This window comes from Eptesicus fuscus, chromosome 8 (genome assembly GCF_027574615.1).
Source record: "Eptesicus fuscus isolate TK198812 chromosome 8, DD_ASM_mEF_20220401, whole genome shotgun sequence".
NCBI classification, from domain to species: domain Eukaryota; kingdom Metazoa; phylum Chordata; class Mammalia; order Chiroptera; family Vespertilionidae; genus Eptesicus; species Eptesicus fuscus.
The window spans coordinates 78,992,785-79,064,873 of NC_072480.1; positions in this window are offsets into that span (position 1 = coordinate 78,992,785).

Sequence of the window (72,089 nt, forward strand, 5' to 3'; positions counted from 1 at the left end):
TGGCAAAATGTGGATATTTGGTTTTGTTTGATCATTGTTTTGTACTTTTTTTTACATTTTTGAAATGTTTCATGATTTAAAAGATTGTAAGTGAATGGTATGTACAAGAAAGGAAGAAGAAGGAAAGAGAGGAAGGAAGGGAGAAAGAAGGTAAGGAAGAAAGCAAAGACAGAAAGGAAGGAAGAAAAGGAAGGGAAGAAAGGAATAAAGAGAAGAAAGGGGGAAAGGAGAAGAAAGAAAGAAAAAGAATCTAGGATTTCTGAGAATCCATAGGACCACGAGGTCACTTTGCGTGGAGATAGTCAGAAGAGACTTTGCCAAGAAGATGAAGTATGACCTGGGTCTTGACAAATGGAGACGAGGAAGGATGATCTGAGTGGGAGGAACCCCGCTAAAGAACAGCTCTTATCTATAAAATGAGGAGGTTAGACTTCATAGGCTCTAAGTTCTCGTTCAAATCTGACAGCCTATGTTACATTCATTGATTCAATCCACAGGCAATCTTTGGACATCTGCCAGGTGCAGTCAGTCATGCTGGACACTGTGGAGGGTTCTGGGATGGGAACAGGACAGGGTGGCCACTCTCTTGGAATTATCATTTTCTTTTTCATCATTCATCATCCTTAAACATGAAGGCTTTGCTATAACTTGTTACCTCTCTGTTGTTCTGTCTATTGAGTCTGATCTATTCTGTTACATTCTGACTCTAAGGTGAAAAGTTTTTCTCCTATTTCTTTGTATCTTCCACAGTGTCAAGACAGGACTGTACAAAGAAGTGGATATTCATTAAATACTCATTGAATGTTTGATTAACTTATTCATTTAAATAGTAATCATGAGGCTCTTATGTCCTAAAGCACAAAAGGGAATACTCTGGAGATACAAATATAAAATAACCTCTATGTCTTTCAGTCTGCTACTGGCGATGAATTAATATAACTCAATTACTGCCAAGGAGGAAGTGCAAAGGACCAAAAGAATTGTATAGAAAAGGTTTATATGGGTTAGTTGATTGCATAAAGTGGCATGTATATGTCCAAGCTCCTGGTATCTGTTAGAGGTATATTCAGCATTCTATTTCACATGTGATTTCTGGGGAAGGGAAGGCTTAAAAATATACAATATCACTTGTTAAAATGGTAACACCTGTTTTTCCCACCCCTCCCTTCTTCCTGTGCTTCCATCACATATTATTTTAATTTAATTTTTAATGCTAGAAGAAACAGAAATAGGAACAGATACCATCAATTTAATTTTTTAAATCCTCCTTGTTGTACATTTTTTTTCAAAAAGATTAGAACAGAACAGAAAAATGTAAAGTTCAATGTGGTAGTAACTTACTCTTTTTTTAAAAAAAATTATCTTTATTGTTGAAAGTATTACAAATATCTGTACCTATTTTTCCCCATTTATCCCCTTTACCCTGTACTTCCCCCTCCCCAGGCCTTCACCACACTATTGACTGTGTCCATGAGTTATGTATATACGCATAAAAGTTCTTTGATTATACCCAACCACCCACCCACCCCCACCTTCCCTCTGAGATTCATCAGTCTGTTCCATGCTTCTATGTCTCTGTATCTATTTTGTTCATCAGTTTATTTTGTTCATTAGATTCCACACAGGAGTGAGATCATGTGATACCTGTCTTTCTCTGGCTGGCTTATATTGCTTAGCATAATACTCTCCACATCTCTCTATGCTGTCTCAAAGGGTAAGAGATCCTTCTTTTTTTAATTTTTTTACAACTGCATAGTATTCCATGGTATAAATATTTCACAGCTTTTTTATCCACTCATCTACTGATAGGCACTTGGGCTGTTTTCAGATCTTAGCTATTATAAATTGCACTGCTATGAACATAGGGGTGTATATATTATTTCTGATTGGTATTTCGGGATTCTTAGGATATATGCCTAGAAGTGGGATCACTGGGTCAAATGGCAGTTCCCTATTTAATTTTTTGAGGAAACTCCTTACTGTTTTCCATAGTGGTTGTACCAGTCTGCATTCCCACCAGCAGTGCACGAGGGTTCCTTTTTCTCCACATCCTCGCCAGCACTTCTCATTTGTTGATTTGTTGATGGTAGTAACTTATTTTTAATAGCCAGATGCTGAATTCAGATTTAATACTCATGCCCTTAAGTTTGTGTCTTCTAATAGATGCGACTGCTCTAATGGATGTCCTTATCTGGACAGGCTCCCTTGGTTGGAGGGACAGGCTTTCCAGCCTTACACAGAATGCAAATAGGTAAATGGATGTATGAATGATAATGCTGATAGTAATAATCATTTAATCAGTAGTTTATCCTAAAAACAAGCTTCTGAAGTGGGTACTAACTTGAAAAGCAGAAAGGAAAACAAGTAAAAAAGTTGCCTTTTGGGTGCCAGTGTAAAGGTCACAATGGAATACTTCATATTTCTTTTTTTAAAAAATATTTTTATGATTTCAGAGAGGAAAGGGGAGGGAAAGAGAGAGAAACATCAATGATAAGAGAGGACCATTGATAGGCTGCCTCCTGCATGCCCCCTACTGGGGATTGAGCCACAACCCAGGCATGTGCCCTGACTTGGAATTGAACTGTGACCTCCTGGTTCATAGGTCGATGCTCAACCACTGAGCAACACCGGCCAGGCCATATTTCTCTTCTGTAGGTCCTGAGTCAGTCCACGTGCATGGGGACTTACAGGTTCTTCCTGTGTACCTGAGTGGCATCATTTATTTGAATACACATATGTCAACTTCTATTGGAGAAAAAACAAGGGTTGATAGGCTGTACTGGCAAGTGCCAAGAAAGGCCCTGCATTTACTGTTGACAGGTTGTGTAGGAATGGAATGCAACCTCTCTTCCTTCCTTCCTTCCCTTCCTTCCTTCCTTCCTTCCTTCCTTCCTTCCTTCCTTCCTTTTTCCTTCCTTCCTTCTTTCTTTTTCCTCCTCTTTCTCTTTCTTTTGGTAATACTCTTCTAGGATTTATCTTTATACAAAGCAATGCTTTGTAGTAATTCTTTACAAATATTTTAAACTCTTTATGACCTAGATATTCGTATTTAACAGAGTGTTTTTTTTTTTGTTGTTGTTGTTGTTTTTTTGTATAAGCACTGTCTTTGGGAACTGATCATTTAATGTATTTGAAACAATAATAGGCCTGATTTTGGTTTCTGGTCAAGGTGATATAAGAAACAAACTTTTGGCTTCTTGGGAGATGCAAAGATCATAGCCCTCTCTCTGACCAGGCTGACCTGCCTCTGAATGTCCTGAGTGGGTTTGTTTACATCTTTGTGTGTATGTGAAACAAGATCTTGAAATTAATTGTTTGTTATTGATCTTTTACTTACAATTTAGAAATTGCCACAGGATATTTTTCTCTTGTTTGTTGATTTGTATATTTGCACAAATAAACACTCTGTAATGTTTGCACTATGAGTTTCTTTGGTCTGGGAGTTTGTCAGGTAAATGAGCTCAGGATTGAGAGTCAAACCCCATCCCAAACCTGTGTCACTATAGGTAGGTGGTTAGCAGTTCTTCTCTACCCCAGCCACAGGTTTTTCTCACCTTGTAAACCAGTAAAAATGCTCACCTGGCTGGTAGATGTGAGGAGAAATGGGGTCAAGCTTGTAGTGCACCATAAGGGTTAAATACATGTTTATTTTCTTTTGTTTTCCTAAGCTTCTCTCTCTGCAAATGTAGTTCTGGGTGACATTTTATCTCCTTAAATTCCACTGCATGCTTACACAAGAAGCCAAGTTAAATAAAGACCCAGTCTCTTGACCTCTTCACACTATCATTCCAGTTGTTTCCACCATTTTCCAAATAAAGAAAATAGTGATTACAAAGTCACCATTGTATTTCATAGCAAGTAAGATAACTTTTTCCCCCAGGACTGCCAGTGAAAACTCTCTTTAGTTCCTGGGGTTGAAGCATATTGTTTTACAGATCTGGTTTTGTAAAATCTGCACAGTGGATAAGTGTACATTTGTTTTTAGGGTCCAGACAATCTGCTAACCAGGTCTTCCTTAGCTGAAGGACCCTGGCCAAGTGACTGGACTCCTCCAAGCCCCAGTTTCCCTATCTTTAGAAAGAGGGAAAGCATGCATCCTGAAAGGTTGCTGAGAGGACTTCATGAAGTAAAGTGCTTAGCAAAATGCTTGGCAATGATGTAAAGCCTTTATTATTTTTCCTGAAGATTAGTAAACAGTAGTAGTCCTTTAATTTTTCTCCAAGAAGTCACTGTGTTATCTTAGAGAATGTATGAGAAAAAACATCACCCAAAGGTGGTGTAGCGGCCAGATCCCTAGACTTGGAGTCAGAAGGTCGAGCTTGCCCCATATCTCCACTCACTAGCACCTCGACCTTGGACTGGACCCTACTGAGCTTCAGTTTTCCCCCTTGGAATCAGGTATAAGCTTTGTCCTTCCCACTTTGCAGTTTTGTGGTTGTCAGAGGAGGTATTTGATATGAAAGCACTTTGCAAATGATTACACATTGAACCAAATATCCAGTGAAGAATCTTCTCAGGGTCTATTTCCTTGGACTTTGGGGCCAGGTGGTCTGAAGTCTGATGCCAGTTTCTCTATGTGGTGGTTGGGTAAAATCCCAGGCAAATTTCTGAACCCCTCTGTGTCTCAGTTTACTCACCTGTAAAGGGAGGATAATCATGGCATCACATGGGATTGTGATGTGGATTAGTGAGTTAATGCAGTAAAGCATTTAGGATCGTGACTTACGCATGTAAGAGTTAAATAATGTTAGTTAGTCCCTGTTTTTAAAATAGAGGAGCTGGGCTACCTTATCTGTAGCATGCCTCCTACTTTAAACATTCTTTGATGTTTAATATGTCTTACTTTCTAGAACAAAGGCATTTTGAATGCTCCAGTAACTTTTGCAGTAATGGTCTTCTGCTACTAACATTAAAATTCAGATGTACAGATTTTTGGAAATTCCTGATTACTTGGTATTAAGGTGAAGTCCCCCAGTTCCCATCATCTGCCACTTAATACCACATTCCCAACTTTTGAGGAACCTGTGTCTGCCCTCACCTTTGTCTTGGGGTAGGTCTGTAATTCCCAAACTGAGTGCCAAGGCACATGGGCATCACAATACATTCAGGCTGTGGAATATTGTAAAATTTTTTTGGGGGGATTGATATCTATCAGTCACCTCATGATTTACTTATCTCATAAGTTACTAGCTTGAGACAGTTCATAATTCCCATACGGTTGCACTAATTTCTTTTGATGATATCTTTTTGCCAGGCTGTGTTTTCTGAGGTAGCTGTTGAAGGGTAGCAGAATATTCCACTCCAAAATATGACTGTAGGAATTTAGGACATGTTACCCCCAAATGTGCCACTTTGCCATATTAATTATTGATGTTATTGGACCCCAATATTTGAGTTTTTTTGTCTGTGTGCACTGGCCCAAAAAAATGTTGAAGCAGGTGTTTGTAGTACAGAAAGGAGATTTATTAGAAAATTGGCCAATCTGGAGTACGGGCAAGCTAATGGTCTGAAAGACCCGCCTCCCCAATGGCATGTAGGTTACAGATTATATAGTGCAAAAATCACAAAACGCTGTGGGTTAGGGGCTCAGGTTTGTGCTGGGAGCTGATTGGTTGGAAGTGAGGTAAGGGTAATAAATAATTTCTGCAGGTCTTAAGGACAGCTCTGAGGTCTTTTGTGGCATCTCTCTGGGTTTCATAGAAAGGTAGCCTGGGGGTCATTCTACCTTAGGGCTCTGGGGCTGAAACATAACTTAGGTCAAGATGTTATCTTTAGCTGGCCAGATGTCTGGACCGTGACTGTAAGTCAGGTCCAGGCTGTTGTCTTCTACTGTTGGGGGTTGCTAATTATCCAGAGGAGAAGCTAGATCTATAGGGGTGTAGAAAGTGAGAGATGTGGTTCCTAGAGCTATGATTCAAAGCTAAATTTGGTTAAAGTCATAAAAACCCTTGGTTTCATTGAGCTGTAAGAACTTGAGAAATAGCAAATGTGGGGAGAGGCCTGTCTCTGAACTTTCCTTATCCGCCCAAAGAAAGATCCTTCAAAAGGAACTCAATTGCTGTAAATCCCCTCCTTGGGAGTTTCATCAACCAAGGAAGATGGTCTCATTACAGGAGAGGAGACTAGAAGTCAGCTCTATACCCATCAAACTTTGTCACAAACTATAATACCTCCCATCTCTTCTTCTAAGGGACCATTCCTCTGTCTTAAAAATCATTTATTCTCCTCTAATAGGCCTGCATCCTCCCTCCCTTTTCCCTTAAGATGATGGTATTTAAGCCTGAATTCTAAGCCACCTCTAAGAATTACTCATTTTCCCCTGGGTATCTCCCCTTGTAACTGCACAGGAACTTTATGTCTTTAATATGATTTTTTTTTCTTAATTCAATCTAACTTTGTCCAGTCCAATAACACTATGACTCACTTGCTTCTTTTCAACCAGACCCTTCCACCTTTGTATACATGCACGTCCAACTCCTATATCATTTAGCACTTAAAGCACCAGGTTCTGGTCTGGGTCAAACTGTCTTAAGAATAAAGCCTCAGGCTACTCCAACAAACTAAACAACCTAGAGGAAATGGACATATTTCTTAAAAAATAGACCTTCTAAAACTCAATCAAGAAGAATAAAAAAAATTCAAAAGGCTGATAACTAAGGAGGAAATTGAAGCAGTCATCAAAAAGCTTCCAGCAAACAAAAGCCTGGGGCCAGATGGCTTCACAGGGGAATTTTACCAAACATTCAAAGAACTAAAACCTATCCTTCTCAGACTATTCCAAAAATTCAAGAGGAAGGCACACTTCCAAGCTTTTTCTATGAAGCCAGCATTACCCTGATCCCAAAACCAGATAAAGACACTACAAAGAAAGAGAATTACAGGCCAATATCCCTGATGAACATAGATGCTAAAATCCTCAACAAAATTCTAGCAAATTGGGACCAGCATTACATTAGAAAGATCATACACCATGACTAAGTGGTATTTATTCCAGGGATGCAAGGCTGGTATAATATTCACAAATCAATAATCATGATTCATCACATAAACAAATTGAGAGACAAAAATCACATAATCAGCCTTAACCGGTTTGGCTCAGTGGATAGAGTGTCGGCCTGCGGACTGAAAGGTCCCAGGTTCAATTCCGGTCAAGGGCATGTACCTTGGTTGCGGGCATATCCCCAGTAGGAGGTGTGCAGGAGGCAGCTGATTAATGTTTCTCTCTCATCGATGTTTCTAGCTCTCTTTCTCTCTCCCTTTCTCTCTGTAAAAAATCAATAAAATATATTTTTAAAAAATCACATAATCATATCAATCAATGCAGAAAAGGCATTTGACAAAATCCAACACCCATTCCTGATAAAAACTCTCAGAAAAGTGGGAATAGAGAGATCATACCTCAATATAATAAAAGCCTTATATGACAAACCTACAACCAACATCATACTCAATGGGCTAAAACTAAAACCATTTCCCCTAAGAACAGGAACAAGACAGGGATGCCCACTTTCACCACTCCTATTCGATATAGTACTGGAAGTGCTAGCCATAGTGATCAAACAAGAAGAAGAAATAAAAGGCATCCAAATTGGAAAAGAAGAAGTAAAACTGTCATTATCCACAGATGACATGATATTGTACATAGAAAACCCTAAAGACTCCATCAGAAAACTACTAGACCTAATAAATGAATTTGGCAATGTAGCAGGATACAAGATTAATATCCAGAAATCTATGGGGTTTTTTTATACATCAATATGAACTCACAGAAAGAGAGACTAAAAAAACAATCCCATTTACCATTGCAACAAAAAAATTAAGATACCTTGGAATAAATTTAACCAAGGAGGTAAAGGACCTGTACTCAGAAAATTATAAGATGCTGAAAAAAGAGATAGAGGAAGACATAAACAAATGGAAGAATATACTGTGTTCATGGATTGGTAGAATCAACATCATTAAAATGTCCATACTACCCAAAGCAATCTATAGATTCAGTGCAACCCCATTAAAATACCAATGGCATACTTTAAAGACCTATAACAAACTCTCCAAAAATTCATCTGGGGAAAAATAAAACACAAAACAACAACAACCCTGAATAGCTGCAGCAATCTTGAGAAAGAAGAACAAAGTTGGAGGGATCACAATACCAAATATCAAGCTATATTACAAAGCCACTATTCTCAAAACTGCCTGCTACTGGCACAAGAACAGACATATAGACCAATGGAATAGAACAGAGAACCCAGAAATTGATCCAAGCCATTATGCTCAATTAATATTTGACAAAGGAGGCAAGAACATACAATGGAATTAAGACAGTCTCTTCAATAAATGGTGTTGGGAAAATTGGACAGATACATGCAAAAAAATGAAACTAGACCATCAACTTATACCATACACAAAAATAAACTCAAAATGGATAAAGGACTTAAACGTAAGACAGGAAACCATAAAAATCCTAGAAGAAGCCACAGGCAGCAAAATAGCAGATACTTGTCATAGCAATATCTTTGCCAACACAGCTCCTAAGGCAATGGAAACTAAGGATAAATAAACAAATGGGACTACATCAAAATAAAAAGCTTCTGCACAGCAAAAGAAACCATCAACAAAACAGCAAGAAAGCCCACTGCATGGGAGAACATATTTGCCAATGTTATCTCTGATAAGGGTTTAATCTCCAAAATTTACAGGGAACTCATACAACTTAACAAAAGGAAGATAAACAATCCAATCAAAAAATGGGCAAAGGATCTAAATAGACACTTTTCCAAAGAAGACATACGGAAGGCTGAAAGACATATGACAACATGCTCAGTCACTAATCATCTGAGATGCAAATCAAAACGACAATGAGGTACCATCTCACATCTGTCAGAATGGCTATCATCAACAAATCAACAAATGACAAGTGCTGGAGAGGATGCGGAGAAAAAGGAACCTGCTGGTGGGAATGCAGACTGGTGCAGCCACTGTGGAGAACAGTATGGCGTTTCCTCAAAAAATTAGAAATGGAACTTTCATTTGACCCAGTGATCCCACTTCTAGGAATATATCCCAAGAAAACAGAAACACCAATCAGAAAGGATATATACACCCCTATATTCATAGCAGCAATATTTACAATAGCTAAGATTTGGAAACAGCCTAAGTGCCCATCAGCAGATGAGTGGATTAGAAAACTGTGGTACATCTACACAATGGAATACTACACTGCTTTAAAAAAAGAAGGAATTCTTACCATTTGCAACAGCATGGATGGAATTGGAGAGCATTATGCTAAGCAAAAAAAGCCAGTCAGAGAAAGATAAATATCACATGATCTCACTCATTTGTGGATTATAATGAACAACATAAACTGAGGAACCAAAATAGAACCAGAGTCATAGAAGCATTGAACAGACTGTCCAACTTATGAGAGAAGGCAGAGGGTGAGGGGGTTAAAGATCAATAGAAGGACTTGTATGCATGCATATGAGCAAAACCAATGGACACAGATTGGGGGGGGGAGGGGGGAGAGCACGTGCTGGGGGGTGGGAGTTGCCAGGGAGAGGTCAATGGGGGACAAAGGACACATATAATACTTTAAATAATAAATAATTTAAATAAAAAAGAATAAAGCCTCAATTCTGTTGGTTAAAGAACAGAGTTTCAGCAAACTAATGATAACATCTTTAAAAAAATTTTTTTTGGTTAATCCCCACCAGAGGATATTTTTTTTTCATTAATTTTTAGAGACAGTGGAAGGGAGGGGAAGAGAGAGAAAGAGAGAAACATGTATGTGAGAGAGACACATCAATTGATTGCCTCCTGCACACACCCTGACCAGGGCTGGGGCACTTTTTCTTGACTGGGAATCAAACCTGAGACCCTTCGGTGGGTGGGCTAATGCTCTAACCACTTGGAACACCGGCCAGGGCTAAAGATATCTTGACCTTGGTTGTGTTTTCAGCCTCCAGGTGATGAAAGCTGAATGACCCTACTGACCACAGCTTTATGAAACCAGACAGAATGATGCCCTGGCTGACATCAGGATCAGATGCAATGATCAACTATTTCTACCCAGGAAATGAGTGTGGCAGTGCCCAACAATACGTGCACCTGACCAATCACACATCCCAGTAGTAAGTGGCTGTGGTTAAGCATGAAATACTGCTTTTCTTTCCATTTATGTGCATTCTTTTTTCAATTGGCTATTAAGTTAGTAAATAAAACACAAGTGTGTTAAATTGCATGAGACCTAACTACTTAATAAACTAAATTGTTAGTTACTTCTTTTGGCCTGGAATGCTGGGAAAGAATTACTGAGACACCGAGGGCACCATGAACCTAGAAAATGTGGGACCCTCTGGGGTAGATCCTTCAGTTTTAGCGTTTTGTTTGAAAAAGGCACACATGCATGAAATAGGACAGTGCTTACAGCTCACCAAGGCTCTGGAGGCTAATGAAGGCTGCTGAGAGCTTTGTGTGTGGAGGTGAAGCTTTGCAATCTCAGATTTATCTTTTGTACACATCCTTTGATAGTTCAAGGGAAGGCATAACAGATTTGGAAGTGGTAGGGAAGTGTGTTTGCTCTTGGTTTCTGGAATTTTCTCTGCATTAACAATTTGTACTGATTTTAGCTACTAATGAGCAACATTGTTTTGGCAAGTTCTAATTAGCACATGAATACTATGGTCCTAAGGGAATGCAAAGCAGACACATTTGCAGTTGAATATCCACTTAACATTTGGTCTAGAATTTGAAGTCTTAATTTCCACAGCCCCTGAATAATCTCCTGGGGCACTGGCCCAGATGTGAGCCTTTGGGGATGTGTTTTGTACTCACAGTTGTGTGCTACATCCTTTGAAGGGAAAAGGGACAGTGAGGGATAAACTGCCCAGTGAAATACATAAAGGCGTGAACACCTTGTCCTCAGTCATTACAGTGGTTCTCCTCTGCATTCATTTCTTTTATTTTCTTTTTAGTCAAAGTAATTATGTGCACATCGAGAAACCAGATACTACGGAAAGGTTTAAGATGAAAAACAAGTGGCCTGTTCCACCTCTCCCTTCTAATCCCATTCCAATTCCCCCAAGAAAATCTTTTGTAACTATTTTTTTGAGTGTGTCTACTGATTACCCTCATAACCATAGGGAGTATGCTTATAATGTACTTCCCCATTTGTTGACTTGCAATTTTAGACAACAATTATTGATGTCTGTGTTAGGAGAAAAACATCCTCTACCCACTTAGGTCTCTATGTGGGGTCTGTGAATTAATTCACAATATACAGCTTAATAGGAGAGAAGTTTATTACTGTAGGAATGCTTAGTACTGAGTAAGTTGCTGAATATACAGGTGTAAAAGTTTATATACCAATTTAACAAACAAAAGGGAGGACTTTAATGGGAAAGTATGGAAGGTTCTATTGGTTGTTTTATGCTAATGGGTAGTTGAATTCTCACTTCCCAATGTTAAGGTCCAGTCTTCTCTGGAACAGGAAACTCCCTCAAGAAGGGTTATTGGTAACTGTACTTTGGGGAGGCTTTCCTTAAATTTAGATAATGATTTTGTGGCTGCTGATAGTTCAGATATTTTTAGTTTAAAGTAATTTGCATGCCACTTTGGTAGGCTGTTAATCCCTTCAATTTCCCCATTTGAAACTTCCTAAGATGTTTCACAAACAAGGTACTGGGTTGATTGCTATGGAGAGAAGGCCCTGGTTAGAAATTGGGAAATGAGCAATCCTCAAAGGGAAATGGAACAAATATTAGAATGAGAAAAAACAAAGATTAATGGTTGGAGCAGACTGTAAACCCAATTTCTCAGTCCAGAGGATTCAGCATTGGGGTTCAAAGCATTTTTTGATGGTGGAATGAGGATGGCAGTGATGATGATGGACTTCCTGGTTTTCAGTTTTGTTACTGGTGGGGTATCCTTTGTGTCCCCACCTGTTACCGGTGAGAGTGGAGCTCTTGGGTGCCATGGGAACAAGAATTTCCTGAGGCCCCCACACGAGGATGAGTTATCCTGGAAAGCTTTATTGATGATGTAAAATTAAGGGAGTTCCCCTCCAAGGTCCCATCTCCCTCCTTCCACCATGGAAAAAGTCCCATTTTGTCTTCAGCAGAGCTAGGATTAATGCCTCTGCCTAGGGTCTTGGCTCCACATTAAAGCACAGTCCAGTCCAGCATCTGGCCAGCTTAGCTTGTGCTCCCAGCTGTAGTCCATTGTGCGTGGGGTCTGCACGGCCATGGGCCATGCATCTTCTAGAGCAGTGGTTCTCAACCTTTCTAGTGCCGCGACCCTTTAATAGAATTCCTCATGTTGTGGTGACCCCCAACCATAAAATTATTTTCGTTGCTACTTCATAACTGTAATTTTGCTACTGTTATGAATCATAATGTAAATATCTGTGTTTTCCGATGGTCTTAGGCGACCCTGCTAGCGGTTCTCAACCTGTGGATCCTGACGATTAGAGCCTAAGACCATCGGAAAACACAGATATTTACGTTACGATTGATTAACAGTAGCAAAATTACAGTTATGAAGTAGCAACGAAAATAATTTTATGGTTGGGGGTCACCACAACATGAGGAACTGTATTAAAGGGTCGCGGCATTAGAAATGTTGAGAACCACTGTTCTAGATCCACATGGTGGGCTAGCAGGGGTTACAGGGCAAGTGCAAAATAGGAGCACAAGAGCAAATGAGCAAGAGCAAGTAAGAGAGCGAGAACTCTTTTTTCTCAGGGTTATAGCTAGGAGCTTAACCAATTAATCCTTCAGGATTTCACTTGCAATGGCTCTGCCCTCCTCTCCCTTCCCTACCTCACCAGCCAATTATCTTTTTCCCAGGTTAGACTGATAGGCAAGCACTTTCTCCCAGCCCCCCACCTTTCACTGTGTGTGCATCCACCTCTCCCCTTCCCCCAGCCATCTGCAGGGAATGGACTGGTGGTCCCCTTAGGAGCATGAAGCTTGCAGCTTTCTGGTGAAGCTGCCCAGATGACCATGCTTATAATGTCTGGCCTCCTCTATTATTAATATAAACTAGCTAGTTACGATGGTAACAGTTTGAATGTCTTTGGGGATGGCATCCCATACATGATTTGTTGTGGTGATCAGTCCTTTGAAGTTCATTTCAAGTTAACCAGCTTCAGTATGCAGGACTTTTTCAGGTCCTTGGGTAAAAGGGCAGTTGCAAGACTATCTGGGCAGTCAGGTCTCAGTGTTCAGTCACACCAAGTCAGTAGGGTGGGAGAAAATTTGAAAATGTTCATTTTGAGGGTTGTAACCAGATATTGAATGAAGGTAGAAGAATAGAGAATCTGGTAAGGACCAAGAAAATGTATAAGATGTCATGATTCCATCCAGTTTTTAGGTAGGTAATAAAACCTCAAAGAAAAAAAACAAGACTAGAATCTAATAACCCACATGAGTGTGTTATAGTATGCTACTGAAACATAAAATCTCTTTACAGTCATGTCCTTCTTTCATCAAAGATAATCAAAGTAAGATTATTCTTGTTTACAAAATAAGTCTGGTCCCATCAAATATGGCATGATTATTTACACAAGGGCAGCATGAATAGTAATTGACCATGCAGACCTTTTTTAAGTTTGCTTTGCTGGAACTTTTATACAGAATCTCAAATTGTAAAAGCCTCTTGAGGTTAACAAGCCAAACCAAGAACTTGCCATTGATAGATCCTCCCTTCTCCCAACTGGTAGGCAGAGTATGACGTAACCTGCAGCCCGGAAATAGCTGAATGCCTCACCATGTACCTTATATGGACTATACATTGAACCACCAATTAGCACCTGCCAAATACCCTAAGCCCTTGTCCCTAAGTACCTGAGTGACTATGTACCTTATATGGACCATACATTAAGCCACCAATCAGCATACGCCATTTGGTATAGAATTAGAATAGACCTCTTTTAAGGGATTTCATAAATTAATTTGGCCTACCATATGGAGGTAGGTAAATATCATCTATAATAATAAAAGCGTAATATGCTAATTAGACCAGACAGCTGAACGACCTTCTGGATGTCATTCTGGATGTCCTTCCTGACGAAGCTGTGGTGGTGGAGGTGAGGCAGAGGTGATTAGGGGTGATCAGGCAGGCAGGTGAGCAGTTAGGGGCGATCAGGTAGGCAGGCGAGTAGTTAGGGGCAATCAGGCAGGCAGACAGAGTGGTTAGGGGTGATCAGTCAGGTAGGCAGGCAGGCGAGTGGTTAGGAGCCAGTGGTCCCAGATTGCAAGAGGGTGCAGGCCGGGCTGAGGCGCCTCCCGCCCCTGCCTCCTGTGCACGAATTTCGTGCACCGGGCCTCTAGTCCTATATAATAAAAGCCTAATATGCTAAGTATCTGGTCAACCAGTTGGCCATTCAACCAATCAAAGCATAATATGCTAATGATATGCCAAGACCACTCAACTGCTCGCTATGATGTGCACTGAGGGGGTAGACACTCAGACCAGTAGGTTAGTGTGCTGCTGGGGTCCGGCTGATTGGGACTGAGCAAGACAGGTCACACATGCCCTGGAGCATTCCCATAGTCCCTCCCTGGCTGGCCAACCTGCCATGTCTCTCCCCAGCCCCTATCGTGCACTGGTGGGGTCTCTTGTCTGGCCTATACCCTCTTGCAATCCAGGACCCCTCGGGGGATGTTGGACTGCCAGTTTTGGCCTGATCCTGCAGGCCAGGCCAAGGGACCCCCCTGGTGCACAAATTGGTGCATCGGACCTCTAGTAGATACATAATTACATAAACATATAGACTGATGCAAATAGAGATTTTATGGTTTTCATCCTAAAATTTCAGCTGTAAGTTAGTTATAAACACAGTAACACAAAACTCACTAGTACATTGAAGACTTAGTTCTCATTGTTGCTCTTTCTATTTTCATGCAAATTGTATTTCTGGCAGGTGGAACAAGTTAGTTATCTGCTCAATATGAGGCTAAAGGGCTTCTTTTTTTTTTAAAAAAAACCAGTATTTGCAGAGGAGATTTTTAGGATTTTCATTTGCCTTGAGATGTAATCATATGGGGGCTGTGGACTAAATTTTGGAAAAGGGGCTCAGGAGGCACCACACAGCTGTCTAGGTGTCCCCAAAGCACATCTAAGTGAATAAAATATTCAGCCTGTTTCCAATTAGCCTCTGTAGTTTGGGTGGCTGTTTTGGGGGTTCCTGAATTCATTGAGAGCTCCTGCTGGAGCAGGGGGCCTAAAGCTTGAGTGACTATGGGAGTCTGAGTCTGTGTAAGAAAAGAGAGACATCATAAGAACCAATTTCAGATTTTAAGTTGTCTCAAAGAAGCCATTGAGGTTCTACGTTATCCTCAGTGAGTCCTGTCAATAAGAAGGGAAACAGTGAGCACTGGAGTGGTGAAACATGAAGTCAGCAGGAGTTTGGGAGGAGTGCAAGGTATTACATTCAGAGGAGATACTTCTGGGTGGTGAAGATTATATCTCAGAGGAGAAGAGAAAGGGGTTATAATTGTAAGCTTCATTTGAGCAGATGGTAGAGAAAGTTGCACCAGTATCTGTTGAAGAACATCCTGTTCCTGATCCTCTATTTTAATTCTAGTGGTAGGTTCTGTGGTGTGAATGGCTGACCCTGTTAATTACCTTTAATCATGAACTCACTAATCTGTGATAGCAGATGGCAATACTGAGATGGTAATTTTCAGCACTACAAAGGCAATGGATAGGAATTTAGGATTTGAATTTAGGCAAATCCCTAAATTTAGGAGAGCTGGAGACAGTAAGAATGCTTAGGTCCACAACCTGACAGTTGGCTACTTTTAGACATAGACTTAACAACTTTGGCCTCTTAGTAGGGAAAAGAGAGAGAGAGAACATTCTTTCTGGCTTTCAAAGCCAAGGTCTCAGGACATAAAATAACATTTTTAGATAGTATAATACAAAAAACAGTTATTACCTATTTTACTAATAAAAGCCTAGGTGGTCCTCACGCTGTCACTCTGTGATGCCCTCACGACATCACAAAATGGCTGAGTACACAGCACAGGTGGGGTTCCTGCAGCCCCACACCCGCCACAGAGGCGGGACCCCCGGCTCCAGCCTACCTCTTTGGGGCAATTCATCGAGGAGTCCTGGATGGATGGGCAGGGCCAACCTCTTTGGGGTGATCGATCGCGGGGCTCCCATACTGTAAGAGGGCACAGGCCAGGCATCCCCTCTCCCCCTCGAGTGCACAAATTTCGTGCACTGGGCCTCTAGTAAATTATTTAATAAAAAATAATTGAAAAATATTTTTTTCTTTTCCATGATACAGTTGGATATTTTTATTCCTCATTTCTTTTCCAATAATACTTTTTTGAACAGCTTTTGGGCCTCTAGTATTTAATAAAAAATAATTGAAAAATATCCTTTTTTCTTTCCCATGATACAGTTGGATATTTTTACTCCTCATTTCTTTTCCAATAATACTTCTTTGAACTGCTTACAGCTTTTAGGATATCACTCTTTTCTTTTATATAGTAGTAAAACTGAATGGTCAAATTTCACTGACTTGCCAGTCTGCTCTTATCCATTCCACATTATACTGATGTCAGGCCAATGTGATGGCATCAAACCATATGTCCTTGCTACAAAAGCATTTGACCATAGTGTAGTTGGGATTTTACTTAACTAGCAATAGGAGGTTTTTAGACTTGTAGGAATTAGTTTCCAGCTCTCTAAAAATGTTTATTCACTTTGTATTACAGGCTTGCTCTGGTAGACCAGCTCTTGGTTAATAAGGTCCTTTGCATCTATAAGTTCACTGTATAGGCTATCCATATTTAAGATGTCCATCATTCTTAAACACTCTGAAGCACATTGGGTAACATCATAAATTAAATCTCTCTTGGAGAAGTTGGTTTTAAAACACAGAAGTATTTGAACTTGTGAAATCAAAGCTGGATTCCAAATAAGTTAGAGTTTCTATTTTAAATTGATTTCAGAGAGAGAAGGAGAGAGAAAGAAAGAGCGACAGAGAGAGAGAGAAGAGAAAGAGAGAGAGAGAGAGAGAGAGAGAGAGAGAGAGAGATTTGTTTTCCCCTTATTTGTACATTCATTGGTTGACTCTTGTACGTGCCCTGACCAGGGATCAAACCCACAACCTCTGTGTCTCTGGATGTCACTATAACCAACTGATCTACCCAGCCAAGGACTGAATAAGATAGAGTTTTAGTAAACAAATTGACAAAACCCTATTTAACTTGGCTGCTCATTGGTTGTAACAATTTTTTGAGTTCTAAAGTAGTCTTATTTTTAAAAAAATGAGTCTTATTTTATTTATTTTTTGCTATATTACTATTTATTGCAACCTCTTTATGACATCAAACAACTCAGGCACAACCAGTTCATCTTTTTCTAGGTTCATTATGGCCTCTTCACAGACCATTAATCTGTTTTGGAGAAATTGCATGTCAATCTCTGTTTTACTATAACCCTTTTCTCCATCCTCATCTTCAATGCATTTCTGAACAGAGAAGGATGTGCTTCTTGTCCCATATTTAGAAAATATGATTTTATGGCAGACGCATCTGCTAACTTATTTTCCGTGGCTGGCAACAATGATAGTCATGCTGTAGGCAGGAAGATACTTCCCTTTACTTTTATAATGTCAAAAATCCAATTAAGTGCTGCTGCATGGTTTGAAGAACAAGAGAAGTAATTAAAAAAACCTTTCATTATGAAAGCCCCAGTATCACAGGTAAGCAAATCACATCTGTTTTTTAGCAGTTGTCTGTGCAAGGTGTGGAGGACATTTAACAGGTAAGATCTTTTCATTTTCTATGGTAGGATATTTACAGACTGAATGGAAATTTCCCAAAATTTACATTTTGTAATTTGGTTTGATGAATATACAGATAGTTGAGCAATGTATAGTTTTATTTGGACATGGTTGTTGGTAGAGATGATTTGAAATTCCATTTTTAAAATAAAAATACCAAAGAGCAGGGGAAGAAGTTTTTAGTTGCTGCATTTCTGTGCTTCATTAGATAGACAGTAGAAAGCATGATCACTGGAAAGACCTTACAGAATGAGTAAGATCTCATTCTGATAGTTACATTCAGTGTAAGGGACCAATACAAAGTGTACCAAAGTTTTCCCTATGAGTCGCCCAGAGGACATTTAAGTTGCATCTTCTTAATCAGAATGTGTAATTTTACTACTTTATTCAATTTCATAGCACAATCACGGGAAGGATACAGTAATGTGTGTTTGTTTTCATGGTATGTCTGCTAAGATAATTCAGCAGCCACTACTTTTGACTGAGCACTGGTGTCATTTTAGGAAATAAAAGTCTTTTGATTGATTTAGAAGAACTTGCCTGACTCATCCTAGTTAGTTGAGATTCAGTCTCTGTGTGTTTTCACATCCACATCTCCACCATATCCGACTGCCTTCTGGCATACTGAGCAGTACTCTGTTTGGGTTATTGACTTCCCTAATCTAGTTGTATGTGTCTTTCCAGCTTTCATAAAATAACACAGCTATTTAGCCATCTTGTTCAGTGATGTCTGGGTCATGTGGGTGTGAGTATTGGAATTGTTCTCATTTTGATTATATGAACTCTCAGAACATGATCACAATATTCACAATGTGGAAAATTAAAGTAGCACTATTTCACTACAAAGCACAACAGTTACCCCACAGGCAAAGCCAAAGTTTCCGTGCACACATCCCATCATAGTCAGTGATCCGTGATTGTGAACCGTGAATAATGGTTATTAACATCAGCAGTCAGGAGAAAGGGCAGTGACAGCATCTGTGGAAGATGAATAACCTCTGTGATATCCATTTGACACTAAAGATAGTATTATATTCAGCTTCTATTTCTTGGACTGCTTGCATGGGTTTTGTACTTTCCACCCATTCTCCTGTACTCATGGTGGAAAACCAGAACTTTTTACACCTGGGCAAAGTGAAGCAGTGGGTACCTTAGAAAGGTCGACTGTAGGGGAAGGAGTGGGAGTAGAGAGAAGGAGGAGGAGTAGAGACACAACTGCCCCCGCCCCCCATGCAGACCTATCATTAATCCCCAGATCTCTGTTCCATTTCTCACTATTACCCTTTGAGCTGACTCAGCCCCCAAGATCTCCAGGTAGAATGATAGACAGACTGACTCCTCTGCAGCATGATCTAAGCCAGAGGTTCTCAAATGTGTTGGTCGTGGACCCTTTATATTCTTAAAAGTTATGGAGGACTCCTCATCTGGATGATAGCTATCAATATCTAGTGTATCATGCCTGGCCGGTGTGGCTGAGCATTGATCTGTTGCCGGGGTTCTTGTTCCAGCATTAAGAAGGGTTCAGCAATCTAGAGAAAGGCTGTGCATAGATTAAGTAAGAGTCCAAAGATGAAAGATAATTTTGAAAGGCATTGGGGGTCAGAGGAGCCTAGCTGAAGGAGATAAATTCTAAGTTCTCTTTGTCTCAGGACCCCTTGCTTTTTATTAACACAATTTGTCCCAAGGCAAGGTGGAGATATACATTTCAAAGGGTAGGGTTAGTCTACAGAAGCATTGTCAGATTGGGGAATTGCCTTCAGCTGTTCAGGTGTTTGTCCAACAGGAGGCAATAACATGTATGCCCTGAGCTATCTGGCAGCAAACAATCAATTTAATGCATCCCTTTCAGGTTTGGGGAAATGCCTTTAAGCCATTCCAACAGGTGATAACATATGTGTTCATTCAGTCCTTGTTGAGTCCCCAAGTTCCATCAACCTTTTGATGAAACTCTTGCAATTATGACATGCTGGAACTGGCTTCCGGCAATCTATGAACCAGGAGGTCATAGTTGGATTTCTGGTCAGGGCACATGCCCGGGGTTGCGGGCTCAAACCCCACTGCGGGGCATGCAGGAGGCAGCCAATCAATCATTCTCTCACTTCATTGATGTTTCTATCTCCCTCTCCCTTTCCCTTCCTCTCTGAAATTAATAAAAAAGAAATTACTGTATCATAATTAAAACTGAGAAAAAATTTAAATAATTATTAATTTGTTTTAAAAGAACAAAAATACATGTTAGTGGCAAAAGTATTTTTTCACAAAAATAACTACAGTTTTCAAATCAAAACAAACAATTTAGTGAGGAGAGTAACATTGTTTTACATTTCTGCAAATCTCTTTAATGTCTGCATTAATAAAAGGCATCTGGATTTTCATATCTACTTCTTTTTAAAAAAATTCAAAATAATTAATTATTTGGCTGACCTATGGATTCTTCTTGGGACCCATTTTGACTATTTCTTTAATTAGTCAGATGGGCTGCTTTTGAATAGGGAAGGAAAAAAATCTTTCATCTGGCAGGGAATGTGTGTTCTTTCTGTAGATCTGTTCCATTATTGCTCACATCTACTTCTGCATTCAGTCTGCTGGGATACAGAATTTTGGTTGAAGTATATAGAGAAAATTGGGCTCAGACAGATATGTAGCTGGAAAAGGGAGAGGGCATTTTAATAACCTTTCTAGATAATTGTATGTATTCTTCTATTTTTACACCAAAACTTCTATTGTTTTAATATACACAATTGTTACAACGGTCAAAATTGAAAAATTTTTTTCTTGCAAATGTATGGGAGTGAATAAAACGACTATTAGTACAGTTTGGTGCCACTGACTAGATTCATGATAAGGCTTCTGCAATTTTGCCCACCATTACTTTTGTACTATCAGTTCTAATGTCAACAAAATGAAAAAGGCCAATAACATCTTAGGATTATGAAAATGTAACAATGGCCTATGGAGCCTCTGAAAGATGGGTTAGAACCCCAGTGTTCTGCAGCTGTCACTTTAAGAGCTGCTTCTCTGGGCCACATCTTTCTTTGCCTTGTTGATCCATCGGCTGACTCCTATCCACTTTCAGAGACACTTTGAATTCTCTTTTCAATACAGCTTTTCCATTTTATATTTCCAGTCCTTTTTACAGTAGAGTCCCACTGCATTGAGAGAAAGCAACAGTGTGTCTGCTTTACATCTCTTTTTGACATTTGCCTTAAGAATCATAAAACTCGAATAAAGGTGACAGATATTGTTTTGCAAACATGCTCATTTCTTAAATAGAATATTTTAGAAGTTCAGCACTAGGGCATTATCTGTTCTTATCTACATGGACTCCATCCTAAGCCAGCATTGGTTCTCATTTGTAAGGTTAGGGAGGGTCTGCTTAGAAATCTCCTGAGATTGGTCAGCACGTGAACCTCTGGCAAAGAGTTAGTCTTCCTCTTCCTTTGATCCTGTGCAATAAAAGGTTGACTCACCAGGCCCAGGTGTTCAGACCTTATACATTTTAAAGAAATTCTGGCCCTTGACTGCTCCTGGGAAATGACTTCTAAACCCTTGGAATATTCTGTCCGATGAATGTCTGTTTACCTGTGGCCTTAAGTCATGCCAGATAGTTTATGCTGACAATGTGATTTGTGCTGGGGACCTTAGGCCACAGTGTCAGTTTGACAACTGGAGTAGCTGGAGACTGAGAAACTGAGATAACCTATGTGGACACCCCTTGCCTATGTGACTGACACCCCAGTTAAAATCCTGGACACCAAGGCTCAAGTGGGATTTCCAGGTTGGCAGTATTCTGTGGTATTGTCATACATTGTTTGCTGGGAGAATTATGCATTGTCTGTCTAATTCCATGGAGAGAAGACAATGAGAGGCCACTTCCTCTCAGATAGTGAGGAAGTGGCCTCTCTCTTCTGGACTCTGTCTCTGTGCCTTTTATATTTCTGTTTGTAATCTGTATCTTTTTGCTATCATAAACCATAACTGCCAGTGTAATAGTTTTTCTGAGTCCTGCGAGTCTATTTATTTATTTATTTATTTATTGTATTTATTTATTTATTTTTAATCCTCACCCGAGGATATTTTTCCATTGATTTTTAGAGAGAGTGGAAGAGACAGGGAAAGAAGAAATATTGATGTGAGAGATACACATTGATTGGTTTCCTCCTACATGAGCCCTGACCAGGGCCTGGCCCGAGGAGGAGCCTGCAACTGATGTACATGCCTTTGACTGGAGTCAAACCCAGGACCCTTTGGACCATAAGCCAATGCTTTATCCACTGAGCTGAACTGGCTAGGTCCTGTGAGTCCTTTTAGAGAGTCACCTAACTGGAGGGTGGTCTCAGGGCCCCCCAATAACAGATCCCTTTGACTTACTGTGCTCTATTCCAAATTATCTAAAAGAGAGAAGTTAGACACAGATGCTGCCTACTTTCAATGAGAGAGGTGGTTAATACCCCCAAAGTATAGTATAGAAGAAATACTATAAGAAAGATCTATAGATTCACATGGCTTAGAAAAGAAAGGGAGTATATCTAGCTGGGGTATTTTGACCCAAAGGTAGATGGGCTAGAAATATATCAAAACTCAGAACAAGAAATACAAGTTGTGTTTTGAAATGGGATCAATTGTCAGCCAAATCCTGAATTGGAAAGTCCAATGTCTGTAGTTCTCCCTCCCTGACCTTTTCTTCCTTTTTGTTTTGTTCTTGCTGGAATTCTTTGCCATCAGGCTGGCTCTATCAAAACAAAGATAACTGACAAAACTTTGACAAAACTCTTCCATACCAGTAAGTTCTGCCTTCTAGGTATTCGCTCATAACAGCCTTTATCTGGAACAGCGTCTGGGAGTGCTCCATCTCTGGTTAGAGCAACATCTGGAAACAGCAAGATAATATTTTTAGAGAAGTGGATATAGACATCCTGGTCACTGAACTCATTGCTGCCAAGGATGCTTGCAAACCTAAATCTATCTTAGTTTATCTAGGAGCAGAGTTGGGTTAGAAGAAACAGTAGGGTATCAGGCTATCATCTCCTTTCCTCTTTCTCCCTCAACCTACAGTTTTTTAAATTAATTAATTAATTAATTATTGTTGAGAGTACTATAGATGTTTCCCTTTTTCCCACTATTGCCCCCCTTCACCTAGATCCCACCTCACCCAAGGCTTTCTGTGTCCATGGGTAATGCATGTATGCATATAAATTCTCTGGTTAATCTCTTCCTGTCCCTTTCTGCCCCTTTCCCTCTGATATTCGTGCATCTGTTCCATAACCCCATGTCTCTGGTTCTACTTTATTCATCAGCTTATTTTGTTCATTAGGTTTCTTGTTTGTTTATTTTGATTTTTAGATTTAGTTGTTGATAGATAGTATTTATTTCCATTTTATTGTTCATATTTTTAAAAATCTTTTTTCTTCTTCTTAAAAAAGACCCTTTAACATTTCATGTAATACTGGTTTGGTGGTGATGAACTCCTTTAGCTTTTTCTTGGCTGTGAAGTTCTTTATCTGACCTACAGTTCTAAATGATAGCTTTGCTGGGTAGAGTAATCTTGGTTGTAGGTCCTTGCTTTTCATCACTTTGGATTTTCTTGCCAATCCCTTCTGGCCTGCAAAGTTTCTGTTAAAAAATCAACTGACACTTGTATGGGCACTCCCTTGTAGGTAACTAACTACTTTTCTTACTTATTGAATCCAAGAATCCAAGACTATCATACGAGCAGGATTCTCCCTGTGCCAACTCCCCTTCCCTTCATTTCCTCTCCCTGTATGTGACCATGATCTCTGGACAGGCTATGCGTGGCCCAAGGCCCAAAGATTTTGATCTCTGGGCTCTCAAGCTCCTAAGGCATCTAGCTTGGGAGAAGTGAGCTGGGGGGAGCTGCTTGAGGACAGTGTGTGTGTGTGTGTGTGTGTGTGTGTGTGTGTGTGTGTGTGTTTGGGGGTATATGTGAAAAGATTTTCTGTGTTAATAGAGGCTCAAAAAGACTACCACTAAGCTTCCAGTTCAGCTCCCAGAGTCTAAGGATATTTGGTAAAATGAGAGCTGGGAAATACAGACAAAAAAAGTGTCAGCATTTATGTCAGTTATACATAATGCAGAATAGCAAGAAAACAAAACTCTGAAATTGGGTATTTTGGGAAAGTTTATTAATAGGAGTCATTTCTGAGCACAAGTGACCATTTCAGTTCATTTCTATGCAATATGGTAACACCTATGTATAGTAGTCAACATGTCACTTCCTTAGTTATAGTTTCGTTGAACAATAAACTCTATGGTCTGCTCACTTTTCATCAGTTTCTATTTTGGATGTAGTGGTTGTTGACCCACAACTTAATGTAAGTGAAAAGAAACATAGTTTGGGAAGACTCCATTGATGGATGTGCCAATTTGGTACTCTTGTGGTTTTTGCTTTCTAGATAGTTTGCAAATTCCACAAAATCATTCATTCAATAACTGCATGCTATGTGCATGCCTGCTATGTGCTATTTCCCTCTGCAGAGAAGTCAAGGGCAAGCAGGACACAGACAGATTGTGAGGTTGTGTTTATAACTCTCGCCTGAGGAAAGTTCTCTCAGATAGTGAGGAAGTGGCTGCCTGGGTCATCCTCTAGAGCAGCCACCCAGCACATGTATGGCTCTTACAGCCAACCACAGACTCCCACACAGCCACTGGCAGGAACCATTGACCTTGCTGTGGCAGGGTCCCAGTCCAGCCCCACTCCAACATGGCTCTATCTTCATTTGACCTTTTGTTCATTCCATCTCCTGGCAGTGGCTGCCTCTCTCCTGTGTGATCTCCTCAGTGACCCCTGAGCTGTACCATGTCTCTGGCTACAGACCTACCACCAGCACCAATGCTGCCTTTTCCCCCTTCTGCTCTTCCTGCTCTTAGCTGGAAACAGCATGGGGCCTTTCTCTAACCTGGGAGAATTTCAATCCTCTCCTTTCATCATCCTCATTTTGGCTTCCTCTGCTGCTCTTCCAACTGCTGTAAGTTTTCCACATCTCATGTGGAGCACCTGGCCATACTCAAACCCCATGCAGCATCTCAGGTAACTCAGGGACTGGAGGGAGGAGGCCACAGGCACACATGTACCTGTTCTAAGTTCCCAGTTTATTTATTTAGAAATATTCCTCTTAAAGGAGGTGACTCATGTAGAAGGAGCAGAGACAATATATCTTGGGGGAGCCAGATCTTAGAACAATGGGTCACCTGTGATTCTAGGTTTGACACCAGTTTTTTTCTTTGCTGCAAACTCCTGTTCTTGTTTGATTGGGCTTTTCTGCACATAGTTGAATGAATGCACACAATTTGGTAACAAAGGCATTAGTATTTCCCAAAGCCCCTCCAGTTATCCCTATGAAAACTGCTGCTTTAAAGGAATGTTTGAAAACATTGGGTTCCTCTGGTTCTTGCACCACACTCAGCCTCAGCAGGGTCAAACTCTTATGGGTGTGGATAGATAAAGCAGGTAGATAAAACAGGTATCTCTTAAACTCAGCTTACCTCCAGTGTCTAGGAGTCTGGAAACCCATTTCTTCAAAAGTACTCACTAGGACCCCCTCTCTGATTTAAGTAAAGTTAACCAGATTAGCTTGAAGAGCAATGGCAAATCCATTCTCTTATAAGCAAGCTATATCGATTATAGAGAATTCTGAGTCACTCTGGCTGCAATTGTTCACCATTCAGCTCTTGAGTCTTTGTCAATTGTATCTTTAATTTCAGCTTTCCTCACTCCCAGGTGGCTGGGCTCTGTGATCTTGAAGTGTTGGCAATGGAAACAGCACAGCATGGCTGTTAATTACCCAGGCTGCCTTGGATTTAAATTCCAGCTGCTGCCCTCCAGCTTGTCTTTGAGGAGCTGTGTGTTCTCGCTGGGGCAATGCTGGCAGCAGTAAATGCTTTCAGGGGAGCAACAAGAGTTCAAGGACAGTATGGGCAACAATCGCATTTATCATAATCTTAGATAATGTATGTGAAAGTTCACTGAAATTTGTGTTTTTAATAAAAAAAAAGTAAACTCCAGGCCTGTGGGCCAGGCACTGGGCCATATGCTGACGGTACAAAGACAAGAAAAACTTCATCCCTACTTCCTTTTAGGCTATTCGCATGTGAAAAGCCAACAGGAAACTGATGGTAATATTGGGAAAAGGTAAAGAGCTCATGAGATTCGTTTCAAAGAAAAATTTGGAGAATTATGAAAAAGATGTCTATTGTTTACTTCTTTTCCAGTCTGTTCTCCTCCCCTCCTTGTTTACCTTCTTCCCTCCCTCCCTCCTCCCTTCCTTCTTTTCCTCCTTCTGTTTACACAAGTGCGTTCTTATCAGTCTGTCATTTCCAATCTAGAAAGTGTTGAGAGGAATTGGTCTGAAAGTTTGTTCTGCATTGAGTATGCATCCTGTCCCAACCATTGTGTTTGAAAACGCCTGTGCTATTTAATCTAATTTGCCATTCTTGGGAGTGAGGGTTTACTAGAGCTAAAATAACATGCAAATCTACTTAAATAGTACACAGCCACTGCTGTGGCACCACTAGGCCATTGCAAGGCAGCAGTGACTCAGTGGAAGAAATGTCTCTGAGTCTCCACCATGTGCCAGGCACACTGTGCTTGGTCACCTGGTGAATATGGGAATGAGGCCCCTGGGCCTCTTACTCATGAACTGAATGATAGTCTGGCAGAGGTTGCTGGCTACAAATAACCTTAATGTTGTCTCACCTGGCACCCTCACCTCTACCTGCATGACACTGCAGCCCTTGGGAGCCTGCAGCCCTCACTGCATGCTTGGGAACATAGGCACAGAGAGGCAACTGCAGTGGTCTGTGGTCCCTCAGGATACCAGTGTTTTGACAGGATCGTTGCCCTTGGGTGAGAAAGGAACAGCTGAGAAAGTCTATATTCTATTCAGCCATCCTCACATGAAGGCTACAGGGACTGGATTGGTATGTATTAGTTGAATATCTGTAATAGAAAACATTTAAAGCCAAGTTTCACATTTTGATTTGCAGATACCTATGGGTTGGACTCAGTTGTCAGAGGAGAGAGTGGAAAAGATGAGGCTGCCCTGCCCTAAAAAAACTTAAACATGCTTTTATGACCAGGAAGCACTCCTATCCATGTTTTTGAGAGTCAGCATTCTGTTTCCCCTTTGTTCCCTGTTTAATAACAATAGCTAAAGTTAACATCATCCAGGATTAAAAAAACACAAAAAAACTATTGTGAGTTTGCACTGATGAGTTTGGACTCTAGGTAGTTTGAAACCTGGGGTCATCCTGCTAATGAGCACATTCGGAATTCTGGACTTGAATGGAAGCATCTTCCTTCAAGGGGAAAAAGGGAGTTGGCACCTTCTGCAGAGACAGACAGCTAACCTTGGTGATGTGCTAGGGGCTGTGAGTGGAATGCAAGACATGTATTATTTTTGTTAGTAAGACTAGTAAAGCATTGTTTTAGGAGAAATGCTAGGGGGAAGGAGATGTTTGTGCTGATTTTGGGACAGTGATGTTTTTTCTAACATTTTTGCAGCCAAAAATCACTTCGGATTACACTCAAGGCCAGTGTTTTTAGTCACACTCTCCCATCACCCCTTAAACCAGTTCTAACCCTCCAGCCCCTCTATTGGAAGCTTGGGAACTGAAGCAAAGCCTTCTGGTAGCCTAGTCCCTATTCTGCAGCTCCAAGCATCAAATTACTGGAAAGTTTAACATTTGGAAGGTTGTATTTATTTTACTGTTTTCATGGCAGGACTGGAAAACATTAACTATTTTGAAGGAAAGTCATGGCTTTAGGGAAATAATATTTAGGAGATAACAAATATTCCTGTCTTAACACCACCTCCTCCCACCCCAAAACACACCCTCCTCCTCCACATTGGTCTTATGCTTTCTTTTGTGTCTTGTCTCCCCAAAGTCCACAGTAGATGGGTACAATGCTCCTCCATCCCAACCCCCTTTCAAAAAACCAAAATTTTAAACTAAAGTAATTTGAGATGCATATGTCAGGGGCTTTGGGCTGAAATATCTTGTGACATAAGGTAGGGCTTTGCGTGGGGGTATCATGTGGGAAGGGGTACCTTGGTACTACAGAGTTGATACACCTGGTAGAGGAGGGACAAACGTGTCTCACACTGCTCCCTGGGATGTCAACAAGTCCTCATTTCACCAAGACACGTGTAAAATTCTCCTCCTGGGTCCTAAACTATTGCAATGATAAAAAATGAGTTTGGAGAAATTCTAATGATTGATTCAGGCTTTTAAGAATGTAAGATAACTTTTAGAGTAGTCCAAAAGAATGTTCCTGCCATTGATGAGGAAGAACAGAGCATTATAATTGTAGTACTTGGAGCCAGATATAACTTGGGCATGGCAGGTTGAAGGTAGAAAAAGACGTGCTCTCTTTTTGAAATAGCTGAACACCTATATTAAATCTCTACATCTGAGGCACCAGGGAGGAGATGGTTGTCTGTCCCGCTGGGCTGGGGGACAACTGATAATTCGCACTCCTTATAGAAAGGGAGCTTGTTTGAGTTGAGTTCAGAGAGCAGATCAGTCACCACCCTGAGTTTTCAGTTGAGATGATGAAGGCTGAGAGGAATAAAGGGACTTTCCCAGGTCATTGGGCAAGGGTCAGTGGTCAGAACTCAGCCCTTTGGCACCAAGACCAGTACCACATCCACTTTACTATTCCGTGTCTCCATGTCAATGCTTTTCTCTTTAGTTCCCAGAATAAAACGGATATCTGAGGAATGGTCACCCTCCCACTCCTGTTCCCCGAAGAGAAAGGGGTACTTGGATGGGAGGAAGGAGGTGCTCTGTGGTGCTTTGATGATGTCCATCTCAGCTTCTGGGTCTCCCTGTTCTCCTGAATCTCCTGGTGGCTCTTCTGCCTGTTTGATTGTTACTTTCTGATCTCACTCATAGATTCCTGATTTTCTCCACATCCCTCATATATTCTATTCCTTTGGGTTGTCTCAGACCTCCATGTCCCCATCAACCACTTATACCTGGTGATACCCAAATTATCCACAGTCAAAGCTTCTTCCCTTGGCTTCCAAAGCCTGTGGGACATGCAAGTGTCTTCCCCCAGTAAGTGGTTGACAGGTCTACATCTTTCTCACTTCCCTCCTCATAATCCTTTATCATCACTGTAACACTTACAGGAGCAACTAACCTAGCACACGGGACCCTCCGTGATCAGCTTCAACCTCATTTTCTAACATTATCTCTTTACAGTCCCTGCTGTTCACTATGCATCACGATGTCACCAAATACCCATCGTCCCCTTCCATCCCCGAGCACACACACCTGTCACAGCTGTAGTTCTCAACTCTCTCTGTACCAACATGTCAAGACATAGAATGCACTACTATCCATAACATTTTTTCACAAAAAGAGTCTCTTAAGAAAAGGGGTATGTATGTTTCTGCAGAGTAGGATGTGCCAGAAACTTGGTGGGGAAGGATGTGAAGTTTGAAAAAGCCCCAGAGTCATCTTGTATGCCACCCCCTCTTTCACAAGAGCATTTTCTCCCTCATTGAAAATAGCTGCTTAAGGCAGATAAGATACCCCCACTCTTTCCCCATGGAAAACAGAGGCTGCATTGTCCCCAGTGGGCTTTTGCTTCCTTAGACAAAAGATTCTCTCTGTCGCCCCTGAGACAGATTTCGGTTAGGAGCCTGAAGGTTTCCCTGCTTAATTGATGAGGCACTAATAAAGCACACCCTGTTCCTTGGACTGCAGACCTCTTGATGGCAGGATTCTCAGATCCCTTTTACGCACATATTAAATTGCAGCCCAGAAGCCAAATCTCCTACTCTTTGTGAATTTAATGGAAAGCTAGGAAGACAGGAGCAGCAACAGGTAAATGATGAACAAGAGCCATTGTGTGCCTGGGAGTTATTAAATTTTCCTTGGGGCAGTCTCAGAAAAATGCTCCTAGGCCTTATCTTAGAGGAATAGATAATGAATCAGAATGGACCTTAGAGGTTGTCAGAATCTCCTGCCGGGGTAAAAATCCCATCCACAGTGACCCTGAAAAATGGTTATATCCAGCATTAAAAAACACACAACAAAAACAAAAACCACTCCCTGTGACAGGGAGCTCACTGAGGCTTGAGGCAGCCATTCATTATTAGAAAATAGAAAGCTTATGTTAGCAGGTATCCACTTCATAGTTGGCTAGAAACACAATCTGTTTCTAGAATAAGCTTCTGGATGGAACCCAAAATACATTTTCTCCATATTCATTGCTTGTGGATATACATAAATCTAGATAATTCAGTTTGAAGGACTCATGGAGTGGAAGGACTCTGAATCTGGTGCCATACACCCTAAGTTTGATAGGAAAGCACCAGTTGCAAACATTTTGTCCACTGCCAGGCCAAATGATGCAGCCACAGTCCCCAATAACTTTCAGTGTGAAGACATCCAAGGTGATAGTTGTTCCAATTTCAGGAAGTACTGACTGGAAAGAGGAAGCATAATGACAGAAATACATTATAATTCAATAGCCTTTAAGTTAATTTCTTTCCTAAACTACTATAGCACTTACATTCATTAAACATTGATTTATGAATATAGAATATTATTCATTCATCAAAAGTTAATTCCTGATGTGTAGATGAATTCTTAGATCTCGTTGCAAAGACTCTGAGGTCCCCCCAAGCATCTGACTTCTACATGTTGGAAAATAACTACTGCGTTTGATTTTTCAGTTTGGAAATTGGGTCACTTGACACTGGGAGTGCTTCTTTGTGGTGGATGACTGATCTTTTCTTCCACATTTTCTTTTTCTTACCTTTAATAATGTTCTGAGAACCACTTTTCTCTGCTATTTTTTTAAAAAAATATATATTTTATTGATTTTTTACAGAGAGGAAGGGAGAAGGATAGAGAGTTAGAAACATTGATGAGAGAGAATCACCGACCAGCTGCCTCCTGCACACCCCCTACTGGGGATGTGCCCGCAACCAAGGTACATGCCCCCAACCGGAATCGAACCTGGGACCTTTCAGTCTGCAGGCCGATGCTCTATCCACTGAGCCAAACCGGTTTTGGCAACTTTTCTCTGCTATTGACCACTATTTAACTCCCCTCCCCATGTTTCCTGGCACTGAGTGAGCGGTCAGGTTGAACAACATCAATCATGGTTGCAACAAAACTCGTAAGGCTTCCTTGGGCTCAGTAGGTGCCATGGGAGGCAATCTGACACAGTCATAACAGAGCAGGCTCAGGACTTGGATTAATGCACTATAACTGAGTGCCACCATTCCTTGTGTGACCTTGGGCAATTTATTGTACCTCTCCAAGCTTTGTTTTTCTCATCTGTTAAATGGGGACAATGATAACATCTATCTCCTAGGGGTGGTGTGGGGATTGACTGGGTTGATGGACTAGTACAATGTCCACAAATTCTAAGTGCTGTCTTGTTATTTTTCTTTTCCATTTCTTTCTTCTCCATCATCATTACTACCATTGTCATCATCATCCATCCTCAAAGTGTGGCACTTGGGCCTATCCATGGCTACCCCCTGGCATAGGATAAATTGCAGTGATCAGAGCTCCATGACTTGAAAAGGGGAGGGGGGTGCCTTGAAGTGACAAATAACTGAAGAAGTGAGTGGTTTGAATAACAGCTAATAAATGAGAAGCTCAAAAGACTAGATCTCAGTCATAAAGCACTGCCCCCCACCACTAAGGCTAACGGTCAGTAAACTTCCACAAAAGGAAAGATGGTAAACATTTTCCATTTTGCAGGTTGTACAGCCACTGTCGCTACTATACAGCCCCGTTGTAGAGTCAAAGCAGCCACAGACAATGTGTTAATGATGGGCACAGCAGTGTCCTTTGCTTACAGACACTGCAATTTGAATTTCATTTAATTTTTTAAATCTTATAAAAGATTCCTTTTTATTTTTATTTTTTAAAAAAACACTATTCAAACATTTTTAGTTATAAAAACTGTAAAAGTCATTCTTAACTTATGGTATCTATAAACACGGGCAGCTGACTATATTTGGCCTACAGGCCAATTTGCCAATGAAGTCAATTTACTTCTCTTCCACCCAAACCTCTGGTAACATTCTCTTTTTACTCAAGACACTTTTGATGTTTTCCCAGAGAGAACAGCTGGGGAAGGAAGGGCTATTCACTGAGGTTAGCCCCGGGGCCTCCATACTCCTTCAGGGAAGGCCCTTGGCTTAGTATCAGGGGCAAGGTGGGTCAGGGCACAACCAAGGGCAGGTCAGCAGGATGGAAGGTCCTCTCATGCTCACACTGGAGGAATATGAGGTGTCAAGGGCAAATAAGAGAAGATCCTAAATTCAACTGCTTCTTCACAGCTGATCTAATATATCCTGTTTTGCCTTTCTCTTGAGATTCCTCCCAGGACTGCTTTCCCAACATTATTTCTTCTTATTAAAAGGAGAGGCTTTTAAGGGGAGGATGGAAGGAGAGGAAAGGCAGTTATTGAGCAGATCTTTGCAGCCAGTTAGGCCATTTCACCAGGACTTTCCTGGAGACACAATGTTTAGTCTTTTATACCTGCCTCTTTCATATTCTATGACAAAGTTTTCCTGGCTTGAAAATTTGAGCAAGTGCATTGAATTCTGAGACCTCCTAGATTCCAGGGCTGCCAACGTGCCTGTGAGATACCCGAGGACAGCTGGCAGTCGCCTGCTGGATTGAAAGGAAAGAAAGCCAGGTTCTTCCCATGGAGCCCAGCTGTTTTTCAGGGAAGGAAATGGCCCTGGCTTCATCAGTACGATGCTCTTGTTCAGTCCAGCCAATTCCAGGCAGGTATGGGCTCAAATAAAGCTTTTCTGCCTTTTTTCTTTTTTTACTATACCACTCTCACAGCTTGTGACACATCAAAGGTTAGCTTCAGCCTTGACATTCTGCTAAAATCTGTTCTTTGGCTTTGACTGGAGCCTTTGGAAAGTCAGGTGACTCCATGCTGACATCAGTCATTTGTGCCAACTCTGGGTTTGTGAAATCAATGATTATGTGATCACAACAATTAACAGCATATTGAATGTTAATCATATTCACATGGCATGGAATTTTAATTTATTATTAACAAGAGAATATTCACCTTCATAGAAAGGTAAGCATTCTAGATTTAACTTGGAGTAAAAGATCTCTATGTACTTTATATGTTCTATCAGTAAAATGCTGTAATAATATTGGTGAAAGCTGTTAGTTTGATATAAAAATATTAATTACTTTCAAAATATTTTTTTATATTTATTGATTGAGAGAGGAAGGGGAGAGGAGAGAAAGAGACTTTGATTTGTTGTTTCACTTATTGATGGTTAATTCTTATATGTGTCCTGACTGGAGATCAAACCTGCAATCTTGGCGTATTGAGATGATGCTCTAACCAACTGAGCTACTCTGCCAGTACCTCAAACTCTTAAATAAACAGGGGAATAGACTAATTCTTATCCAAGTTTAAGAGACAGGATGTGAGTAGCATAACTTTAGGAAGGATGCTTATATGTGTTTTGAAATAGCAAATGTTTGTAAACATTTAGGTAATCCTATAAGGCAGAATAATATCTTTTTATATCATTATTTATAATGACAAGATTATATTTTATGATATTATAATTTGTATATAATTGATTGGTATTCTAACATTCAAGGCCTTAAAAAGTTTTGGAAGACTGTATTTAATTTTATCACTTAATTCCATTTAGGCCATAAATTCTTTTATGACAAAGTACTATCTGGACTTTTTTCATATTTCGTGAAGAAGAATTTAAAGTAGATTGTCATCTTTGTAAACATACAACTTCATGAGGAGAAACAACCTTCAAAATCATATACTGTGCCCGGCTGGTGTTGCTCAGTGGTTGAGCCCTGACCCAGGAGCTAAGAGGTCAGGGCACATGCCTGGGTTGCAGGCTCAATCCCCAGTAGGGGGTGAGCAGGAGGCAGCCAATTGATGAAGTTTCTCTCTCATTGGTATTTTTATTTCTCTATCCCTCTCTCTCTAAAAATAAATAAGAACATATTTTTAAAAATCATATATTGTGACTCCCAAGATAGAGCATCTTTGATTCATATAGAATAAAAGATGTAAAAAGTATGTAAGGAAAAAAAATAAAGTGTGTGAGAAAAAAGCGAGATACTCCCAAATACCTTGCTTCCGCCTCCAGCAACCTTGTTGAAAGTGAAGGTTTATTTAACAAACTATTGTTCCCATACCATGATGTTAAACTTTTGAGATTTACTACTAAAACTTTTAATATAACAACATAGTAATTTATTTTTAAAATGATATTCCAGACTGATGTTATATCTCAGAAGTTTATACTATGACAATACTATTTTCACTTCAGTCAATTGTTGATTTTAACAGTTGGTCATTTGGTATTTGACCAAGATGCTTTTGGCTTCATCTCAGGCATTGAGTACTCACTCATCTGTATCACAGATGCTGAAATCTGAGAACCCCACTCTAAGATGTCCTTCCTGGCGGCTTTCCAGGCACAATCTGCCAGTAGGAGGCACTGGCAGGAGGTGAGAATGTGAAAGGTGAGAGAAGCCTTTGTCAGATTCTGCTTTTAGTGGTCACAGCGACATCAGCGGCAGCCCGCCTCCTCAGGCGTGCTGGGCTCCTGGACTCCTGACCGGGCAGCAGCAATGGCACAGCTGTGAGCTGCTGCAGTGGTCATGGCAGTGGTGGCAGAGGGGACTGCAGGCTCCAGCAGCACCAGTGGGAACATGTCTGTGCAGGGAGGACTGGAAAGGGCTGGCCTTAGTGTTCATGCGGGGAAGAGTGGAAAATAGGGTTGCAAAAAAGGGATATGGCTGGCCGTGGAGAACTTGACAACTAGGAGAAGAGCTGTGCCCTCTGTATCTTAGGGAGATAGGCGTTGATCTAGCTAGTTTTCTTTAGTTAGAACCAGAACTTATGTATCTATATATATAAAAGCCTAAGTGACCATTAAGACTGTTATGACTGAACGACTGGTCAACCAGTCGCTATGACATGCACTGACCACCAGGGGGAAGACACTCAATGAAGGAGCTGTCCCCTGGTGGTCAGTGTGCTCCCACAGCCAACCTCCTGTGGCCAGCCAACCTCCGCAGCCCCTCCCCCAGCCATCTGACCCTGATGGACCCATCAGAACTTCCTACTGCCCTTCCCGCCCGCCCCGGCTGGCCAACTTCCTGTGGGCCCTATCCTCTAACCCCCAGGGTGGCCAGCCTGATTGGCCTAGATGGGGACTGGGTGAGATGCCCCTATCATCTGCTAGGCCTAGGGACCCCACCTGTGCACGAGTTCATGCACCAGGCCTCTAGTTTGGAGATAAAAATGGGATATTAATTTTTCTCCTATGTGGCATTCCATCACCTTCAAACCCCTTATTCATAAATAGAGACAAGAAAACTGTAGAAGAGCAGGAACAGTCCTAGAAAGGGCAGACACGTCTGTTGTGATTTCCTGCTGGACAACTTAAAGCACCAATATGAATACCTCTATGAATAAGGACTCCTTACACTTTTAATAAATTGATTTTAGAGAGAAGAAGGAGAGAGAATGGGAGAGAGAGAGAGAGAGAGAGAGAGAGAGAGAGAGAGAGAGAGAGAGAGGCATCAATCACTGCCTCCCACAAGCAGGGATTGAACCTATAACCTGGGCATGTGCTCTGACCGGAATTGAACCAGCCACCTTTTGGTGTACAGGACAATATTCAACCAACTGAGCCAGGGCAGGACTCCTTATATTTTTATAGCATTTTGTGAAAACTTTTAGCATACATTATTTAATTTATCCTTGTGATAAAACTGGTAGGTAGGTTTAATTATGAACTTAATTTTATAAAAATGAGGATATAGTTATTCAGATGACTACATGATTTGCTCAAAGAAAACTAGGATTTATCTTTGGCACATCTGACTTTATTTTCTTTCTAATGTAGTGTTTCTTTACCTTTTAGAAAAAGAGTCATCTCCTATTTTAAGAAACGTAAACACTTCCTTCTCTTCTTTAATGTTTACTATAGATTACTTTTTATACTGAGCCTGTTGTATTCTTACGATTTCATAGATGCATAAATACATATGTTGAAACTCTCCTTCTTCCTTTCTCTACATTCTCTGCCTTTCATTATACTACTTCTCTGTTATTTTAGTTGGTCTTTATAATGATAAAAAAAAAAAAAAGACAATCCTTTCACATCGGAAGTTCCATTTTAAAAAAATCATTCATTTACTGGTTAGCTAGGATACATCTTCAAGTTAATTTTTTTTGGGGGTTAATTCTCAAGGATATTTTTTTCCATTGTTTTTTATAGAGTGGAAAGGAGGGAGAGGGGGGAATGAGGGGAGGGGGGGAGAGAGAGAGAGAGAGAGAGAGAGAGAGAGAGAGAGAGAGAGAGAGAAATCACTGTAAGATAAACACATCTACTGGTTGCCTCCTGCATGCACCCTGACTGGGGCCAGGGATCCAACCTGCAACCCAGATATGTGCCCTTGACTGGGACTTGAACACTAGACCCCTCAGTGTGTGGGCTGACACTCTAACCACTGAGCAGCATGCGCCAGGGCTTCAAGTTAATTTTCAGTAAACATGTAGGAAATATACATTTATATTCATATTTTTCCTATCTAAAGTATGTATAAAATTGAGGTTTTTGCATATCTAAAAGGTCTTTTACACATGAAAACAAAGTGGCTGTTAAAAATTCTTGGGACACAAGCTTCTCCCTCTGAAGTTTATGTATGCAGCTACACTATCTGTTGGCATTCATTTTTGTAGAAAAACATGAAGTCAACTGGTTTTTGTTCAATTTATGTAACAAACTTTTACGCTTTGTTTTTTTTCTGGATTGAAGGCTTTTGAGACCGTTTCTTTAATTTTTGCATAAGAAATACAAATATCTGTCTGTGTGTAAGGTCTCTTTTTTTCACTAATCTTTGTAGTTGGCACCTTTCATCTGCATGGTCTTTGTCCTAGTCTGGGTTTCCTAGAAAACAAAGCTGGAGACAAAGCTAATGAGCTGAGGCTTCCTGGGAAGGTATACTCCCATCCCAGGGGGGCAAGACTGAGTATGAGGCAAGGGGGGAGAAAAAGCAAATAGGAGTTGGTGAGTTACTGAGCTGGCTGGAGCTTCATAAAATAACAGCTGTTTCCTTGGTCATGAGTGAGTCTTCCAGTTTTGAAGCATGGCACCTTGGAGCCATCACTGGGGGACAGAAAGAGAGGAATTGATCTGTCCCTCCTTTTGGTTTCTTGTCTTTCATTGCTCAAAGTCTCCTCATGGGGTGTTAACTTCCCCTCATTCCCAGGTTCTCATCTTCCAGAAGCCTCTGGGGAAGCCACATCTTATGTCCTGAAGCAAGATGCTTCACGCTCAACCATGTTCAGTAGTATAGGAAGGATATACAGTTTTTGGGGTCTGGCCTGGCGACAGCGACTTCAGGTACAATGTGTATGATGGAAGCTTTGCCTGTGATGGGTGTTCCTCTCCTTGAGGGACCCATGGCAGGGGTGGTGATGAGACAAGATATCAGAGGTAAAGGTCCTCCATTGAGCAAAGTATAGACACAGTCATAGACACACATACTTCCTAGTTCGCATAGTTCTTTTCTTTGCTCTCTGTTCTCAATCTTAGTTTTAATTAAGATTTTTTCTTGGTACCAACTATTCCAATTACTTTCCCAATGGCATTAGTGCTCTTCACTGCCTATAAGTAAATTTTAATTCTGACATTGCATTTATAGTTTCCTTGAAATCCTTATCTAAATAATCCTGTCATCTTTCCCCCACAGCTTATTCTTTCCCTACTGTGAATATAAATTAGTTTTCTAAAGGTTTTCATCCAGTTATAATAGTAAATACTTTTTAGAGGCAGGATTTTTCACTTTTGTTTAAATTTCCAAGTTTATTCAGCTTTTTTATTTCCATTGATCTCGTGCTACTTTTTTTTTTTTTTTAATCTTCTTTGCTTTAAAAAGAGTTCATCTATACTGATAAGAATTGTGAATTGCATTTGGCTGCACTTTCTGTCTACTCCAGGTACCGGTCAACAGTCTTTTGAGCAACAAAATTCACAGTATTTGCAGGTGTTCTTCCAGAGTTGCTCACCTGGATTGACATGGAATTCTTTCTATTCCCACTGCCCAGAGCACACACTCTTTGTCTTTCTCTTTACTTGAAGGGTCATATCTCCCAGGATATTCTACTCTCAAGTCCCACTGACTCATTTCCTGGATGTTACAATCTTCGATGAAATATAGAACGGGAGGTAATGGATGCATTAAAAGGCTGGTGCAAGATGTAGGGGAGGGTGTAGGGGAGTAAGAGATCAACCAAAGGACTGGTATGCAGACATATTATAAGCATAACCAATGGACACAGACAGTAGGGGGGTGAGGGCATGTGCTGGGGGGTGGGAGTGGGTGGGGAGAGATCTATGGGAAAAAAGGAGACATTTGTAATACTTTCAACAATAAAGAATTTAAATTAAAAAAGATTATATTAGAATGTTAGAAATACTAATTCCAAATCAGTTGAATTTTCTGGTTGGGCATATGTACCACCCCCAATCCTTCGAATTATATTTTCTTGGTTTTTAAAATTCTATGCAATCACCGACAATGGATACTTTATCTGTAATTGTTATTTCATTATTTATTTTTATTAAAGAATCACATCTGACAAAAACACAAAAAGCCATTGTGATAGATGTGATAGATAGCTTACCTGGCATTCTTAAAAAAAAAAAAATAATATATATATATATATTATTGATTTTTTACAGAGAGGAAGGGAGAGAGAGAGAGAGCCAGAAACATCGATGAGAGAGAAACATCAGTCAGCTGCCTCCTGCACACCCACTACTGGGGATGTCCCCGCAACCAAGGTACATGCCCTTGACTGGAATCGAACCTGGGACTCTTGAGTCCACAAGCCAATGCTCTATCCACTGAGCCAAACCGGTTAGGGCTTACCTGGCATTCTTATGTTTCTTAGGCAGGGGCCAGATAATAGGCTAGAGATGAGGAACCTCATCCTTTCAGGAGGATAGGATTACTTTGTTACTGTCAGCAGAACACTGCCAGGGCATTTTTCTATAACTGCTTTATAATTAATGGGAATTCTTCCAAGACTCTGGAAGTAGATTAGCCTTCAGGTCTAGTTTTCAGTGTTGTTTTAGGTTGTCATCTTTTCCTGTGTCTTTGTGGGCATTTTGGGAGGACACTTTTAGAGGCCGTGTCACAGGCTGCTGACCCCAGGGACTTTCTGGTGGGCTTCTTTTGGGTCTGCCCGTTGACATCCCACACTTGTGCTTCTCTCCTTAGATCAGCTGTCTCCTCACTGTTGTTAAACCACTACTCGTGGTCCCACCTCAGTGCACTCCTCTTTCTTGTGTTGTCCCCAATTCTGACCACCCTATATAATTTCTCTTTTTCCTTGAAGCTCTCTCAGCCACTCCAGGGTCAGTAGATGGGTATCTCTCTCTGGAATTCCTAGGCTCCTGACCATCTGTGCTACACATAGTTATGGAGGGTCTTAATCTGGTACATGAGTCAAATCTCTCCACTAGACCATCAGCTTCATCAGGGGAAGTCCTGGCTAATTTATTCATCTTCTGTTTTCCCCACAGTATTGGACACGTTGTAGACAGTGCCCTTTTGTGATAGTTACCTCTGCAAATAGCATATCTGAAGCCATCTTGATATCCACATTTGCTCCAAAATATGAAACATGCCTATAACAATAGACTCTTTTTTTAGGAACAGCTGGGCACACAAGTTGATAGGACAAGTTCAACTGCATATGCATGGGTTGACCCATATGAACTCTTTTTCTGAAAAATATGTCATGTACTATTGTGCAGATGAGGGTCATGGTGAAGAGTATGGATTCTAGTGTTAGATGGCCTGGGGCGAATCCTGTCTCTGACATTGGCTGGCTGTGTGACCTTTCTTTGCCTCAGTTTCCCCTTCTGTAAAAAGGGCAAATATAGTATCTTCTCCATAGTGTTTTTGTGAGAGTTAAGTAATTTAATACAATTTAATTACAGGGCCGGCACATGGTACATACCGTGTAAACTTTCTTTCAGAAACATAGACCTCCAGGTAATACTTTTGCTAGGTAACAGTTTTATTTATTCTTTTTGCAAGCATTCCCTATTAGCCTGCTGGAGCTGGCTCCAGGCCAGGCACAGGACAGACGTTTTAATCCCCAAGACTTCCCACTTTGCTGTGCCTGTGGTGTGTGTTTGGGTGGTAGTCAGAAACAGCCCTCTCCCATACTCAGAAGCAGCATGATAAATAACAAGCTTCCCTCTAGTATAGGATGTTACCCCTGGTGTTACTGGAGACAATTTTAGGAGGTGGACAGACATGGCATTAAATTGGATAACATAATGAGGAAACTGTTCATTGTTTAATTCCCTGCTCATCCTTCCAATTACCTCAAGGGGAAGCCCTCATTTTGACACCTCTGACATCTGTCTGATATTGGCTAATTTTTCTTCTAAAAAATTGGAAGAGGAGGCCTGAGGCTTGGCTCATTAGGCAGATAACAGTATCTAGCTAGAAAGCAATAACATTATTTCATTATCTCATCTTCAGAGTTATCTTCTACTTATGATAATTGATCCATAAATGGTTTTCCATTTATTGAAGAAATGTGATCTCGTAAATATATGTTACATATATTAAATATAAACACAGTTAAATGCACAAATATATGGTAAAACCAGTGAAGTGCTACTCAAATCACCAGTTTGAGATAGTGTGTGGGAGAAAGTTCTTTGGAAATGATGTGAATTATTGTATTTTGGATCTGTCCTTTATTAACTGTGTTCTTGGGAAAATTATTCAATGGCCTCTTCCAATGGGGACTAACAATATTTATCCTGCAAAGTTATTCTGAAGTTTAAATGGACTGTTACATCGCTTAGCATACTCTTCCTCTTTACTCTCCTCTTTCCCCCTCATTATACCATGTGTACCACTTCCTCCTACTACTCTACTCTCTGGGTAGCTCTACTCTTGCTGTTCTCCTGGCCCCCACAAGAATAATCTGGAAAAGGTTTATCTGTAGTTCATTTTGAACTTCTGCAGATATCTCTAAGAGGGTTAATGAAAAGGTACCTGTACTAAACTGAGGCAAAGGATAGGCAGTGCAGCCATCATGCCTGATGTGTCTGGGATTCCTATCCCTGCTGCAGGTCTCTTTGAACTCGAGTCCAGTTTAAAATTATGAGGTTATATCTGTGTTACTCAGAGGTTTATATTGACCAAAACATTTGGGTGCTATTTCACTCAGGCTATAGGCACGGTCCTGAGTTGGAGCCCAGACTCACAGTAGTTTAGGGAATATTGGTGTCCTTACAGTCAAAGAAAGATAAAGAGGAGTGGTACTACTATGTCTCCTGGGGCAGAGAGAGCAACTGTCTTTGTTTCTCCTCTGTCAGTTTGCTTCTTGCTGCAGATATAGCAAGCCTGGAGGCTCAAGAGCGAGATGGACCTTTTGATAGGAGAACGTTTCAGTGGTATCTGAGGTTGGAAACTTCTCTCTTTTAACATCTGAGGGCACCTTTAGTTCTGGGGAATCAGAGAGGTGCAAGAGGTGCAAGAGGTAGGGGACACAGAAATGAGGGAGCTTGGATACCAATTACCTTCTCTGGGTTCAATGGCTTCAAGGGAGTAAGGCATCTTCACGAGTCCTTGTTTGTGTAACACAGCTCTTCAGTGAGGATTCAGGATAGAACTGTGTTGAGGGGTAAAGAGTAGGAATTTTACTTTTTCATGCACTTACTTACAAAGGATATGCTTAGATATGGTGGTCTTTGTTACAGTGAAGCCCTGAGGGGAAATAGGGCATCTCATGATCACACCTGGGTAGTAATTGCAACTATTGAGATTTGGGACTGAAGCAAATGCAACCTTAGACTCTTCTTAGTAGGAGTCAGGAAAGAAAAACAAGGCATCTCTCCAGTCTGGCCTTGGCACCTGCCTCCACTGTGGAGCCTTTTCTGGTGGTTCCAGCAAACCACAACCTCTGTGGTTTATTGTTTCTAGTTTTTACTTGGCCCACTTGGCATTTGTTGTCTTGTGGAGTCTCATGTTTTGCTATTAATCTGTCAATTATGCGATTCTTTCTTCTCTAAAAGTTTTATAAGTTCCTCGAAGAAAGGAGACCCCCCCAACATATTTATTGGGCAATTGCAGGTACCATTTTGCACTCATTAGGTGGTTCCACCTCTGAATGTATTATTCATTTTTTTTTCAAGCTGTAGAAATGAAGGCTCAGAGAAATTGTGACTTGCCTAAGGTCACTTAGGCATGGGCCATGATTTGGTACAAAACACCTGGCATGAACTCTTGCATATAGTTAGAGCTCATTAAGAAGTCATCTAAGGAGTGTCCTTACAAAGAAGACAAAACAAAGCCACTTTTTGGACAGGATGTATTGGGGAATTTGTGGCAATGTGAGAGGAGATGCGTGCATCCATTCACCTCTAATTTCAAATCTTTCTCTCTTGCTCCTTGAGACACATGATCTTTTGTGACAACACTGAGACCAGCTGTGTCAACATGACTAAGTCCTTTGTTAAAGGAAAACTTCCCTAAGAAATATAATACAAGCTTATAAATAACTTTGCTGTTCTCTTTTATTGGAGACAATTGTCTGCTCACCTGGGTACACCACCCACTTATCAAGGAAGAGTTTATATATTAAGACTTGCTTCAGGATTCTTGATTTCTGTATCCATCATTCCTAAGTTATTTTATCAGAAAATCTTCGCAATCAGTTCCCTGACTTGAAAGACCCAACTTGACTGCCTGAGCTGAGACACCAAAGCCCTATAAATATCTCCACATCTAACTATCTCCTTCTGAGACAGGGCTAACCCTCAGTCAAAGTAATGTTCTTCCTTATGGCAGTGACTTAAAAAATAAACTTAGTTTTTTTTTTTTTAAATTTCTTTATTGATTAAGGTGTCACATATTTGTCCTCATCCCCCCATTCCCATCCCACCCCTCTCCCCACGCATGCCCCAATCCCCTGTTGAACTTAACCGTTGGATAGGCTTATATGCGTGCATACAGGTCCTTTGGTTGAACTCTCCCCCTCCCCCCACCCTCCCCCTACCCTCCCCTATCCTCCCTCTGAGGCCCGATAGTCCGATCGATGCCTCCTTGCTTCTGGTTCTGTTCTTGTTCCTCAGTCTATGTTGTTCATCATTTCCCCTAGATGAGCGAGATCATATGTCACTAGATATATACTAATAAGAACTTAATGTGAGACGAGCAATAATAGTTATGCTGACAGGCAAATGAATCAATCTTATTTTATTATCTGGTGGTATTTAGGGAGCTAAACAGCCCTCACGTTTAGCTTCTTTTTATCTCCAGTGAGACAGCACCCTCAGGTTTGCTGGTAGAATCATTGGCTATGGTAGCAAACCTGAAGTAACTGTTTGAGAAAAGGCACACAGAGTGGCTGATGATGCAGACTCAGTTTGGTTTCTTCTTCATAAACTAGGCAAGAACTGTTAGCTGTGTTAGTGTCTAGCCTTTGTGAAGAAGCCAGTATTCAGAATAAGTCAAAGGCATAGCTTTTACTTTCTTAGACTATTAAACATTCAAAGTATATCCCTTTGAATGAAAACTTCTTTTAATAGTTCCTAAGTGTGTAATACAGTTATTTTTGTACAAAATTTGCATACCTTGTGGTATGACGAGGTTGTGGGGGAAATCTTCAGTATATAAAAATTACTTCTTTCTACCACATGAGCATTTTCACTCTCAAGGTTTTGAATGATATGGAGATACACTTCATGAGTATGGAAGAATGTGTGTGGAAATCCTAAAACAAATTGCTTATGTTACATTATTTTATTACAGATTCGTACACTGGTGGGGTCCCTCCCCAGCCGACTTGCCCCAATTGGCCCTGATAAGGACTGGGTAAGACGGGCTGGACATGCCCTGGAGCCCTCCTGCGGTCCCTCCCCCAATTGTGCACTGGTGGGGTCCCTTGGCCTGGTCTGCGGGGCTTGGGCCAAAACCACCAGGTGCATGGATTCATCCAGGGCATGTCCGGCCCAATTCACCCAGTCCCGATCGGCTGGACCCCAGCAGCAAGCTAATCTATCAGTCAGAGCATCTTCACCCTGGTGGTCAGTGCGGAACATAGTTATTGGTCTAACGGTCGAATGGTCACTTAGGCTTTTATATATATAGATATGGTTTCAGTGGAGGGGGCAGAAAATCAGACATAACTGGCTTAATCGAAAGAAAGTTTATTATTTCACATAACAAGAGGTCTGGCTTCATTCTCAGGCTGGAGCACAATGGCTTGGGCCGTTCCAGGCCTTGCATCCAGACATTACAAAGGGGTGTTCCTCCTTTATCTCATTCTTGGAAGTGAGAAATTCCTTCTCAAAAGTTCTCCAACATACGTCCCATCATGTATCATTGGCCAGAATTAAACCATGGGTCTATTGTTAAGCCAATCATTGACCAGGGAATGGAATGAACAGAATGAGCTCAGACTAAGTAGGATCTACCCCTGGGATTGGGATCCCAATACTCTGAATTAAGGATAGATACTTAAATATGTTCTACTAGAGGCCCGGTGCATGAAATTCATACATGGGGGCAGGGGTGTGTCCCTCAGCCCAGTCTGAACCCTCTCCAATCTGGGACATCCCTATCACAATCCAGGACTGCTGGCTCCCAACTGCTTGCCTGCCTGCTTCCCTGATTTCCCCTAACTGCTTCTGCCTGCCAGCCTGATCAACCCCTAACCACTCCCCTGCCAGCCTGATCGACGCCTAACTGGTCCCCTGCCAGCCCGATTGCCCCTAACTGCCCTCCCCTGCCAGCCTGGTTGCCCCTAACTGCCCTCCCCTGCAGGCCTGGTTTTCCCCAACTGCCCTCCACTGCAGGGCTGGTCCCCCCCAACTGCCCTCCCTGGCAGGCCTAGGTCCCCCCCCAACTGTCCTCCCCTGCAGGCCTGGTCGCCCCCAGCTGCCATCTTCTCCCAGCCTGTTCACCCCTAACTGCCCTCCCTTGTCAGCCTGGTGCCTCCCAACTGCCCTCCCCTGCCAGCCATCTTGTGGGAACCATCTTGTGTCCACATGGGGGTGGCCATCTTGTGTGTTGGAGTGATGGTCAATTTGCATATTACCTCTTTATTACATAACATTAGGAAGGAAGAGAAAAAAATAGTAGCTAACTGTGTCTACTAAATATGTATATTCAGTATAGCTTCTACACCCATACTATATCATATAACATAGAATCTCACTTGTGAACATCCTGAGATGATAGCAGAGAAGAGGATTAGTTAAAAGACCTGGGCATAAATTAGGTATTGAGATCTTTTCCAGAGGAAATGTATCAGAGATGCTAAATCATAACTCAATGTCCAATCAGGGGGCCTAGGGTTCAGAGAAGATGGTGTATTCCCTGGTGGCCCCAAAGACCTATAGAGAGGCCAGGGTTAGAGGCTTCAGGCTGTCACTTTGCAAATCAGATCATAAACAACAGGGTGGATAAAGCCCTCAAGGAGCCACCCTGAGACTGAGCAGCTTTTGGAGCTTCTTCTTTCTCAGAATTCTATAAAAAACTACTCTCGCCGTTCATTTGTTTAGGACCCAGAAAAGGGTGAGCAAGCCAAGAACCAGAGAAGAGGCTGTAGCCTTTTCCAATTCCTGGTTTCTATTCTTAGAGTAAATAAAGATGGGAAGGAGAAGATGTGATAAAAATCTTTTTAAAGATGCCAAGTGCAGCTGTCTTTGTTCTCAGTTTGGTCCCCAAATGGCTGGGTACGAAATTGTCTGTTGCCTGAGGAAACTATTATGAATCTAATTTAGGGTTTTGCAACTCCAACTCAATATATACATTTTCATGGTACTTACAGAGTATTCCCAGATGATGTTCAAGTCAATAGTGAAGGTAATTATTTCTTCATTCCTTCGTCCCCTTGTGTTCTATCGCCAATGCCTGGAATGACCCTCTGTTCAGGTTAGTCACTAAACTTGCTAAAGTGTGTGATAGGATGATACCTATATATATCTGGCTTGTTTGTCTCAGGCGTGTATAAACATTATTCACATTTTTATGACATTTTCTACTTTTCAAAGCACCTTCATGCTTCAAAAGAACTTTATAGGATCTCCTGAGGTAAGATTACTGTTTTATATATGAGAGTATGAGTTCAGAGAGAGAAATGACTTTCTCCAGGACATGTAACTTGAGGAGGAGGAGGGGATAGTGAGAAGAGGAGCAGGAATCTAAATGTTCTGACCTCAGTATTGATTCACTAGACTGTATACTCATTTGACTTCTACTGTATGCAGAACTTGTTCTCTCACTTATAAAGAGGGGTAAATGATCATTGTTATTATTATTTGATTTTAATTAAATTTATTGGGGTAACATTGGTTAATACCAATAAATAAGTTTCAGGTGTTCAACTTTATAATACATCATCTGTAAATTTCACTGTGTGTTCACCACCCAAAGTCTAGACTCCTTCTAATGCCATATATTTGACCTTTTTTAGCCCCTTCATTTCCCCTCTATCACGTTTCTCACTTGGTAACCACCATACTGTTGTCTGTGTCTATGAATTTGTTTTTTCATTTGTTGCTTTTTATTTTACATTCCACACCCGAGTGAAATCATATGGTTCTTTTTTTTTTTTCCATCTGACTTATTTCTTTTAGCATGATATTCTCAAGGTCCATCCATGTTGTTGCAAATGGCAGTACTTTCTGTTTTCTTATGGCTGAATCATATTCCATTTATATGTGTACCACATCCTCTTTATCCAGTCATCTGTTGAAGGACACTTAAGTTGTTGCCATATCTTGGCTATTGTAAATAATGCTGACACGAATATAGGGGGTACAGATATCTTTATGAAAGGATAATTTTTGGAGGACTTTGGGGTAGGAGAAGGCAGGAGAGAAGAGACATAGGGCTTCTGTGGAATCTTTGGAGTCTGCAGTGTTCGGCACACAGACAGCATCTCTTTCCCTGGGTTATGGAATGGCCGAGTTCTATGTAGCTTTCCTCTTTATCACTCAACACATTGTTATAAGTGAAGCCAAGTTTAAAATTTTCAGAAAAAGTTTTGAAGTAAAAAGGAGTGTTTAGAAGTCAGCCTGAGGAACTTCCAAATGCTCTTAGGATAATGATGGTTGCCCACATTGGAAACTTTGCACATGTTCTGCAAAAACTACATCACACAAGAAAGAGAGCAAGTGTTCGCACCTGTGACCCATGTCTGCAACGTAACTAAAGGGGAACATGACAAACTTCATTGTATGTGCAAATAAGGAAGAGACACCTGAAACCAAGGGAGTCAGTCTGGTCCTCACTGCAATGGAGAGTGGAGACTGTGCAGACAGAAAAACATTTATCTGTGTCCTTGTGTCTAAAGAACTCAGATAAAATTACTCTTAGAAAGTGAGACATAAACCTTAGGCAGAAATATGAAAACAATCCCAAGACCTGTGATCAGATACCTGGCCACTGGGGAATCAAAAGAGAAGGATATGAAACTGTAGAGGACCAGAGGTGGCAGTCTTGGGAAAGGACCAATTCTGGCAGGAGACTTAGAAGAGGCAGGTGTTCCTTAGAGGCTTGATGGGAAAGGGAAAGAAGGAAGTAAAAGGTAAAAATTAAGGCTCCTATAGAAACCACAGAGCATCATAGGACACAGCAAACCCATCTCCATAAAAAATATATCGTAAAGCCAGGAAAAGCACAACTCAACACCCCATCCAATATATGTATACTTAAATGAGAAATTTTTTTACATCCCATATTCATGGATTGGAAGACTTAATACTGTTAAGATGGCAACACTTCTGAACTTGACCTACAGATTGAACACAATCCCTATCAAAAGCCTAGCTCACTTTTTTTTTTTTGCAGAATTTAATAAGATGATTCTCAAATTCATATGGATATACAAGAGATCCAGAATAGTCAAAACAATTTTGAAAAATAAAAAGTTGGAGGACTCACATTTCTGTATTTCTAAATGCACTACAACACTACTTAAAGCAGTGTGACAGTTGCATAAGTATAGACGTATAGATTAGGAGAATACAACTAAGAGTCTAGAAATAAACCCATGTATTTATGGTCAATTGATTTCTGACAAGGATACCATGATAATTCAATGGGGGAGAAAGAACAGTATTTTAAACCAATGGAACTAAGAAATTGCATACCTACATGCAAAAGAATACAGTTGGACCTTTTACTTACAATATACACAAAAATTAGCTCACAATTAATCATGACCCAAATGTAAGACCTGAAATCATAAAGGTTTTAGAGGAAACATATGCATAACCTTCATGAGCTTGAACTGGGCACTTGTTTCTTAGATGACACTAAAAGCACAAGCAATAGCAACAATAAAAAATAGATGAATTTGGATTTAATTACAATGAAACACTTTTGTGCTTCAAAGGACATCTTTAAGAAAGTACCACGACAACTCACAGAATATATTTGTAATTTGCATATCTGATAAGTGACTAATATCCAGAATATATAAAGAAGTTTTATTTCTCAACAATAAAAAGACAAATATTTCACTTAAAAATGGACACAGGATTTGAATAGAAACTTCTCCAAAGAAGATACAAGGCGGGAGGGGGGCAATGAGCACATAAAAATATGTCGCCTATGATTAGTAACATTAGGGAAATGCCAATCAAAACCACAGTGACATACCATTTCACACCTACTAGGATGACCATCATCCAAGAGATAGATAATAAGAAATGTTGGGTGAGGATGTGGAGAAAGAGGGACCCTCAGGTATTGATGGTGAGAGTATAAAATTATGTAGCCACTTTATAAAACAGCTTGGCACTTCCTCAAAAATTTAAACAAAGAGTTATATGACTCAAGAACCCCACTACTAGAATTTGAAATAGGATTCCACTCGAGAGAATTGAAAACATATGTCCACACAAAAATTAGTGCATGAATAGTCACAGGACCATTATTCATAATAGCCAAAAAAGTGGAAACAACCCAAATGTCCATCAACTAATGATCAGTGTCAAATGACAAAACTAAAACAGTTTAGATGTCCTTTATTCTGGGAAAATAACACAGGGGTTGGGGGAGTACAGTGCCTTACAAGCGGTGGAACACTGTTCCTGAGGGATTTGGGGCAGGAGTGAGTTTGATAGAGCGTTGGGAGAGGCAAGGCAGACACAGGGCATGATTGGCTGGGAGGTTGGGGATTTCCTTATAAGGCCAGCAGGTCCTGTTTTCTAGGGCAGTGGTCGGAAAACTGCGGCTTGCGAGCCACATGCGGCTCGTGAGCCGCGGTTTGCTGCTCTGTTGACTAATGAGTTTGCCGACCACTGTTCTAGGGTAAAGTAAGCTAGCTAACCTGAGTTGTTGGTTTCCTTGACAGGTGTTTCCCATCAGTGACCTAGGTTTAGATTAATGACATGGGCCAGGCCAATTGGGGAGGCCTGCATTTTGTGGGTCCTGATATACAAATTAACTTTATATCAGTAGATAAAGAAAATGGGTTGTATATTTATACAAGGGAATATTATTTTGAAAATAAAAAGAAATGAAGTAACTGATAAATGTATGCTGCAACATGGACAAATATTTTAAACATTATGTTATATGAAAGAAGCAAGACACAAAAGGCCATATATATATTATATAATTCCATTTAAATGAAATGTCCAGAATAGGCAAATCCATCTGTTCTGGAATTAGATAGTGATGATAGTTGTAAAACTCTGTGGATATACTAAAACCCAGCAGATTGTATACTCCAAAGTATGAATTACATCTCGGTAAAGCTGTTGCTTAAATAGTTATCATATAGAAAAACAGATGGGTGGTTGTCAGAGGTGGGGGGTGGGAGGCGTGCTAAATAATGGGCAAGAGTAGTCAAAAGGCACAAGCTTTCAGTTATAAAAAAGCTTTGGGATGTAATGTACAGAATGGCAACCACAGTTAATAATACTGTATTAGGTGCCATAACAAATTCGGAGAAAATATTTACAATATATTTTAGAGATACTAGACTCATCCCCCTAAGAACACTTAGGAATTCCAAGGTATAGAAGATCAGAAACCCAATAGAAAAATGAACAAATAATGAACTAACAGCTCACAGAAAAACATATGTAAGTGACTCCTAATCTTCTAAAGGATGTTCAACTTCACTGTAAAGAATGCAAATTAAAACCACATTCACTTCTCACCTATGAATTTGGCAAAAATTCAAAGGCTAACAGCACCCCATTGGCAAGGTTGTGGGGAACGGATGCTCTCAAACTGTGCTGGCGAGTGTGCAAAATGGGATGGTCATTATGGATAGGGAATTGGGAAACAGCAAACAAAAATAGGCAGCAATCCCACTTCTAGAAAATCCCCCTGAAAATATATTTTCACAAATTTAAAACAATACATATAAGTTAATTTATTGTAGGTGATGGTAATGGAGTCTGTCTGTAAGAGAGTGGTTGAATCAGCTGTAGTGTATTCACACAATAGAACACTGCTACCACCAGACACACTAAGGGAGATTTCCAGAAACTGATATGGAGTCATCTTCAGAATATATTAAAGAAAAAACAAACTACAAAAATAGTTACATTTATTTTGTTTGTTAACTTCTGTGTGAGAAACGTGGGGTAGCTAAAATATATACAGGGTTGGGCAAAGTAGGTTCACAGTTGTGAGTACATGAAACACAGAGTTTATTCTTGTATTATTATTTACTAGAGGCTCAGTGCACGAAATTTGTGCATGGGGGGGGTCCCCTCAGCCCAGCCTGCGCCCTCTCCAATCCGGGACCCCTTGGGGGATGTCCAACTGCTGGTTTAGGCCCAATCCTTGAGATTGGGCCTAAACCAGCAGTTGGACATCCCTCTCACAATCCTGGACCACTGGCTCCTAATTGCTCACCTGCCTGCCTGCCTGCCCCCCTCTGCCAGCCTGGTCACCCCCAACTGCCCCCCCCACTGGCCTAGTCACTGCTCACTGCCCCCCTGTCAGCCTAATCGCCCCCAACGGCCCCCCATGCCGGCCTGGTCACCTCCAGCTGCAACCCCCCCCTGCCGGCCTGGTCACACCTAACTGCCCCCCCCCCCCCGCCTGGTTACCTCTTACTGCCTCCCCTGCTGGCCTGGTTGCCCCCAACTGCCCCCTCCCCGCTGGCCTGGTCGCCCCCAACTGCCCCCCCCCGCTGGCCTGTTGAATCAGCTGTAGTGTATTCACGCCTTCCCCCTCCCCCCACTGGCCTGGTCACCCCACACAGCCTGCTTGTTCAGTCATTTGGTTGTCCCTCACTAACCCCCCTGCTAGCCTGGTCGTTGGCAGCCATCTTGTGAGGGTGTGAGGGTTAATTTGCATATTACCTCTTTATTATATAGGGTTAATTATTGTATTATTTTTTTCATGTGAATAGCTGTAAACCTGCTTGTGCCCCACCCTATGGTGTGTGCTTATTTTTGCAAAGAAGAAATTCAGGAAGGATAAACTAGACCCTAATAAAGCAGTGAATTTAAGTGGAAGGCATTCTGGTTTCATTGGTCTAGTCTTTTAATATTTTTGTAGGTTTGAAATGAAAAAAAAAAAGTTGAAAATTAACAAAACAAAACAATCCCCTTCTTCTCAGCATGATGAGGAAAACAATCCCCTTCTTCCCAGCATGATGAGAGCATATGTCCCGGGAGAGGAAGTGTCCCGGGTTGGCATTGCTGATTGGTGAGGAAAGCAGTAGTGGTGGACTATTTGCCTGTGTTTGAGGGCAAGGGTTATGGTTAAGTCACCTGACCAGGGCTCTTGTCACCATGCACTTGGAATGTTCTTGTGTCTCATAACTCTTGTTTCAAGGACAGCACTAAAGTGAGAAATCTCTGCCCTCCTGTCGCTTCCTCTTTACCTTTTGATTTAAGAGAGAGAGAGATAGGTGAGCTGTAACTTCCCTTCTCCTGATGGTTCTTTCTCGAGAGGGCTGGCCTCTCTAGGGCAGGGGGACTTGGAACCAGGGGCTTGATTTGATTTTTAAACTCAGACCCTTTCTTAGTCTAGATATCACCTTGGTGGTCAAAGCTGATTGAAAGGGAGATGGGATTGTCTTCTCGCTGATCACTGTTTAGAGGGGCTTCTAGCTGTATTTTGACCTTTGGGTTTTGACTCAAGAATGCCTTTGTGGTGAAAGTCTGCATGTGGATACAGCTTTTCTTAGCTAGATGGCTGCAGTTCCATCTTATTCCACAAGGTGGCAGTTTTTGCCTGATAAAGGGGCTCTTTACTGCCCATTGCCCATTGCCCAGATCAGAGGCGTGGCTTGAAAGAATTATGTTTCTTGACAAATATAATTTATACTGATTATTTTGTTAATGCATCAGAGGGAATGTACGCTAAGGATACATTCTTGGTGATGTTTATTGCCTTTTCTATTTAGAAAAAGAAGCTGAAACAAAGAAGTCTTTAACCCTTTCAATGGATTCTCATTATAATGGATCAGGTAAAAATAATGTTAGGATTTTGGGGAGGATGTGGAAAGCAGAGGTGAAAGAAACAACTGGATAGACAGATACAGTTGAAGAGCGTTTGTGCAATTGTTTCTTTCTCTGTGACATAGTTAATATTGCAATGTTGCCTTGTTTTTTAAGTAACTCAGAAAGTGGAGAATGAAGGGCTTTTCTGTCATTCCCTCGTGTTGGTGCAATGATGGGGTCTGCATGGGGTTGGTGTCCCTCTGGCCTCCCCAGCTCACCCAGGCACAAGCTCAGCCTTCCATTAAGACAATCTGCCGAATCCCAACACTGTTTCCTCCGGCTGCTTTCTTTACTAATTGTGGGTCATTGTTCTCCGAAACGGTTTCCCAACAAAAGTACCGTGGGATCATATTTGAGAAGACATAGAGAGCTATGGAGATGCTGAAATCCCTCCTTTTAATTTTTTACTTTCAGCCTAAAAGATAATAGAAAATGCAAAGAAACAAGAAACAAGTCAGAAAACTCTTACGATGGTGAGCATTAAACAGTAGTTTGGTGAGCACACACTCTCTCGATGCAGACACTTTCTTTCATCAGTGTGTTATTTTTTTGAGGTCTCGGTCAATTTATTTCCTTATTTTGTCATACGGGTTTGAAATCTCATGCAAAGGTGATGACTTCACAGGTAATGGAAAACTAAACAATGAAGATGACAGTTCCCCACTCCCTCCCATTTTCTTGGTCCCCAGCACCTGGTCACCTGATCACATTGTTCCCTGGCTGAAGCCTTCTAGCAGTGTATCTACTCCCAGGACTTGGAGCTGCATGACTCCGAAGACCACAGAGAGCCTCTCAGACCAGAGGCAGAGGTCACCTAAATGACCCCTGGTCAATTACCCATGTAGGGGAGGGGCAGCTGGGAGGGAAAACTTGCCTGGAAACGCATGCCAGGGACCGGGGCAGCATTAGCACAGCACACACAGGTCAGGGACTGGACTCCTGGCTGGACAGATGCCTGCTGCTCACAGCTGCCTTGCAAATCAAGGAGCCTGGCCAAATATCGCTTCTGTAGACTTGCCCGAGCAGTGATTTCTGTGGAATAATATGAATAGGATGCCACCTTTGTAAGATACTCTGCCTAAGGATTCAGAAGGGCAATGAGCCCTCACTTAACGCTGTCAATAGGTTCTGAGACTTGAAGCAAAACCACGGACAACAAACCCGTTTTGCCATTGGCTAATCGACATAACCAAGAGTTAAGTTCCCAAGGCATCTCATCAGCTTTATAACGAAACGAAAGGGAAGAAAATGACTATCCGAGGACCTGTTGTAGTTCCTCAGATTCCAAATCGGTTGCTTTTAAAGGCTCAACCCAGAAGAATGAGCAAATGGGGACTTGAGTGGCAAGGCAATTTTGAGGTTCCAGCATCAGCTCGGGCTGGCCCCCCAAATCCTGCCAGCAGGGACAAAAGCCTGTTCCCTGCAGGCTCCGTGGGTCCAGGGAAGTCCGGCCTTGGCCTTCTCCCACCAGACAGTTGCATGTGGCTGGAGAGAAACACGCACCCCGAGCACTGGTCCCACCTAACATTCACACCACGGAACCTCGATGGGTCTTCACATCGGCAGGCATGGATATGTTATGTTTGCCTCGTCAAATCACTGTACGGCTTTCTTACATGTTAAGGACACTTTCCCCTCTCTCCGGATTTTCAAACTCCTCTCCCATCCTATTTCACTGAGAAGATGGAAGGAACTGGGAGGGAACATCCAAAACTCTGCCAGCACGTCTCAGCTTGTTGTACCTGAACTTGCCTGGCACCTTCCTGGCTGGTGATGCCCTTTCTCACTTTGTTCCCGCTGCCTGGATGCCCTTTCCCCCAATATCTCCTTAGTTAACTCCTCTTCACCTTCTTCAGATTTTCGCTCAGATCTCATCTTTTCATTGGGTCCACCCTGACCACTCCATTGAGGCTGGGTTCTGATCCTCCTGTCCTGTTGGCACCCCCATTCCCATCATCCTGCTCTACCTTTTCTTTTTCCCCATAGCACCTATCACCATGCATGCATATGCTATAGGTATCTATTTGTCATGTTTATTGTTGACTTTGCTCTTCCCCCTAGATTGAAGCTCTGCAAGGCGGTGATCTTCGTTTATTTTATTCAGTGATGTATTCCAATTGCCTAGAACAGTGCCTGGCTCATAGTCACCACTCAATAAATATTTGTTGTTAGCCCTAGCTGGTTTGGTTCAGTGGATAGTGAAGGATCCAGGCTTCGGTTCTGGTCAAGGGCACCTATCTTGGTTTCAGGCCCAATCGCCGGCTCCGGTTGGGGTGTGTGCAGGAGGCAACCAATTGAGGTGTCCCTCTCACATTGATGTTTCTCTCTCTCTCTGTCTCTCCTTTTCCCTTCCCCTCTCTCTAAAAATCAATGGAAAAATATCCTCCAAAACCAAAGAACAGTATTTGTTGTTGGATGAATGAATGGATACAAGATGGTCAGTATATTAACATGCTGCCCCCTGGCTCTCTGGGGATCCCACACTTACAAGCCTTTCCTCCTCAGCCTCCTGGTTTGCGAGAGTGCCCTACTGGTGGCAGACATTCAGAAGCACTTCCAACTGGGCTGGTCCAGGCTGTGTGTTTGCCCACAGTAGCTGGTCAGGTCAGGGAACTGGGGCAGAGCCTCTGGTCGAGTGGGCAACAGGAGGAGACCGAGTTAATAGGAGACCGAGTACATGGGGTAGCTCAGAATACAGGAGAATTCAGGGAGACGTGGATGTAGGAAGCAAAGTGAAATCATGCTGTGAGGTTCAGGGCTAGGTCTGAGAATGACGTTTGTCATTGCTGGAGGTCTCTTCTATGAGGGGATCACTGGCGTGAGACACACACAGGTGCTCAGGGCTGATCTGTGGGGTGACCTAAGTGGCAATCGGGGGGAGGGGCGGCTGGCACCCGCCTTGTCCGGCCTGGCGCTGTCCACTCGCTGGCCCCGCCCCCGCCCCCTGCCACCACTGCTGGTCACCTCCCTCTGCAGGGCCACTGGTGGGGCAATTGGACCTCCCCCCCCCACTGGCACCCACCTCAGCTGGCCTGGGGTCTGTGGGCGGGGGGTGGGGGGGCAGCTCCTGTGTTGAGTGTCTGCCCCCTGGTGGTCAGTGTGTGTCATAGCGACCTGTCGTTCCACCGGTTGTTCCGCTGTTCAGTCAATTTGCATATTAGGCTTTTATTATATAGGATTGCCTACTACCCCAGTTGGAGATGAACAGGACATGGCCCCATCCTTGAGGCACTCAGGGTCCGGTGGGAGAATGTCAGAGTTGGTGGGAATTATTTGCATGTCCAGGTGCTCTAAGGGAGACTGGGTAAGGCCACTCCAACCTAGAGGAGGGCGCCACCCCCTCTGTGTGGGAGAGGCCAGGAAGACCTCATAGAGGAGCTGCCATCTAATAAAGACTGAGTGGCACTCATGGACCAGGCAAGGTGTCGGGGAGGAAGGGTGGGTGCTGGGAGCAGACCCGTATACAGATGAACTGGTGTGTGCAGAAGCGTGAGGGGAGGGGCTGGACTGCTTCTGCACACACCAGTTCATCTGCATACGGGTCTGTTCCCAGCACCCACCCTTCTATCTCCGTATGGAAACACACACATTTAAACCCACATAGCTCCTCCTGTGGGGCCCACGCTGCAGAAGGAAAAGGCCCCTCTGTGAGCCACAGGTTTAACTTTGATGGATGGTTGGACAACCTCTATTTAGTGAGAAATAACATCAAGCTATTATTAAAGTTATTAGAATCTCTCACAATTACCTGTTTCTAGAATGAATGACCACATAGACCCAAGTCAATACTTCTTTTTGGTGCTGTATGTTTATTTCTAATGACACAACTGGTTGACCACTCATCAAAACAGAGCTTCAAAGAGATCCTCTAGTATACTCGTCCCTACGCCCTGAAGGCAGCTGAAGGGAAAGGGGTCTTTGAAGATCATTTCAGAAATTTAAGACTTCCCTCTTTTTATCAAAGACAGAGTCAGTCAGGGCCTGGCCGGAAGGTAGAGCTCCCAGGACATGGAATCTTTCCCACATCTCTACTGGACGCCCCCTCCCCCCACCCCTACCCCCCGCCGAATAATCTGTGGAGATCTGGAAATCTCACCTCCCACAATTCCTGGGGATGACCAGGGGGTTGTCATCAGGTTCTTATTTCTGCAAAGACTTGATCAACATACATTGCTCAGATTTAAAAAAAATATATATATATTTTTATTGATTTCAGAGAGGAAGGGAGAGGGAGAGAGAAAGAAAGAGAGAGAGAGAGAGAGAGAGAGAGAGAGAGAGAGAGAGAGAGACATCAATGATGAGAGAGAATCATTGATTGGCTGCCTCCTGCATGCCCCACACCGGGGACCAAGCCCGTAACCCGGGCATGTGCTCTGACTGGGAATCGAACTGAGACCTCCTGGTTTATAGGTCGATGCTCAGCCACTGAGCCATGGTGGCCAGGCTCATTGCTCATATTTGACAGCATCATCTCTATCCTGATTACAGCCCCACCACCTAATAAATAGAAAATCTCTCTCTTCTTTTGCCCCTTTCTGTTCTGTTTCTGTCCATATGCTTATTCAATCCCCTGCCTGATCTCTTGCCCATCAGGGGAACCTGCCCAGTGAACTGATGGTTTTCTCCATCAATAGGAACAGCCATGCTCAGAGCTGTGCACCTCATCAAGGTCCCTCCCAGAAATCCTGCCAGGAGGTTAGAAAACCTGAGGGTGCCCCTCACTCACATGTGCTACAACTCCTCACCGGACATCATCACTTTTGTAGCTGATTCTGTATCTGCTGAAATCGATTAAAAAAAAAAAATACATTGCAGCCCTAGCCGGTTTGGCTCAGTGGATAGAGCGTCAGCCTGCGGACTCAAGGGTCCCAAGTTCGATTCCGGTCAAGGGCATGTACCTTGGTTGCGGGCACATACCCAGTGGGGAGTGTGCAGGAGGCAGCTGATCAATGTTTCTAACTTTCTATCTCTCTCCCTTCCTCTCTGTAAAAAAAATAAAATATATTTAAAAAATACATTGCAAATATATAACTATATATTTCACTCCTTTCTTAACAACCCCACTCTATCTCCACTTTTAAGTCTTTTGCGAGTTGGTTAGTTTTACGTTATAAATCCTAGGTGGCTGTATAACCTGGGAACGGGGATTGTTGCCATCCTCCCTCGCCAAGGAGATTGCAGACCGTGGACTGTGAGCCGCAGGCTCTAGGGCAGCGACCAGCCTTACTTTGCTCTTACCTGTGGGGGAGCGCAGCGCCTGGCCCAGAGTGGGTGCTCAGTAACGAGTCAGCGAGTGTCTTTCTCTGGGGAAGATTGATGAGGCTGCGAATTCAGCCAAGCTTGCTTAAGTCAGCTGAGACCACGATGCAGAGTCTCCCTGGCACAAAACCAACTCCAGAGTGGGAGGCGGGGTTCCCGGGAGACATCTGGTCCCAGCTGGCTTAGGTGTCTTTGAGAGTCTGGGGTGAAATATCTTTTGCCTTTTTTGGACATCACCTGAGGTAGTGGAGAGCCCCAGCAGAAATGCATGTCGTTCTGTCCTTCCTCTTCAGACCTCTCTCCCTGCCTCCAGCTTGACCTCTGGGGTGCCATCCTTTCTTCACAGCCTTCAAGCTAATTAGGAGTGGATGGGGCCCTCCATCCGATTTTAGTGTTTTCCTGATGAGTAAACAGAAACTCAGTGAGATAAAATGACTTGCCCAACAACACACAGCTAGTTCACAGCCGATCTGAGGCCCGCACCCAGGTCTCTTGACTCTGGCACCTGTCCCTGGCATTGCCCTACCTTCTCCGGTCTCTCTCTCTGGAATGTCCTGAGTTGTGCACGTTTTCACTCAAAGAAGAAAAAACCGACACACACCCGCAGGAAATCTCTTATCACACAGCTTACTGTGGTTCCAACTTCTGTCTGCTGTTCACGCTAACCCACCGCCTTCCCCGCCAGAAATCACCTTGGCTCAGCTTCCGGCAGCAGGTGAAGCCTCCTCGGCAGGTAGCGGAGCTTCTAGAAGGAGAGTTCATTAGGAAAAGTAATTATTCACACGCCTCAGGCATAGCAGATTCCACCTTTCCCTCCCTCCTCAGCCCCTGCGAGTCCTTAGGACGCAGCCTCATCACCTGTACTCTTTCCATCAAATATGTGCTCCCGTGGCGTGAGGGGATGGCGAGGCTTCCTTTATTTTTTCAGAAAGGCAAACACAAAATGAAAACAAAGGCGCGGAGATCTAATTAAGACTCCATGAAGCAGGGGCTGGTATCTCTGTGATCTGGCTGGAGAGATTGCTGTTTTCTTTCTCCCCGTCACTGATACAAATGAGTTCCTAATTCCTTCTTTTGTGAAGAACAGGTTATCGCCGTCCTATTCATTAAGTTACTTCAGGGCCCCGCAGCAGAGCTCAATGGCAGTTTAAATTAGCAGCCTCTGCCTTTGGCACCATCCCTGGGAAGGAGAATAAATTCCCCTGGCTTTGGAGGCTGAGGGACACAGAGGCAGACGAGTGACCTTGAAGGTATTTGAAGGGCAGTCCCATCCATCCCTGCTCACGGCCTGCAGGATAAAGCTCAACCCCCTTGCTGGGAACTGAAGGCCCTCCATGCTGATGCCTCTGCAGCTCTCCTCTCCGGATCCCTCCCTCTCCCTGGTCTCCCCCACCCATGCACACTGGCTGTAGGGCATTCCTCTCTGGGCAGCCCTGCTGTTTCCTGTTTCTAGAAGGCCCCTCTCTCTCCTCCTGTTGCTGTCTTGAGGTACATTTTCCAAGATGTACCTCAAGATGCTTCTCTTGGAGGACGTTTCTGACTCCCCAGATATAATCATGAGACTCCTCCCTTGTAACTGAGAGATGTGCACCACCCACAATACACCAGTGCACATCCTCCTAGTCCTGCCTGGACCACAAACCTGTGGGCGGGTTGTTCTTCTCCACATTTACAGGGCTTGACCGGCTATTCGACATGTAATGGTTTATACTTGTCTAGGAGGAAAGGAAGGATATAGGAAGAGGGGAAGAAGGAGGAATGAGAAGGCAGGCCACAAAGGGGGGTAGCTCATTTGATATTCAATACCCTCTGGACCTGGGCATTTGGTGAAGAAATGAGATAATACTCTGCTTCCTGGCTACATCCTCTCCTTCACTCAGCCAACATTGAACACTGGCTTTGAGCACCTTTTTTCCTCTGTGGTTTCTGTCCACCATCAGCCTTTAGATTTGCTCTCCAATGCACTATTTCTTACCCTGCCCTCTCAACTTGTTGGCTTATGGAACCCAGGACATACAGATGCTTCTTCAGGACCACTTGGAAGGCGAGAGAGTTTAAAACTGAATGAGCGCCCCCTAAGAACATCCCCTCATCCTCCCACCTGGAGATTCAGGGACCCTGCCGTGCCGCGATTCTGTGTGTCTATTTATTTTAGGTGCTCACCTCTGCTTTCCAGTAATGGAGCACCTCAGATGCAGTGAGCTTTTTACTACTACTACTACTACTACTACTACTACTACTACTATTATGATTAATTTTGCTATCCTATTAGATGTGCATTTTAAGTCAGGTTCCACAGAAACGGATAAAGGAAATGCTCCCAGGAGAAACTGGAAAGAGAGTGGGGGGTCGGGGAGGGAGGGGGAAGAGAAGTCATGTGAGGGGCCAACCTCAGCCACCCTACAGTGGAGCTCTGGAGTAGGAATTACTCCTCAGAGTTCGTCCTGACTCAGGCAAGGTCGCTGGGCTCTCACTCCCAAGTCAGCTATTGGCTAAGCGGGAGGAGGTGTAAATTCCCCGACACTACACATGGCCCACCAATGCAGGGAGGGGGAGGCACAGAGGAGGTGCAGGGTTCCAACGGGATTGGGTGGACCCCAACAGTGTCCACTACCGTGTTACCCCCAAGTCTAACATCACTAACAACCACAGACCTTATAAACCATAGGTAGCCTAGCTTTACTATCTCATACAAGAAAAATGAGGTCAAGAGAAGGGAAGACATTCCTTCAAGGATGCACAGATTGTGAGTGGGAGAGCTGAGACGGGAATGCAGGCCTTGGATCGGAGTCCTGGCCTCTTGCCTGACATCTGGCCTTGTTATCAATATGGTGTAAGCAAAAGGTGTCCACTGGTAACCCACTTGGCTAAAACTCAGTATATTGGTTCTCAATGAATCAACTGTTGTTTGCAAAGTAATTAATAATGGTGCAAAATATATCTTTAAAACAGCATTTAGGATTTCCACTAAGTTGCAAGGTGTCCTAGTATCTGTAAAGTCAGATATTTTACAAGAAACTGCACACATGTTGAAATTTAGGTTTCTTGCCTCTCTGCCCTGCCACCCCTCTTGGTTCTGCCCCAGCCTTTTGGGTCACTGAAATGAGGTCAAGTGTCTCCCCCACTTTCCCATAGGTGATCGGGGGATGAAATGGGAAGGAAAGCCAGACCCTATATTAAACCAAATTGAAGTCCCTAAGACGAAATATTTTATTTTTCAATTGCAGGTTTTAAGGCAAAACTTAATGGTAGTGCTATATAGGGCTTGTGTGTTTGGCATCATCAGAATGGATCGTTCAGCTAATTGTTAAGAAATGCTTATTGTCTTTGCAAATTTATCTTACCTGACATCTGCATACACTTTAAGCTTCAGCCCGTAAATCCTGCCAAATTTCGAACTCTAGCAAAATCCGAACATTCCTTCTCCTGCATTACAATTCTCAGCGAAGTTTCTCATTCACATCACCCTGCGGCTGCAATCTTCTCCCCGCGGCACGGTTACCGTCCTCCCCGTGGGCCTTTCAGCGCACAGAGAATGAGCTCGGCGCAAGGACTTGTCCTGGACTCCCCACCGAAGCCGCATCTTTTCTGAGCCAGTGAGAAAAATTCAAAATGCGACAGGCAGATGGAGTGGCATTCCCAGCAAGCGTGGACGGCGTTACATCCCTGATAACAGCATTTAAAAAATTAGGGTACTTGCCACTGAAAATCTTCTGAGCACTACTGAAAAATGGAAAAGCAGTACAGACATTGGACAAAGAGCAATTAGGTTTTGCCGCTTGTGTGAGGGAGGAGGGTCCCAGCAAGCAGGCCGAAGGCAGGGTCGGAGGCAGGCAGGGTGAGAGAGCCCAGAGATCAATCCCTGATCCTAGCCGTCAGTGTCAAACAAGCCCTGTTGTGCGGGGAGGGGCAGAGTGTGTGTGACAGAGTCTAATTGAAAACTGACAAATGAAACGAGCGGCTGTCGGGACCAAGTAAACACACAGCTTCTTAGGCAAACATTATCTTTGGGAGCTGTCTCACTCCCTGTCTAAGACGAAGAGTTATTTTCTGGTTTGGGTGCTTGACAATGGTTGAACTTGGGCCATCCATTCGGACTGGGGATCTATTTTAAAGAGGTGCTTCTGAGGGATTGTCTGCTTTTGAGACCTGGGTTTCTTTTAAGTGAAATTGATTGTGTTACACTGACGTTTCCTCTTAATCCACTCACCGCTTTGAGAATCCTTGGCCATGTGGCCAGACACCCAGGACACGCACCTGCCATTTGGCAATCCTGTCATCGAGGAAGCACAGGCAGGGCCGGGGAGTGAGATCGCGTGCAGCCAGAAGAGCTCCCCAGGAGGCGAGCTACTAATCCATGCTTCGCCTGACTTTATTTTAAATTAATTTAGGGTTGCAGCATTCTTACTAATGCAAAGTGTGCACAGGGTCCCTACGTGCTGCGTATAACTGGGAGGATGAGGTTCAGGCCTATTCGGAGGCTCTTGTTACAGATGAATCTGCGGGGATTTTCCACGCTTGCATAGTTCCCGCGATTACGATTTAGAATCTACAGGGCCCTGGAGAGCAGCCGTGAGAGGGAGGTGGTGAATTTGTCTCCTTGAATCCCTGCAACTGCTCTCTGGCTCGAGGCAGGTGGAAGAATTCGGTTTTGCCAGCCGTGAGATATTGTGATGCTGTGAAGTTCAGATTTTACATCGCAAGGTCTGGATAACCTTCCTCCCAGTGGTTCTGAGCCTGTTTTCTTGTCTGTCAAATGGCAATACCACTTAGTGCCTCTCTCATCGGGTGGTTTAAATGCTGGTGAAGGCAGAATGCCTGGCCTCTTACATGTGCCCACGATGTTGACTATTGCTGCTCTTATGTCTAAAGGTAAGGTCCTCAGAACTAAAACCAGCATTAAGAAATACAGGAAAATAATATTATGTATTAGAAGAATCCCTCAGTTTTCTTATTCAGACAATGGAATAAAACCACCTGTCTGGCTTAACTCACAGGGTTGCTCTGAGAATCAAATGAGATAATGTATGTGCAAGCACAGATAAAGGATTATGTGTAATGCACACCTGTAAGATTAGCGTGAAACCTCTTTCAATGTCTTCTCACCGACATATGGGATCACTGTCCTTTAGCCATGTGGATCTTTTCCTTCTCATTTTCTTGTATGTGACTTAAAATTTCCCTGCTCATCCCATGTGACCTATGAATACCCCCTTTTGTCCAGAGTGGAGCCAACGGGAGCAGGTGAGGGGCAGAAGGAGGTGGCATTCCTCAGAGAGGCAGGCGAGGGGCAGGGGGAGGTGGCATTCCTCAGTGAGGCAGGTGGCTGGCAGCCCCCTGGGTGTGTGCATTTGTCCCAAACACTCAGCCTGGGTGTGTTCTGGATCCCTCCAGCCTGGGAGAGCTCAGTCTTCTTTCAGAAACGGAGGCAATAGTTGCTTATAAAGTAATTGTGAAAGCATTTGGGGAGGTCTCTGTTTCTGCAGGACTTTGGGCCAGCCTCGGGAAGGGTCATATTCATGGGTGCTTAGGGCAGGTACCACCTTTTTCTACCCGTTTGGATTCTTTTCTTAGGAGATGGCCTCTAAACCAGTGGTCGGCAAACTCATTAGTCAACAGAGCCAAATATCAACAGTACAACGATAGAAATTTCTTTTGAGAGCCAAAAACCGACTTCTGCGCATGGGCCACGAAGTTTCAATCGCACTGTACGTGCGCGCCCGCACGTGGCATTTTGTGGAAGAGCCACACTCAAGGGGCCAAAGAGCCGCATGTGGCTCGCGAGCTGCAGTTTGCCGACCACTGCCCTAAACCAAGACCTTAGGTGCACCTGGTCACTTCTGTGAGGTCTGCGTGTAAGCAGTGGAACCCCCAAATGTGCCCGGGTTCCTCACGTTGCCTGCTTTATACACAGCACTGGGCCAGTTTGATAAGGCTTTGGCACTGGGGCCCCTTCTGTCTGGCAGGCATCTGCCTTTCTGTCTGGGTCTAGGTCCCTGTGTAGGTCAGACTCTCTCCAACCCTTGAGCACCAGGCCTAGATTGGATGAAACTTAGAGATCTGGCCTTTTCTGACCCTCAGTGGATCAGAATTAGTCTATGTTACTCTCCCATAGCCCCCAGGTGTACATTCTAAAGAGTCAACCAATGGACCATTCACTCACCAGAGATATAGGGCACCTATTAAGTCGAGGAAATTTTTTTTGACTGTAAGCAATGGGAACATTCTGACTAGTTTGGGGTCAGGGAGGTGAGAGTTATTGGAAACTTGTAATAGTTGGAGACTGCTAGTGTCCACCAAAGCTATTCTTGCCTTCTTCCATAGAAGTGGAGTTGAAGCAGGAGGTGGCTGCTCAGACAACATTTCCCAGCCCCACCCTCACAGCCAGGTGTCACCGTGTGTCCAAGTTCTTGCCAATGAGCATGAGCAGGAGTTTCACATGCCTCGCCTAGGCCCAGCAGCTAAGGGCATGAAGGTTCACTCTGGCACATCTTCCCCTCTTCCCTCTGGCTGGCATAGCTTCACTGGGGTGACTGGAAGGCACATGGTGCTGAAGATGACAGAGTCGCTGGCAGTCAGGGACAACAAATGACTGTGTGGAACCGTGCTGTCCCAGTGGACTGTTACTTTGCAAGGAATAAACGTCTACTTTGTTTGAGCTATTGCATCTTGGAGCGCTGCGCTTTAACAATTTAACCTTCACCTTATGAATTCAGGGTAGGGAATTGAGAGGATTGCTTACAACTCAGCCTTGGGAAGGCAGGGAGGGGCAGCTTTGGACACCTCGAGCAGCAGGGTTAGTATATCTGCTCTTTGAGCACTTCCACGAAGCAGGCCCCTGGTCACTGTTACTGCTGGGACCCTCTATTCATTCAGGTTCAAATTTCCATGAGATGATCCAACAGGGTAAGGGTTCCACCCTGAGCTGTGTCCAGAGAAGTAGGGTCGACATAGAAACAGGAACACTGAGCTCCCTCATCAGTCTGGATTTGGGTGGGGAAGACAGGTAACTGAGTAACACAGTTTGGAAAGGTCAGAGCTATGGCTGTTACCATGAAAGCTCAGGGAGAAGCAGTTGACATGATTAGGAATGAGGAGGGGAGATGACAGAAAAAAAGATAGAGGAGGTGATATCATTCTTTTCCCTGGATGGTATTTATGTGTAGATATTCCTAAGTGCCCAATTGTCCATCATGAATCTATTGCCCAAGACTACTCCCCTGTGATCTGGATACCATCTGTGGTAGGTAGATTGGCTAGTCTGTAGCACCTGGTTATTCAATCAAACATGTACCTAGGTGTTGTTGTGAAGGGATTTTTGTGGGATTTTTAAAGTCAACTGATCTGCAATCAGATCAGTTGACTTTAAAAATTCTTGGAATTTTTAAAGGAGATTATTCTTGATAATGTAGGTGGCCTCATGCAATTAGTTGGAAGGCCTTAAAAGCAAAACAGGTTTCCCAGAGAAAGAAGAAATTCTGCCTCATGACTGCAGCATCAACTCCTGTCTGAGATTTGCAGCCTGCTGGCCTGCCCTATGGGTTTCAAACTTGCCAGCCCTACCAATAATCTGAGCCAATTCCTTGAATGCATCCCTTTCTCTCCATGTATATAGATGAAATACATTCATCTATCTATCTATCTATCTATCTATCTATCTATCCATCTATCATCTATCTATCTATCTGTCATCTATCTATCTATCTATCTATCTATCTATCTATCTATCTATTACCTATCTTTCCACACACACATCACCTGCTGGTTCTGTTTCTCTAGAGAATGCTGACTAACATGCCATATCTTTACCATTTCTCCCATCCAAATGCACATGGTTTAACCAGCTCTTCATTGGAAGATAGGACAGTGGTACAGGATCTCTGGAGCAGCTCCTTTGCCTTCTTGCCACATCCCAGTAGGTGAGACCTCTTGGGCAGGTATTCAGGGAGTGCCCCAGGCAGCCATGTTATGATTTCCTTTTTAAAAAAATATATTATTATTGATTTCAGAGAGGAAGGGATAGGGAGAGATAGAACATCAATGATGAGAGAGAATCATCCATTGGCTGCCTCCTGCACGCCCCCTAATGGGGATTGAGCCCGCCTTTCTGGTTCATAGATTGACACTCAACCACTGAGCCACATGGGCCAGGCTGATTTCCAAACTCCTGCTCCTCATTTCAGGGTATCTTATCATATGTTCCTGCCTTCCTGCCCCCTATCTTGTTTCTATGCCTTATTATTTATTGCTTTTTATTCTCATTCCCTTTTCCTCACATCCCTTAGGAAATCTTTCAAATGCACTTGATATGTATTCATTCATTTTTATTTGTGTTATAGATTATGTATTATATTGTGTGCAGTATTTTAACGTACACAAATAAAATTGGGTTGTTCCTTTTCTTTGTTTAAATGCAACAATATGTTTGCAACATCTCTTCCTGTTGGTCTGTGTACCTCTGATACTTATAACTGCTGCAGAGTATGACATCATGTGTATCCACCATATTAATTCCATCCTTCCCCCAGAAATGGACACTTAGATTGGCTCCAACCCTCCCCCTACAACCAATGCTGCAATAAACAGCCTCCTGGGCATACCTCAGAATTCCTCTGTGATCTCTACCCAGGAGCAGAGTTAATGGGCCATAGAGTACTTAATCTAAGTGCTTAATCTAAGCACTTCCAGAATGATCCCCAGAATGGCTGCACCCACCCACACTCTCACTAGCACTGCACAGGGGTTCCCATATCCCCATATCCTTGAAAACCACTGGCATTATTCAGTTTTCTATTTTTTGCCAAGTTGGTCAATGTTAAGTGATGGAGCCTAGTTATTTAATTTGCATTTTTCTAGTCACTAATCAACATGAGCATCTCTTTACATGCTTATTGCACTTTCATGATTTCCCTGTTGTGAACTGACGGTGGTTATTGATCATTTTCTTTTGGGGCTTCTGACTTTTTCTTGTTGATTTTTTGATTCATGAGAGTTCTTTAAAGATTTTTGATATTAGTCCCTTATAAGTTTTAGATGCTGTAAATATCTCTTCCCATTTTGCTGTTAGTTAACTTTTATTGTACAAAAATCTTTAGTTTCAATATTATCAAATTCATTAATTTTTCATCTTGTGCTTTTTAGATTTTGTTTAAGAAGTTCTTTTCTAGCCCTAGATCAGACACATATTTTCTTCTGTTATTATCTATTTACATTATAGTTTTATCTTTCATATTTAGATATTTAATTCATTTGGCATCTATCTTGGAATGCTGGATTAGGTAAAGTTCTTTTTTTCTTAATTTAGTGAGTCAATTTTCCCAACATGTTGTATTAACAGCCTGCTCCAGTTTAATTTGTGGAGATATAAAATTTCTGTGTATCCACAGGGCTCTATCTTAGCTTATTTTTCTCTTCCTTTGGACTGTGTTTGTTCTTGAATGTTCCACACTATTTTTATTACTATGATTTGATAATATATTTAGTTGGGCAAGTCTTTCCACTTTATTCTTCATTTTCAAAGCTGACTTAGCTTTTCATGAGTCTTATTGTCTATACTAGAGTCCCGTTGCATGAATTAGTGCAGGGATAGGGTCCCTAGGCCTGGCTGGCAATCAGGGCCAATTGGAGTCTTCCTTCCCCAGGTTGCCGGCTGCTGGCGGGGGCCTTCCTTTGTTCTGTGCCGCCCCCTGGTGGTCAGTGCACATCATAGCGAGCAGTTGAATTCCTGGTTGGTTAAACTCCCCAGGGTACAATTTTCATATTAGCCTTTTATTATATGGGATAATCTCTGTACCTTTTCTTTAATTTTGCTGTGAACCAAAACCTGCTCTAGAAATGATAAAAATAATAAACCCATTATGTGTCGATATACATAATATACCTTTTTGAGAATAACTCTATTTTCCAAAATAAAAATAAATAATGAAGAATGGCAATTGTTTTACATTAGAAAAATATCTTTAATAGCAGACACCTGGCTCCTTATCTCTGTTTCTACAATATACTATTAGTAGTTGTTTTGGTTGACATACGTGAAGGAAATCTGTCCTAATTCAAATATGTAGTTGAAAAAGGTGGTGATATTTTAATAGCCTTTTCAGATAATTGTGGATATTCTTCTCTGATATTATACCAAAACTTGACAAGAGGCTATTTCTTAAAGGTTAGTTGAAATATGGAATCTGAAACCATATCAATGACCTTTTCTTACTCTTGTATATTAAAATTTACTTGTCTATCTTGTACTTTGAGTGCATCTTTTACTCATGTATAATTTTGCAACATTGTTCATTGTTCATTTGGAATCAGTTCATTCGGTTATGCAGATATTATAAATAGTCACACATTTTATTATAAGATATCAGGAAATCACATTCATTAATATCACTACTGATCTCATTTAAAAAGTCATTAAATATTGGGAAGTTGTCAAGCTCAGGGTGATGGATACAGGTTTTTTAAAATTCCAGTTTTTACATGAAAAGTTGAATTTTAACATTGGCAGCAAATGATATTAGTTGTCCCTAAGGTAAAAGGCTCACTTTATTCATTTTTGAGAAAATGTCTCCCAAATATTCAAGTCTGAGTAACCAGGTTTATCTGTCAGTATTTGTTTCAAATAAAAATTGTTCTGTAGGAAAAGGTGGCCAATTTAGCTCACAGAAAACAACTGTTCAGGGACTTTTTCTCAAGACAAACTTCATACTTCAATATGAAGCTGATGTGTTTCAGGTACATTTCTCATATAAAATATTGAAAAGATGTTTATCAAGAATTGAGATTTAATAAAAGGAATACCTTGAATACCACTTTCTACTTTAAGGACATTCTTAAGTAATAATGGCAATTGTTTTTTCTTACTATGAATACATAATAGTGAAGAATACAGAGTGAAAAAAGCAAATCATGTCTAATAAGCATTATAATGAAAATGGTTTTGACCTTGCAGAGTTTCTGCAAGGTCAAAACCTTGTGGACCACTGCTGATTGAGCACCACGGCTCTAGAGTGTGTACCTGGGAGTGAAATTGCTGGATGTTAGGCATTCATATAGTCAGATTTTTTATATAATGCCAAATTGTTTTCCAAATTGATTGTAACACATTCTACTTCTACCAAGAATTCTCATTTCTCTGCATTCTCAGAGCCACACTTGATATGACCACATTTTTCTATTTAGGTCAATATGCATCAGTACCTCTCTGTGGCTTTAATTTGCAATGCCTTGTCCCACATCTTTCCTTATCTTTATTGGCTATTTATGTTTCTTCTTCCATCAAGTATTTTTGTCCAATTTTTTTCTTAATTTTTTTTTTTTGGTCTGTAGGCATTTGTTGGTCTGTATAGATTCCTCTACTTTTCTCTTTTAGAATCCTTCAACTTTCATTTCTTTTCCCTCTTCCTTTATCTTGGGATCTGTTACCCTTACCTACAAAAAAAAAAAAAATTATAAATTTTCAGGAGGGTTTTTCCCAATGTTGTAAGGTCTGTGCTGCTAGTATTGCTAGACAGTCCACATTTTTTCTTCTCTGCCATCCACTGCATCATTGCTACACAACAATAGGCTCTGGTCTCAATGACTAATAGCCCTCCAGGAGAGGGAAGAGTGAACTCTGCACCCACATAACTTTTGTTCCAGGCTTTTGTTTTCTCCAAAACCTGCAAGATTATATTAGTTGTCATGGGTGAGGGAGAGACATGGAGAGATAAAGGGAGATAAAGGAGATCTGTGGATAGAGGGGAGAGAGAAGAAAAATATTTCCAGAGATTGGTGGAGGGGAGATGGTTGGAGGACCCTGCTAGCAGGAGCAAGCACCACCAACTGTGGTAGCTCCCTGGAGATGGACCGTCAACTCAGAGGATGGAGGGTTTCTTAGCCTCAGCAAAGATTCCTATGCCCCAAAGACAGTGTGCGAGAGGCAAAACTCAGATCTCCAAGAGTCCACTGTGACTATGGCCAATGTGGATGCTAGGACTGATCATGATGGAGTGGTACTGGTGGCCCTTGCAGAATCTCCAAGCATCTCCTGAAGCTGAGCTCTCTGAAGTGATGTTAGGGATGGGATGAGGGTGGGGTGAAATAGAGAGGCACTTTCTTGCTGTCCTAGAAGGATAAGGACTTAAAAACCAGACTGAAAGAGAATAAAGAAATGGGTATTTCTAACACACTAATTTGGAGATTGATATTTATAATTGCTAAAACTATAACTCTGATTGTATTTCTTATAAATGAATGATGCTGGCGTCATCATGATGAGAACTCTCACTTCTCTTCTGGCCCCGAGTTAAATTTCCTGACTTCCTGCATTAACAAATAAGAACAGGTCCAGGCCCAAGTTAATCAGTGAATCTGTGGATATGTGTGGGGTCCAGGAATCTGTATTTTAATAAGTCCCCAAGTGATTTTTGATTCAGGTGCCTGTGTTTTATTTGCTAGATTTTCCCTGAGTGGTTGGTGAGGGAAAGAGATTCATTTGGCCCTATTTCAATATCTGTCATGCAATGTTGTTGCCAGTATTAAAGAAACTGTTTGCAAAGTGCCCAGAATAAAGTGGAGAGCAATTAGTGACAGGTTCTATTATGATGATTATTTGGGGAGGTGAGGCTTGGGTTTCGCCTGAAAGAGTAGATAGAAGCTAGCTAAAAAAAAATGGTGAAAAAGTATTTCAGAAAGTGGAAGATCAGCACACAGGAGAGAGCTGGACATACCCAGGGTAGGACAGGTCATTCATGGGGCTGGAGTATAGAGGGCTAGAGGGGGTTCTTAGGGGAGGCTGCTGGAGAGGTGGGCGAGGACCGAATCTTTGTACACCTCAGGTTTTAAATGGGAGAGGGCAAGTTGAGCAAGTGGGTTGGAAGGGAGAGGGATTGGAACCATGGAGACCAGCGAGGGGCTGTTCTACTCATTTAACCTCCTCTACCTGACGGTGCTGTGCTGTGCGAGACAATCTTTCAACGTTGCCTGCAGTTCTGGATTCATGCTTTAGTTGTTGCCTTCCTTTAAGATGTGTCTAGTGTGTCATCTTTGTAATTATAGTAATCAGTTATGATTACAGTGACAGTACCCAGTGCAAAAGAAAGCTGCCATGCATTATAAAGTCAAAAGAATGGCCCAAAACATCCCAGAGGCTGCGGAGCCCAAGGCCACAGCAAGGAGATTTGGAACTCGCAAGTAACTCTCTGTGCCTCTCTTTCTAAGGCGGGTGACCCCAGGGTGAATTCCGCATCCTTGACTGGTGCATAACCATCCAGTCACAAGGTGGGAATAGTCTCCCTGCCTCACTCAGGAAATAACCTGACAGGGGGAACATAGATAAAGCAAGAGTCAGCTTCCTGAACCTACTGCCCTTCTTCCCCAGAAACCTGAGGTTTTGCTTTAGATTTCACATCCCAAGCCCCCTTTTGCCACCTGGTTTTCAGCCCCTGATTCTTACCTCGTTAATTTACTGGGATCCTCAGCATCTAGAACAGTGCCTGGCTCGTCTTAGACTCTCTGAAATCTTTGTTGGGAGACTGAGTAGCCCACGAGGAAGTTGTCTACCGGCTGCTGCAGGCTTATCTTTCAGCTCACCTCACTCTTCCATCTGCCTCCTGCGGGTCAGCTTCACTTTCTATTGGCTCCTTCCCACAGCTTTTGAAGAAGCTCAAGTCACCCTCAGGTAAAAATAGAAACACTCTCCTTTGGCCCTCCAGCTAATATCTGTCTGCCTTGTCTCATTTCCCGTTAGCTCCTTAAACTTCTCGCATTGCCCTCTGTGTCCTCCACTCTGTTGGAAGGACCCTCAACAAGGTCAGCGTGGCTGCTGCTGAGTCTACTGTTTGCTTTTTAGTCATTTTCGTAGCTTTTGTATAAGGGCCACTTTTCTCTCAAAACTTTCCTCTCTCGGGGAGGAAACATTACATTTCACTGATTTTTCTCCTAATTCAGATCCTTATGTTTTAGTTCGCTCCCTCCCTTGAGGTCTTCTTCTGTCTGCCTCCTAAACATTGGGGCTCCTTAATGTTTCATGCTCAGCCGTTTCTCTTATCACCTCCCACCACCCCTGAGGGATTAACTGTGACACACATGCTGAGGGCGCACAAACCTTCCCTTCCTAACTCTAGACTAATCAGCCTTTCCCCAACAGCCCTGCCTGGCTGTTTCCCGGGAGGCTCAGGGAAGTGACCCAAACACCCCTAGAATCTTATCTTCTAGGTGGTCTATTTCCTGAGACTGCTCTGGGTACCACCAACTGTATCAGTGAGGATCCAGTACTTATTAGAGTGAATTTAGTTTAGGATGTTGGTGAGAAGGCATTAGAGGACTAAAGGCACAAAGAAGAGGCTAAAAGAAGGCTCTTAAGGCTACTGCTGGAAACAGCTACCACCACTAAAGACAAGTGAACAGGGGTGGGGTTTAGAGAACTGAGAAGCTCTGAGGAGGGCTCCACAGAGCTGAGATTCAGACCACACATAGACAGTACAGCCAGTCTTGTGCTA